Raw genomic sequence first — 72,089 nt, 5'->3', positions numbered from 1 at the left:
ACTTGTAGCCTTGTAGGGGACAATTGGGGATATTGACATATTGTGATTTGGAATGTTTGATATCATCTTCTTAAATCTTAACTCTTAAGTTGTTATTTGTTAACTTGTTATTGACTTGATGTCTTATATACTTAATATTATGATTTATGACTTAACTTATGAGTCATTATGTTTTCAACTTAGTTCCAAGTCAATTTACTTGTTTAATGTATAATGTGTATGTGTAAATGTGTAATTAACTAAGTTATACACTTATACATTAGGGTTCGATCGTACGTTGCCAATCAATGGTGCACATCCAAAACACCATTTTGGGTGACTATTTTTATAATTTGAACATTTAAATGTGTTTATATAGCCTAAAATAGGGTTTCCATGAAGTTTCAGGCCTTAACTTGGCCTAAAATCCATCGAAATGACCTATCGAAACATACCAGAAAAAATACAATATTTCGATCGAAATATCCGAAATTTTGAATATTTCGGTCAACTCGAAATACCGAAACGAAACGAGTTCTCGAACTATGATTGAACCCAGGAGGAGAGTGCATATATACTTCTTCTTCTAGGTCACCATGTAAGAATGCATTCTTTACATCAAGCTGGTACAATGGCCAATCAAAATTTATAGCCATTGAGAGAAGTACACGAATGGAGTTATGCTTGGCCACCGGAGCAAAGGTTTCCTGATAGTCAATGCCATGCACTTATATATAACCCTTGACAACAAGTCTTGCCTTATACCTCTCCACAGTACCATGAGACTTGAACTTGACTGTGAATACCCATCTGCATACAACAGGGATTCTCCCTTTAGGGAGTTCAACAAGGTCCCAAGTGTGATTCTTCTCAAGAGCCAACATTTTTATGTTCATTGCTTCTCTCCATTTTGGATCTGCCATAGCCTCTGCTACATTATTGGGAATAGAGATGGATGAGATAGCCACAGTGAAGGCTATACTTATAAGGGAGATAGAATCATAGGAAACAAACTTGGCAATGGGATTAGTACATGCCCGAGTTCCCTTGCGGTGAGCAATAGGAAGATCTAAGTCTGAGGATGTAGAAGTAGAGGAAGGTATACCCTGTCTCGATGAATGGAGGCTCAGGATGAGGAGACGAAGAAGGATTTTGGCAGGTCTTCTTTATAGGAAGCCATGAAGAAGGATTTCTCTTGTCCTTCGTATACACCGATAGCTCCCCCCTATTCTCTGTTCTCCTGTGCACTAGAAGGCTCCCCCTCAACAATAGTATCCACATAATTTTTCTTTCCTTTGTCAATCTGAAAAGGGGAAACAGGGACAAGAGAGGGGAAAGGAAATGAAATAAACTCGAGATCCTCTTCACCCTCAACACCACCACCAAGAGATGAACACTCCCCCTGAAGAGGTGACTGAAAATACGGTATGGTTTCAAAGAAATGGACATCTTTGGAGAGAAGCCACTGACGAGTAGGAGGATGATAGCATTTATACCCTTTGGAGGTGGAGGAATACCCAAGAAAGATGCACTTTAGGGCCTTAGGATCCAATTTAGTGTGGGCAGATTTGCTAATGTGTACATAGCAAATACAACCAAACACCCTTGGAGGAAGAGAAAAAGAACAAGACCTTGAGGGTAGAACATCAAGAGGAACCTTGAAGTTCAAGACACTAGAAGGCATGTGATTAATAAGAAAGACAGCAGTGAGTAGGGCATCAGACCAAAAGGTTTTTGGAACATGCATGGTAAACCAAAGGGATCTAGCCACTTCAAGGAGATGACGATTTTTCCTTTCAGCCACCCCATTTTGTTGTGGGGTATCAACACAGGCCACCTGATGAATAATGCCATGGTCAGGAAAAAAGGTTTCCAAACTATTATACATATACTCCCTACCTTTGTCAGAGCGGACAATTTGGATCCAAGTGTGAAATTGGGTATACACAAACTCATAAAAATTTTTAAATGCAACATAGACATCACTCTTATGTTTCAAAAGGTAAACCCAAGTATCCGAGAATAGTCATGAATGAAAGAAACAAAGTAGCGGAAGCCACGCAAAGAGGTAACAAGGGAAGGTCCCCAAACATCAGTATGAATAAGATGAAAATGTGAAGTAGATTTATTTCTAGTAGATGGATTAACTGTTTTACAACTTTTGGCAAATAGACAAGGTTCACAATGAAAAACATGAGTGACAAGAAAAGAAGTAAATAAATGTGGCAATAATTTCCTCAAAATAGAAAAGGAATGGTGCCCCAAACGACGATGCCAAAGCAAAATATCCTCCTGAGTACGTCCACCTTCTTGCCCACAAACATAGGACTGAGCTTGCACAACAGGGGAAGCACCAGTCTCCAAAACATACAAGCCATTAGCTTCACGACCACTGCCAATCACCCTCCTCGTCACCAAATCCTAAAAGAGACAACGGGTAGGAAAGAAGGTAACAAAGCAGTTCAAAGATTTAGTCAATTGGCTAACTAAAAGAAGGTTAGTGGCAAAGTTGGGAACATGAAAGACAGACTTCAAGGGTAAAAGTGGTGCAACTTAGATATCTCCCTTACCAGAAATAGAAGAAAATGAACCATCATCAATTTTTACCTTATCTTTCCCATAACAAACAGAATAGGAGTTATATAGCTGAGACCTACCAGTCATATGATCCGTGGCAGCTGAGTCAGTGACCCAAGGTGTAGTACCGGAGGAGGAAGAGGCCTGCAGTACAGTGGATGTAGGAGTAGCAGAGGGACCATCCAGATGGGCCACAATCCGGCGAAATGTAACAATGTCTTCTTTGGAAAGAGAGGATGGATCAGATTAAAGGACTCCAACATGAGCCTTAGGTCCCTTCTTCCGCTGCCCTTTCAGTCCCCCAGAGGAACCAGAAGGAGGCTTCCCATGGAGATCCCAACAAAAGTCCTTCGTATGCCCAGATTTGCCACAATGGTCACATAAGAAGCAGCCCTTCGTAGCTCGCTTAGCAGCCCCCTTATCAGCTCCCTTAGTGGAGTCCTGAGGGGTGGAAGAAACCAGAGTAGAGTGCTCAACAGTGGGAGTAGTCCCCATGGCACCCCTATGGGTCTCCTCACTCTGTACATATCCACACACCTCCTCCAGTGAGGGAAGACTTGGGCTGCTAAGGATTTGTACCCTAAGAGGTTCAAAATCATAATTAAGGCCTCAAAGGAGAAATAAGACCCTCTCTTTCTCAAACAATCGGTGCACTTTGCCTCATCATCAGGACACAACTGAAGATCCTTCCACAAGCCCACAACAAGACTATAGTAGTCAAAGATGCTTCTATCACCCTGGCGTAGGCTAACAATCTGTTGGAGAAGCTGGTACACCTTTGTAGAGTTCCCGACTCGATCATAAATACGGGCCACACTGTCCCAAATGTCTTTGGTAGTCTCCTTGCTCATAAATCTTCTTCCATTCTCAGGCTTCATTGAGAAAAGAAGCCAGACCATCACAAGAGAATTCTTAGTGTCCCATTTGGAGTATCCTTGGTCGGTAGGGAGGGGAGCCTTGATGCTGCCATTGATGTATCCCATATTCCCCCTACACCGAAGAATCAATTTCATGGATCAGGACCAATCCAAATAGTTGTGGTTCTCAAGCTTGTCAATAGGAAGTTGGATATTGGGGCTCTTAAAGGAAGAAGGGAGAGAAGGAGTTGTTTCCACAAGGGGCAAGGGTGTTTCAATATTTTTCTCACCCATATTTGATCTTAAATCAACCACTTAGAAGATGTAAACAGCAGCACTTCAAGTAAACAGATTTCTCTCAAAACAGTAGCACAAAATAGGGCAAACAATAGCAAAAAAAGGCTAGAAACACTTGTAGATCTTCAAAAAATACTCAAACAGCAGTGGAGTAAGGATGAGTAATGCTCCTTACCAAAAAACGATGCAAATGAACCATAAACAATGGCCAAACAAGGCTCTATTGAAGAGCAGGTGCCAATCTAGACTCTAGCTAGCGAAAATTCTGGGCAGAACAGCCAAACCGAGATCTCTTGTGGATGAATGGATGCTTGCAGAAGGCTTAAGAGGAGCCAAGGAGATCAAAGAGGACCCCCAAACGAAACTAAAGAACTAAGAAGCACTCCATTTGGTTTCCAAACAAGAGAGAAACAAGTTGGAGAAGATAACCTAACCAGACCTTCGAACAGTAGCAGCAACCAAGTGAAAGAAAACCTTCTTCACTCCCCAAACTTTCTTCAAACACTTGCAAACAACAGGATCAATGCTCTGATACCATGTTATTTTTTAGAGTGCAAGAAGGAGAAGAGAAGAAAACTGAAGAGAGCAGCCACGGTTTTGGTTTGGTGTGTTATGTCTCAAAATAATAGACTAACATGCTTATATTGAAAAGAATATATAATTACACTCAGGCCCATGGCCTTATACAAATGACACATAAAGTACATAAAATAGGGGTTATGTACATATATACCCTTGATACAACTATTCTTAACAGATTGACCAAATGACAAAAGGAGTAAGATAGATACAATACCCCCTTATATATATTGGCATCATATATGCTTAGAGATGAATTTTAATGGGTTTCAATCCATAGATAAGGAGACCCACATCATTAAATTAGGAAGAGAAGAAAGAGCTTATGAGGGGGCGTGTACATGGTCACAAGCCCACCTTTTACAACAACAACTCAGGCTTATCCTAATTAAATGGGGTCGGCTACGTGGATCCTAGTAGAAACAAATATTAGTAATAAGAAGTAGAAGAAGGATATTTGTTTGGGTCGGCTACATGTTTCACCCACCTTTTTTCCCTACAATAAATTCCAGATTCATTCTCACTTAGTCTCTCATAACTTTCAATCATATATAAATCAACATACCCTATTCAGAGGTTCTAGATTTTCAAAGCTCTACTTTTTAACACTTAACATATGAGTAAAGGATCTTTGTTTGGGTTGAAATTTATACACAGTTGGGATATTTAGTTATATTTGTCTACAAATTTTGGGCTCCTCACAAACTAGTTGCCATCGTCCATGAAACCCAACTAACAAAGATCAAGTGACATTGTTTCAAAAATTGGAATTGGATTGGTCGAATTGATCAATTGAAATATGTATTGATTGTGATTGATCTTGATTTTGGATGTACTGATCCGGTTGATTCTAGGGTTTGAGGATCAAATCATTGAATTTCCGGATCTAAGGGGTCAATTCTTGGGTTTCTAGTATTGGATTCCGAATTTAAAATCATTGGTCCATCTCGCAAAAAATACAATAAAATTATACGTATTACGCAAATGCTTTTTGTTCCTAGGGTGTTTAGGATCCATCAGCTGAAAAGCTGATGCCTACCAATTTTAGGGCTTTTTGGACCCTCTATTTTTTTTTGGTAAAATTAAAGACCCATTCAATATTTCAAAGACACCGATTTCCAATATAAAATCCACGTGGTTATTAGGCTGATTAGCAGATGATTTTGAATTTTGATAGTTATGGCGGGACTTAGGAACAGATTTGCAAGGAAAATATTTTATTATAATATTATTATTGCATTTAGTGGGATCCATCAGTACCTGTCAATTAATAACTGACTCGGATATCATTGACACGATTGCACGCATGTCTCCACAGCTGGCGCGTATCTTTGACGCCACCTCCATAAATATCGCTCGTCGACCGTTATTTCGTTTCCTCGCTTTTCCAAATACTTTCCATTTTGTTTCATAGCTCAAGAATTGATTAGCTTCGTCGTGTACAAGTCTCAATATTACCTTGCAAGAGACTTTCTATTTTCGAAGTAGGCAGCTGCAGCTATATGTATTCGAGACCATAGAGTCTTTCCTCCAAAATTTATGAATGAGATTGAATTTGGCTTTGTGCTAATGGTTGTGTGATACAGTGAGGTGAGAGACGTTATAGGTGAGATACCTCGGAGAGAATGAGAGGCTCGATCCACCCTAACCCCTTCTACCTTTTCTATCTTCTTTTTCTTTCCATTCGATACCATGTGTTGTGGTTACTGTTCTGAGATCTTTTGTTGAACTGAGATTCTATCGTGAGTGTTGTGTTACTGCTGGAATTCTATGTTGAATGTTACAGAAGTGCTTGCGATTATAGTTGCTGGTTGGAGAAGACTGAACATACCTTACGGCTCACTGTCTTTCGCTCACTCACAGCTTCACTCACAGGTAACCACTCTGCGCCAGTATAAATTTTAAACTGCTAAAATCCTGACCGGAAAATATCCTTGGAGTCATGAGACGAACTCTGTTAAGAATCGCTCTCCTCTATACTCGCCGTAATTTGCTCTCCCCTCCGAATTGCAGAAGACCAAACCCTTTTTCTGCTTCCATCATCAATATCACTTCAACTCCTTCGAAGCTGAGGTGGTTCTTCTCATCCATCAACGAAAGCCCTCCTCCTGTTCCCGCGACCAGGTTAACCCAACCACAGAAGAAGAAAGCAGTTTCGATCAATTTTGAAAACATCAGAACCAACCGTAGAAGAAATTGATTAAGGAAAACAGGCCTGTCCTATGCATCTTCTTCTACCCCCAATCCCTCCCTTACTATAGCAGCCATCACAGTGGATTCTTCTATATTTAATTGCTTGCAATTTTATAATCTCTGTTCTTTTCTATGGCGCAGAGTTCAAGTTTTTGTTTCAGTCCCGAGGGAAATTACCTTGTCGCTACATATTGGGACAACCGGGCTTTTTGATTGCCGCCTCAATTGAGTTTCTTCCTTCTTCCTCTTTTCTCTTCCTTATTTTTCAGCCATTCTAATTTGTGCTATTTTGAAGTAAAGATCGTAATCTACTCTTTTCTTATTTCCTTCTTCCTCTTTGGCTTTGGATTTTGGGTTTGAAATCTTAGTCCTGTTCTTAGTCTGAGTTTTTCATAATTATTTTTAGAAGAGAAGGAGAGAGAGAAGGAAAAGGATCGGGACAGGGACAGGGAGTGAGATAGGTACAGGAATTTGGACCTGCTGATAATCCCATGTTCTCTCCTTTTTCTTGTAATTTGTACATGCACCACATGAGCAGAATGTTATGGGATTTTGGTGATGGCCTGCGATTGCGGTTAGAGATATGTGTTTTAAAGGGAATTGCGTACTTATGCTAAACTTCTAAAAAGTTGCTTGGTATTGCAACTTATTTAAATAAAAAAAAAGCTGAGATTATAGTACGGTGATTTTTGTAGATCAAAAGTAAACTCAATCAGTTATCTAGTTCAGTTGCCCTATAAGAAAACCTCTTTGACCTGACGTAGTCTGTTGGACCTATGGAAAAGCCATGTGTACTGCCTTAAAGAAAAAATGATCTGGAATGTCCGGAAATTAACCACTCTGCCCTTTTTTTTCCCTCTTGACTGTTGCAAAATTACATCTTCTGATCCTTACAATGGTGTGGGTTGGTGAAGCTGCAATGATTTACTGAACAGAAAATGGAATATCTAGGACTGAGATGTCTATGGAATTTCTATTCCTTTGTTGTTTTATCTTTTTTAGGGTTATTCTGCTTTGCTTTTGTTGGGTCTTTATAAAATTTCCTGTTATTTATCCCTGGGTGGGTTGTCATTTTTTTGGTTTTTGCTATAAAATGCATAATAATGTGGTAGTGGAGTTATTTTACTCCCACTTGTATTATACTTCATTTATTAGATACAGTGGTTGCTCTCTCTCTCTCTCTCTCTCTCTCTCACCCCACCCCCAAATGACTTCTATTCTTCACTGATTTTGTCTTGAACAGTTATCCTCATGCTTAGTAATTTTTGCAGGGAAAAGGAGATGGTTTGCATCTTGAAAGAAGTGGTCTTCATGACAACTGGGACGATGCAGAGGATTATTATAGTAAGTCCTTCATCAAACCTTTCGTTGTTTTCTTTTATCATATGCAAGCAAAACAACTATTATGTCTCTTTGGTATCATCTGGATTTTGGGTTGACCGATCATTTGCAGGAATTGTACTTTGTTATCTTCTCTTCATGGTATTCACATATTCTCTGTGCAGGCTATTGATTTGGAGAAATACTTGACAGTAGGTATGAAGTTACTGCAACCCATGGGAAAGGCGTTTCTTCGACAGTAGTTCGTGCAAAGGACCTCAAGGCTGGGAAGGGTGATCTTGAAGAGGTGGCTATAAGCAATAATGACACTATGTGAGTTGATGTTACTCTTTTTGCCCTCAGATTGCTTTAGTTCTAGCTAAATATTGATTTTAACTGGATAGTGCAAGTTACTGTTGACTGTATTACAATGCACAGGTACAAGGCAGGTTTAGAAGAGCTGATAATATTGAAGAAATTAGCTGGTGCAGATCCTGAGAATAGACGCCATTGTGTTCGATTGTTCTCAAGTTTCAAGTACCGAAATCATCTTTGTTTGGTTTTTGAATCTCTTCATATGAATCTTCGTGAAGTACTAAAGAAGTTTGGTCGTAATATTGGCCTTAATCTGGGAACTGTAAGAGAATATGCCAAACAGCTTTTTATTGCATTAAAGGATCTGCGGAACTGTGGAGTCCTGCATTGTGACATAAAGCCAGATAATATGCTGGTGAGTTTAAATTATTCTTCCATTACTGGGGTGGTTTCTTTTATGACTTTCTAACATATGTATGTTGTCCCGTACAGGTAAATGAGACAAAAAATGTGTTGAAGCTTTGTGATTTTGGTAATGCCATGTCTGCCGGAAAAAATGAGATCACACCGGATCTTGTGAGCCGCTTTTACCGGGGGGGGGGGGTTATGTGTTTGTTGAGATATTGTTTTTTTTTTTATTGGTTTCTGTCAGTAAAATATGTAAATTTTCTTTTCCTGCTGCAGTTCTTGGCTTGCCATATGATCATCCCATGGATATATGGTCTGTTGGTTGCTGTTTATATGAGCTTTATTTGGGGAAAATCCTTTTCCAGACCCATCAAACAATGACATGTTGCCTCTCCACATGGAGTTGAAGGGATCTTTTCCAAAGAAGATGCTCCGCAAGGTTGAAATTTGATATTTGTTTTCTTCAGATTCCCTGCAACCCTCACGAGGGGTGTTTAAACCCTTTATTTTTTGCAGTTTTGTTTCCATGGTCGTCAATATCTTTAGCTTATTATTTTAGGTTATTGAATGGAAATACTATGTTATGATTCTGATTTTTATTGCTTGTGCTGATTTCAACATCTCTTGCTTTTTCTACAGGGTGGATTTACCAATCAGGATTTTGACCAGGATTTGAATTTTCATGCTACTGAAGAAGATCCTGTTACAAAGAAGGTGAGAAGTTACTTGTCAATGAAATCTGTAGTGATTATGTTTCAGTGACTGTTTCTATTGTTTTTCCTACTACTGCAACCACCCTCTTCCCCCCCCCCCCCCAAAAAAAAAAAAAGAGAGAAAAAAGGGGAAGCATCATTACCCCTCATTTTAATTTAGCCTTGTAAACTGTGTCTGCATACTGTGAAGAGGCTGCTTCTCAATATTAAGCAAAAAGACATAGGTTCCTTAATTACAAGCTCCCCTGGTGAGGATCTGAAGATGTCGGCGAATTTCTAAGATCTTCTAGAAAAAGTATTTGTCTTAGATCCAGAGAAGAGAATGACAGTATCTCAGGCATTGAGGCATTCATTCATCACAGGCAAGTGACCAAAGATGCTGATTTTATGACCCCAGAAATGCTGTAGAGCTAGATACATGTACATTATGATCTCAATTTGATTTTAGCTCTCTAATCATTGGGCATATCTCTGTCTTTATCTCTCTGTGATTGCCTAAGAGGATCGACACAGTGTTATTGGTGTGGATGAAATGCGAAGAAGATGATGTTTGGTCTGAAGACCTTCCTACATGGCGGTTCTTTCAGTGGGATGGGTTCTGTTTCTATTGTAAGACAACTCGCCAAAGGCGTTTACATCTCTTGTAATCATTCTTAATGATGGGCTTTGAGAAGATTTATCACATTTATCCCCCCTTGAAATTTTTGTTTGAAGTTTGAAAACAGCGTGCTGCAACTTTTTGCAGGCTTTAGTGCATTAGAAAATTCACACCAATGCTAGTTACTAAATTAAACTCAATGAGGTTGTGAAAAGTGTTCCTATGGCTTTTGGAAAAGATAGACTCGACAGAATCTTTTCCTTTCAGATAGCTTCCATCTTACATTGGATTTCATCTTTCCAATATTTAGTGGATACTTGGATATTGCAATTTTTTTTGTTGTCTACATTTTTTTCATTTATCCAAATCACTTGGATCCTGGAGTCTAATTCTATTTTTCATTCAGGGTTTCATCCAGGGCTATGATGCAACCAATCAGCGCTTTACATGCTTAGAAGGCAACCAAAAGAAGGTACCCTTGTTTGTTATTTAGGCAGCTTATTGTGAAACCCTTGAAACTACTTTGCATGCTTTTAACTATAAAATTGGGCTCCTGAACTGTCTTCAGAGTTGGAGGAATTAACCAGAAGAATTTTACAACCTGAAGTTGAATGGTCCATTTCTTCCTTGCCAATCAGAGCTCTCATGCCTGTTTGCATGTACATGTTCCTGCATTGTGTGCGTGCGTGTATGTGTAGAAATAGATGTTCAATTTCTGTAATATGGAATATTTTAATTTTTATTGGTACACCCTCCTACAAGTAACAAAAAAAAAGAAAAAAAATAGATTCTTAAGGTGAATAATCATAGTTTATATTCTGGTAGTGGCTAAATTATGATTAGAAACCTTTGTTCTGTTTGCCCTCATTATTTTTTGTGAAACTGCCTGCATTACATCTGATCTATGGTTTGGTGGTTCTGGAGGCTTTTGCACTGGCGATGAGAGGTCGCAGTGTTGCAGTTCATGTTCAAATTTGTTAGTAGATGCATCCAATTTTAATTTTCTTTTCTTTAACATGATTCATGAGTTTTAACTTTTTCATGTTTTTCCTGATAGGAAACATAGGTTTAGTGTTGTCTCTTCATTCTGTAGTGTATAACAATGCTTTTTGGTTTTTCTAGGACATAGGTGCTAAGTTCAAGGAATTCCAGTAAGTTCTTCATCTCTAATCCTATTACTCCATTTTGTCATGGTTCTGGTTGTTTCAGGTATTTCGTTTCATGCATATTTATAAGGAGATCATGTAAATGTTGTTACTTGTATGGTTGATCATACTCAGGAAACCTTGGAGATTTGCACATTTAGTTGGATGCATTCCTCATCTTGCCTCTAGCCTGCATTGCTCTTTTCAATGACAGCTAGAGTGGTCAATCAGATGGCTGATGAGTTGACCAAGCAAGGCGTTTTACTTTTGAGATTCTGTTATGGGAATACCATTCCATTATGAGGTGTGGGCTTTTATAGGGGGCGGGGGTGTAGTTCTTTGTTGTTGTATATTATCTGTGCTCTTGCCACCTTGGAGGCCTGTTATACCATAGTATCTTTCTTTTTATAAATTTTATGTTAGTTAAAAAAAAAATATTGTTAGTGTTACCAATTAAAGTGTTCCATATGTTTCAGATATTCTTTTTTCCCTTCAAATCATATCCCTCATAGATATCTTCTGAACTTTTGACTCATGAGGAGGTTTGATTTATCTGTTGCTTGATATACTTTCAGAGCTTGTGTGGGTATCCCTTATTCATGTACACCATACTTTTGCAACATCAGGTTCTGATGGTGCTTTCAATTTTTGGGACAAGGACAGCAAACAGAGACTTGAGGTTTGGTTGCCTTCTTTCTGTTTTATTTTTATCTAACCCCAATGGTTGTTGGTGGTTTCATTGAATGGCAGTTATTTTTATATGATATTTCACTACTAATTACCAGCCTGTTTGTGGAGGATAAGCAAATTCTTAATGAGAAAATGATGTAGAGAAGATTCACCAAAATCTGTGGAATATGAGTTGGAACCTAAGAAAAATGCTCACTTTGGATAATTCTCCTGGTGCATGGTCTGAAACCCAGCCCTAAATTGAGATTAGGGCAGAATTTGCAAAGGCTCTAAAAGGACAGAATAGGCTAATTAGGAGGAAACAAGAAACACTGACTACAGGAACTGGGTAGGCCACAGAAACAGCATATACGATTAGAAGATTAAAACCGAAGTGAAGGAAATCGAAAGCTCATTAACAGAATTGGGGATATTTTGTTACTCAAAACTACAGAGCTGTTGAGCCTGAAACTTGGGTTGAGTAACCCTTTAGATCAAACCTATCAGTGGTTAAAACAGGACAGATATCTCTGGCTAATAATAGCAGGGTGTGATCGGGGCTGATATGGGAACTAACAGAAACAGATCAGGGGTGTGGAAAGTGGTAACAGCAGGTGTTAAAGCAGGGTTAGAAGATCAGAATCAATAGAGAATGAGGGGGGCTTAATTATGATTAGAAACCTTTGTTCTGTTTGCCCTCATTATTTTTTGTGAAACGGCATTACATATGATCTATGGTTTGGTGGTTCTGGAGGCTTTTACACTGGCGATGAGAGGTTGCAGTGTTGCAGTTAATGTTTGAATTGGTTAGTAGTTTTAACTTTTTCATGTTTTTCCTGATAGGAAACACAGGTTTTGTGTTGTCTCTTCATTCTGTGGTGTATGACAATGCTTTTGGTTTTTCTAGGACATGGGTGCTCCATCAGGCAAAACCTCGATAAAAGTCCTAGTCCAATACAGCGAGGCCCACTATTATCTGTTGGCATTTTCATTGGTAATTTTTGTTCAATTTCAATGCCTCGCTTCACTTTGTTCTATTGGGTTCATTTTATTTTCCTTATTTTGTTTTTGTTTCAATTGCTATGCTTAGGTTATTCTCTGTATCCCTTCTTTCTTATATTTAAAAAAGAAACATAGTCATTGAAGAGAAAGGAATTCTTTCAATAATGATTAATAACTCTCATCTCTCTCTTTTTTCCCTCTAAACAGTTGTGTGTGTGTGTACAGGAGGGCATAATAACCCAGAAGTGACGTTTGGGCTTTTCTTAGCCCATAAAGTGTCACTAATCCGTGCTGTGATGTACATGGTGGCACAATGCTTGGGTGCAATGTGTGGTGTAGGGCTAGTAAAGGCCTTCCAAAAGTCTTACTATGTGCAGTATAGTGGTGGGGTGAACGAGATCGCCGATGGCTACAGCAAAGGTGTGGGTTTGGCAGCAGAATTTATTGATACTTTCATCCTTGTCTTCACTGTTTTCTCTGCTACTGATCCCAAGAGGAGTGCCAGAGACTCCCATGTCCCTGTAAGTTCACCTTGGTGGGTGGGACAACCAGGTTTTTTTTATCGCCGCCACAATTGAATTTCTTCCTTCTTCCTATTTTGAAGTGAAGCATTTAATCTATATGCATTTCTTTTTATGTGTGAAACTTGATAGGGTTTTAAGAACCGATTTGAGTTTAAAATCCTTAGTTGGCCTGGCAAGATGTATGTAAAATTGCACGTGGTGATTATTCAGCTTATGCACATGAGTCGTTTGAAAGTCGAAACTACAGCTGGCACATATCTCTGATGCCACCTCCTGTATATAAATATTTTCCATTGACCCTTTTTGGTTTGCATATGTGACCAATATAAGGCGGTCCGTATAACAATGATTAACTTCTATTTAGCTGATATAATGAAGAATCTTAATTCTATTCATGTGGTAAGCTAGGTTGATTCTATCAATATTTTAGGCTGGAGGTCATGGGTAAGGGATTCCTTGAGAAGATTTGACATTTTAGAGAAACCAGGGGGTAGACGGCTGCATCAACTGCATCATTCTTTGGTTTCCCAACTTCCACTAATGATTTGGTGGACTCCCTTGGCAAGGATTGGTTTTTTTATTAGGGTAAATTACATGGCGACTCCATGAGGTTTGCCCTAAATACAGTACGATCCCCTGTGTTTCTAAAATATACACTATGACCCCCTGAGATTAGGTTACTTGTTACACTCAACCCCAGTCCGTTAGATCATTCCCGTTAGTTGCTGACGTGTTGGTCATTGATGCCTTAAAATGACAAATATACCCTATAGGGCAGTCTGAATTTCACACGATCGTCTCTGCTTCTTTTTTTTGCTTCTCTTGTTCTTCTTCATCTTCTTCCTCCTCCTGCAAACTCACCTGCCCCCACCCTTGGCAACCCCATCTCCTTGCTTTGCTTCACTTCCTTTACCTTGATTGTTACCGGATGAAGAGCAGGCGCAGGAGGAGGAAGTAAAACTGGTGGACAAAAAGGAGTTGCAGCGACAAAGCAGGGCTTTGGCACTTTCAACGTCAAGAGGTTCGGTGCTAAAGGCGATGGACGAAACGACGATAGCAAAGTAATTATGCTTAATTCCCATTCTTTTTTCCTCTATAAATAATTTATTCTTCTTCTTCTTTTTTATCTTGATGAGTTTTAGAGATCTTTAACCCTAAATTTCGTTCTAACTTACGCAGGCCTTCACGGCGGCATGGAAAGCAGCATGTGGATCTTCAGGTTCTGTGAAGCTTTTAATACCAAAAGGGACTTTCTTACTCGGTCCCGTTAAATTCGTTGGTCCCTGCAAGACCATTGATTACATTACCGTTCAGATGCAGGTTATCATCTCGTTTCTTCATTTCTTTACTTTCCTTCTTCTCATACAGATTGAATTTGCCCGTTAATGTGTCTATTAATTCTCTCTGCAGGGTTTCTTGAAGGCAACCACAGATCTGAACAGGTATGGTTCTTCGGATGATTGGACCGAGTTTGGATGGGTGGAAGGATTGACATTGACCGGATGGGTGGAAAAACCCGGTTGCAAGCTCAAAGGGCCAATCACAGTTGTATAATTGTTCTCGTGGGAATGAAGAATCTCCATTCATCTATGAATCATTGGGGAAATTGGTTCAGGAACTATAAGGAAGAAAGCTTAAATCTTTCAGCTCTAAGTGAGAAATAAGGGAGAAATCAGAGAACACCCATTACCTTGTGGCTGGTTGAATCCAAGAACATCATATTGATACCGCCTCCAATCTCCTTTATTGCATTTGATATCGACAGAAGCATCTTTAAGGACTCCAAATCCTGGAATAGTGAGGTCTCTCTTCTCTTCTTCATTGATCAAAACTAACCTTTCTTTTCCTTTAAAGAACTTCAATTTGAAATCAGAGGTTATATCAAACCCCTTCCCTAAGCTGCTCAGTGCTCTCTCCACAATCTCAACACGACCATCGCTCATCTCTGAATCTCTGATTTGAATAACTAAATGAAGTATATAGTTTGTCGTGCTTGAGATAGCATGTTCAACTGAAGCCACTTTGGACCTGCTGATAACCCCATGTTCTCTCTTTTTTCTTGTAATTTGTAGATGCACAACATGAGCAGTATGTTATGGGTTTTTAGTGATGGCCTGTGATTGCGGTTAGAGAAATGTGTTTTGGCATTCATGGATGCTTTGCATAGCGATGTATTGTAATCCAGCGATTGACAGAATATTTCTTTTATATGTTATCATCTATTTTTCTTATAAATTTGTTATTTATTGTGAGTTTGTGAGTTTGTGAGATTGAAAAAGGTTTCACTGGTGAACCATATCTAGAGACTTCTAGGACTTTATGTATAGTTGGTTGAATGTGAGCACATCTTCATGAAGATATTGATAGAACACAAAATCCATCAATAAAGCAATAGTACTTTTTAGTAACTAGCTAAAGAACATAGGTAAAGACCTCTTAGGGAGTTGCCTAGTTTGGGAGTTTTATCGATCTAAAAAAATGAGTGCAACCCTAGATTGAGGAATCAAATACAACAGTTAACACGCAGACAACCCAACACTTTAATATGAATAACAATTAAAGTGGATGAAACTTAAATCTGATTCTAAATTAACATCTGAACCATTAAACAATCCGACACTATCACATCGAGCAAATTAAACTTGATGAAACTTAAATTTGATTGCAAATGAACATTCTATGCTAATTTTATTGGGAATTGCATACTTATGCTAAACTTCTAAAAAGTTGCTTGGTATAGCAACTTATTTACATAAAAAAAGCTGGGTATTATAGTACAGTGATTTTGTAGATCAAAAGTAAACTCAATGTTTCTAGATCAACTGCCCTTTAAGAAAACCTCTTTGACCTGACTTAGTCTGTTGGACCTATGGAAAAGCCATGTGTACTGACTTAAAGAAAAAATGATCAGGAATTTTACTTGTGTTCTTGCAAATGGTAACATTTACCGGGCTGATTATGAAGGCCTTTATTGTATCAACTGTGAGGAGTATAAGGTGGTACCCGTCTTTGATTTTAGGAAATCTTTGTTGCTTTATCAACTCTTTTACTAATATGTGCCATGTATGAAGTGTAAAAACTCCTTGGTAGACACATGCAGAGGCACTGCCAGCTGTGCCCAAGCACATGTAGAGATGAGATTCACCATTCAACCAACCAGCAATTCTTTCAAAGAACAAAAAATTTGACCCGATAGAATGTGTAATGTTGATCACACGATTATTTTTGTAGATATGACAGACACAAATGTCTGTCATAGAATTGATTTCTTTTGAGTACATATTGTGCCGTATAGGTTTATGGCTATCATTAAGAATATAATGGATGGGGAGGCTATAATCATATTTTTCGGTGGAGGATCGTTCCCTGGTGGAAGCCAATCAATTATTGGCCCTTTCCCCTGCATTTGTACCATATGTATTGATATGCTTTTATGTATAGGCTGTCCTCATTGTCTAACTGTTAACTATTATTTCTATTTGCATATACTGTTATTTATATTCTTTTATTTCATTCCTAGACCTCAGGGAGATTGAATATTGTGTCCACTGTATGTCTTTTCTATTGGCATTGATTGTGTGATTGAATTGAGTATAAAGAATAACCACTTTCGGCATTTGCTGGAATATGACATTACTACCTTTTAAAGACTTAATTCTTCTAAATAGTCCCTAGGATAATTTGATGAAGAGTCATGTTTACATTTTCTAAACACAAAATTTCCTATATTTTGCTCTGGTTAAAAATGTAGGATGAGAAGGAATTACTTGAAAACAACTGTTGCCCCATGCACCTAAAGTCTTGCATACGGAAGGAGGACAACTTCTTCTTTGCCTTACCGAAGTATCAAAAAATCCTTGGAAGAGATTCTAAGTCAAAATCCAAACTCCGTGCAGCCTTCTTTTCATTTGAATGAGGTGAGGATGATAAACTTCCCCCTTTGTTTTGACTGAATTGTTCACTTTTCCCTCTCTCTGTGTCTTCAATGAATGTTAACATAAAATATAGATAACGGTTTTCAGCTATTGATTGGGTCAACATTTTTCCCCATTCCTTTATTGACTAGATTATTCTTTCACGTAATGGAAATTTGGCACATGACCGCATTTCTGGTGCTGGGGGTTTAGGGGATGGGACTCCAAAGGTTTGTAGATTACCAATTAACAATTAGATATTTTTTAAATTTTTTGCATACGTGGGTAAGCATGATTTCCATGAATCAACCCCAAGCTTGTCTACCATGGTTCTTTTGATTCCTTATGTGACCTTGGATGGTTTATTTTTAAAATTTTTGAGCCTGGAAAATAACTGCTATTACTCTAAGATGTTAATTTTCACTGCTTTATAGTCACAATTTCACCAATTTGTGCAGAGTGAGAGATCAGCATGTATGTTCTGTAATGATATTTTAGGAGAGAGACCTGCTGGAGTTCGTGAAACTGTAGATGTCATTCTATTTCCTCTCCCCTCTAATTGCATTAAGCTCTTGCAGTCTCACATCAAAGTGTTGGTTTTATTCTTTGTTTGCTGAACATTTAATGTAGATAATAGAATGCTGAACTAGTTTTCTAAAAAATCGTGTATAATAGAAAACTGATTTGAATAACCAAATGAAGTATATGCTTTGTCCTGCCTGTGATAGCGTGTTCAACTGAGGCCACTTTGGACCTGCTGATAATCCCATGTTCTCTCCGTTTTCATATAATTTGTACATGTACCACATGAGCAATATGTTATGAGTTTTTAGTGATGGCTTGCGATTGCAGTTAGTGAAATGTGTTTTGGCATTCATGGATGCCTGCCATAGCGAGGTATTGTAATCCAGCGATTGACAGAATATATATATATATATATATATATATATATATATATAATGTTATCCTCTATTTTTCTTGTAAGTTCGTTATTTATTGTGACTTTGTGAGATTGAAAAAGGTTTCACTGGTGAACCATATCTAGAGACTTCTATGACTTTATCTATAGTTGGTTGAATGTGATCACATCTCCATGAAGATATTGATACAACATAAAATCCATCAATAAAGCAATAGTATTTTTTAATAGCTAGCGAAAGAAAATAGGAAAAGACCTCTTAGGGAGTTGCCTAGTTTGGGAATTTTATCATGTTAAAAAAATTGAGTGCAACTCTGGATTTAGGAGTCAAATACAACAGTTAACACTTAGACAACCCAACACTTTAATATGAATAACAAATTAAAGTGGATGAAACTTAAATCTGATTCCATATTAACATCTGAACCATTAAACAACCCGACAGTATCACATCGAGCAAATTAAACTTGATGAAACTTAAATTTGATTGCAAATGAACATACTATGCTTGTTTTAAAGGGAATTGCATAGTTATGCTGAACTTCTAATAAAGTTGCTTGGTATTGCATCTTATTTAAATAAAACAAGCTGGGTATTATAGTACGGTGATTTTGTAGATCAAAAGTAAACTCAATGTATCTATTTCAGCTGCCCTATAAGAAAACCTCTTTGACATGACATAGTCTGTAGGGCCTATGGAAAAGCCATGTGTACTGATTATGAAGGCAGGCCTTTATTGTATCAACTGTGAGGAGTATAAGGTGGTACCCGTCTTTGATTTTAGGAAATCTTTGTTGCTTTATCAACTCTTTTACCAATATGTGCCATGTATGAAGTGTAAAAACTCCTAGGTGGACACATGTAGAGGCTCTGCTAGCTGTGCCCAAGCACATGAAGTGATGAGATTCACCATTCAACCAACCAGCAATTCTTTCAAAGAACAAAAAATTTGACCTGATAGAATGTGTAATGTTGATCACACAATTATTTCTGTAGATATGACAGACACAAATGTCTGTCATAGAATTGATTTCTTTTGAGTACATATTGTGCCGTATAGGTTTATGGCCATCATTAAGAATATAATGGATGGGGAGGCTATAATCGTATTTTCGGTGGAGGATCGTTCCCTGGTGGAAGCCAATCAATTATTGGCCCTTTTCCCTGCATTTGTACCATATGTATTGATATGCTTTTATGTATAGGCTGTCCTCATTGTCTAACTGTTAACTATTATTTCTATTTGCATATACTGTTATTTATGTTCTTTTATTTCATTCCTAGACCTCAGGGAGGTTGAATATTGTGTCCACTGTATGTCTTTTCTATTGGCATTGATTGTGTGATTGAATTGAGTATAAAGAATAACCACTTTCGGCATTTGTTGGAATATGACTTTACAACCTTTTAAAGACTTAATTCTTCTAAATATTCCCTTAGATAATTTGATGAAGAGTCATGTTTACATTTTCTAAATACAAAATTTCCTGTATTTTGCTCATGTTAAAAATGCAGGATGAGAAGGATTTATTTGAAAACAACTGTTGCCCCATGCACCTAAAGCATAGCATACGAAAGGAGGACAACTTCTTCTTTGCCTGAAGAAATCAAAAATCCTTGGAAGAGATTCTAAGTCAAAATCCAAACTCCGTCCAGCCTTATTTTTGTTTGAATGAGGTGAGGATGATATACTTCCCCCTTTGTTTTGACTGAATTGTTCACTTTTCCTTCTCTCTATGTCTTCAATGAATGCTAACATGAAATATAGATAGCGGTTTTCAGTAGTTGATTAGGTTAACATTTCCCCCCATTCCTTTATTGATTAGATTATTCTTCTTTTTTTTGGTTGGGGGGGGGGGGGGAGGGGGTGTTGGGGGCACACCATTGTTTTTGAAGGAATGATAAATATCACAGGAATCTTAGAGAGAGAATTAAGAATATTATTTTACAAGCTGACCTCACAAGACATACTTTTTTGCTCCAGCGTACTATTTTAAAGCATACTAGGTGATTGTTTTGTTTTAAGAATGTTGTGTGGAGCAGGAAAAATAAGATTGAATCAATTTCTTTTGAGGCCAAAATAAATGTTTCTTCAGAGCATAAAACCTCCATGGGATAGAAGGTTACAGAAAAATATGGAAGGTGGATAAGTTTAGGTTTTCATTTGTTTATTTTTTATCATTATTGTATTTGGTGGCAGAAAATGTGATTTTAGTATGTCAGTCTCAATGTTCTTGTTTGGCTTTGGATTTTGGGTTTTAAATATTAGTCCAGTTCTTAGTCTCAGTTTTTCATAATAATTTATAGAAGAGAGGGAGAGAGAGAAGGAGAAGGATAAGGAGAAGGATCGGGACAGGGACAGGGAGAAGGTCTGGGACAGGGAGAGAGATAGGTACAGGAATAGGGGAGGGGAGAGGGAAAGGGAGAGGGAAAGAGTTCGGGATAAAGATAGAGGTAGAGAGACTGAGAGTGGTTGGGTGGGCAGACATCTATATGATGGTCATAATGATGCATATGGTGGTCGAGATAGGTCGAAAGATTCCAGGCATTTGAAAGATGAACCGGGTTACCACTATAGGAAAGGAAAAAAAGATCCAGTAAAGGTGCCCAGCATTCATTGATGATGATCTGGAAAGGCGTGAAAAGAAACCACTGAGGTATACAATTTCATTTAATCATTGGATGTATCCTAGCTTACTTCAAATTTATCTTATTTGCTGCTCTCTGGTTTTAGAGATGAAGAGGTAGAAGAAGATTATGAAGATCAACTAGCGGAACAAGAAGAGGAGGATGTTGACAGAATTAAGGAGGAGAGCAGGAAAAGAAGGTAAGCCATACTAGAAAAATATAAACTACAGCAACAACAGTCACAAAAGCAGGTTGTACCTCATGTTCAAGCCTCGACTAAAGGTGTCGTCCACTTCCAAGCTATTTGTGTTATCTATATTTTGATTTTTCGGAGTTTTGTTCATAGTTTATGACTGCTTTCTTTGTGGCCTTTATTCATTGTTCATACTAAACCTTAAATGCTTTGGATCAGAGAATGGTTCTCTCAATGTCGACAAAGCTGCAGAACAGATACTTCCTCCAAAAGCGGTTAATTCTACATCTGTTGCTTTTTAGGGTAGGAATGATAGTCCTGAGGCTGATGTCCCGGAGCCTACATTTTTTGTATAGAAATCCCCTACACATAATAGAACATTGGCACGTGAGAGCACTTCTGGTGCTGGGGGTTTAGGGGATGGGACTCCAATGGTTTGTAGATGACCAATTAACAGTTAGATATTTTTTAAATTTCTTGCATACGTGGGTAAGCATGATTTGCATGAATCAACCCCACGTTTGTCTACCATGGTTCTTTTGATTCCTCATGTGACCTTGGATGGTTTATTTTTAAAATTTTTGAGCCTGGATATAATAACTGCGATTACTCTAAGATGTTAATTTCCACTGCTTCATAGTCACAATTTCACCAATTTGTGCAGAGTGAGAGATCAGCATGTATGTTCTGTAATGATATTTTCAGAGAGAGACCTGCTGGAGTTCGTGAAACTGTAGATGTCGTTCTATTTCCTCTCCCCTCTAATTGCATTAAGCTCTTGCAGTCTCACATTGTAAATGTTGGTTTTTTTCTTTGTTTGTTGAACATTTAATGTAGATAATAGAAAGCTGAACTTGGTTTCTGGAAAATCGTGTATAATAGAAAACTGATTTGAATAACCAAATGAAGTATATGGTTTGTCCTGCCTGAGATAGCATGTTCAACTGAGGCCACTTTGGACCTGCTGATAATCCGATGTTCTCTCCCTTTTCTTGTAATTTGTACATGGACCACATGAGCTGTATGTTATGGGTTTTTAGTGATGGCCGGCTATTGCGGTTAGTGAAATGTGTTTTGGCATTCATGGATGCTTTCCATAGCGATGTATTGTAATCCAGCGATTGACAGAATATTTCTTTTATACGTTATCCTCTATTTTTCTTATAAATTTGTTATTTATTTTAACTTTGTGGGATTGAAAAAGGTTTCACTGGTGAACCATATCTAGAGACTTCTAGGACTTTGTCTATAGTTGGTTTAATGTGATCACATCTTCACGAAGATATTGATATAACACAGAATCCATCAATAAGCAATAGTATTTTTTAGTAACTAGCTAAAGAACATAGGTAAAGACCTCTTAGGGAGTTGCCTAGTTTGGGAGTTTTATCGTTCTAAAAAAATGAGTGCAACCCTAGATTGAGGAATCAAATACAACAGTTAACACGCAGACAACCCAACACTTTAATATGAATACCAAATTAATGTGGATGAAACTTAAATTTGATTCCAAATTAACATCTGAAGCATGAAACAACCCGACACTATCGCATCGAGCAAATTAAACTTGATGAAACTTAAATTTGATTGCAAATGAGCATACTATGCTAATTTTAAAGGGAATTGCGTACTTATGCTAAACTTCTAAAAAGTTGCTTGGTATTGCAACTTATTTAAATAAAAAAAAGCTGGGTATTATAGTACGGTGATTTTGTAGATCAAAAGTAAACTCAATGTATCTAGTTCTGTTGCCCTATAAGAAAACCTCTTTGACCTGACGTAGTCTGTTGGACCCATGGAAAAGCCATGTGTACTGCCTTAAAGAAAAAATGATCTGGAATGTCCGGAAATTGACCACTCTACCCTTTGTTTCCCTCGTGACTCTTGTAAAATTTCATCTTCTGATCCTTACAAGGGTGTGGGTTGGTGAAGCTGCAATGATTTACTGAACAGAAAATAGAATATCTAGGACTGAGATGTCTATGGAATTGCTATTCCTTTGTTGTTTTATCTTTTTTATTTTAATTTTTTAGGGTTATTCTGCTTTGCTCTTGTTGGGTCTGTATAAAATTTCTTGCTATTTATCCCTGGGTGGGTTGTCATTTTTTTGGTTTTTTCTATGAAATGCATAATAATGTGGTAGTGGAGTTATTTTACTCCCACTTGTATTATACTTCATATATCTGTTTTCTTCAGATTCCCTGCAACCCTCACGAGGGGTGTTTAACCCTTTATTTTTTGCAGCTTTGTTTCCAGGGTCATCAATATCTTTAGCTCATTATTTTAGGTTATTGAATGAAAATACTATATTATGATTCTTGTTTTTATTGCCTGTGCTGACTTCAACATCTCTTGCTTTTTCTACAGGGTGGATTTACCAGTCAGCATTTTTACTAGGATTTGAATTTTCATGCTACTGAAGAAGATCCTGTTACAAAGAAGGTGAGAAGTTACTTGTCAATGAAATCTCTAGTGATTATGTTTCAGTGACTGTTTCTATTGTTTTTCCTACTACTGCAACCACCCTCTTCCCCCCCCCCCCCCAAAAAAAAAAGAAAAAAAAGGGGAAGTATCATTGCCCTCATTTTAATTTAGCCTTGTAAACTATGTCTGCAGACTGTGAAGAGGCTGGTTCGCAATATTAAGCAAAAAGACATTGGTTCCTTAATTACAAGCTCCCCTGGTGAGGATCCGAAGATGTTGTCGAATTTGTAAGATCTTCTAGAAAAAGTATTTGTCTTAGATCCAGAGAAAAGAATGACAATATCTTGTAATCATTCTTAATGATGGGCTTTGAGAAGATTTATTACATTTATCCCCCCCTTGAAATTTTTGTTTGAAGTTTGAAAACAGTGTGCTGCAACCTTTTGCAGGCTTTAGTGCATTAGAAAATTCACACCAATACTAGTTACTAAATTAAACTCAATGAGGTTGTGAAAAGTGTTCCTATGGCTTTTGGAAAAGATAGACTCGACAGAATCTTTTCCTTTCAGATAGCTTCCATCTTACATTGGATATTGCATTTTTTTTGTTGTCTACATTTTTTTCATTTATCCAAATCACTTGGGTCCTGGAGTCTCATTCTATTTTTCATTCAGGGTTTCATCCAGGGCTATGACGCAACCAATCAGTGCTTTACATGCTTAGAAGGCAACCAAAAGAAGGTACCCTGGTTTGTTTTTTAGGCAGCTTATTGTGAAACCCTTGAAACTACTTTGCATGATCTTAACCATAAAATTGGGCTCCTGGACTGTCTTCAGATTTGGAGGAATTAACCAGAAGAATTTTACAACCTGAAGTTGAATGGTCCATTTCTTCCTTGCCTATCAGAGCTCTCATGCCTGTTTGCCTGTACATGTTCCTGCATTGTGTCCTTGTGCGTGTATGTGTAGAAATAGAGGTTCAATTTCTGTAATATTGAATATTTTAATTTTTATTGGTACACCCTCCTACAAGTAACAAAAAAAAAGAAGAAAAAAATAGATTCTTAAGGTGAATAATCATAGTTTATATTCAGGTAGTGGCTAAATTATGATTAGAAACCTTTGTTCTGTTTGCCCTCATTATTTTTTGTGAAACTGCATTACATCTGATCTATGGTTTGGTGGTTCTGGAGGCTTTTGCACTGGCGATGAGAGGTTGCAGTGTTGCAGTTAATGTTCAAATTGGTTAGTAGTTGCATCCGATTTTAATTTTCTTTTCTTTAACATGATCCATGAGTTTTAACTTTTTCATGTTTTTCCGGATAGGAAACATAGGTTTAGTGTTGTCTGTTCATTCTGTGGTGTTTAACAATGCTTTTTGGTTTTTCTAGGACATAGGTGCTAAGTTCATGGAATTCCAATAAGTTCCTCATCTCTAATCCTATTACTCCATTTTGTCATGGTTCTGGTTGTTTCAGGTATTTCGTTTCATGCATATTTATAAGGAGATCATGTTAATGTTGTTACTTGTATGGTTGATCATACATTCATACTCAGGAAACCTTGGAGATTTGCACATTTAGTTGGATGCATTCCTCATCTTGCCTCTAGCCTGCATTGCTCTTTTCAATGACAGCCTAGAGTGGTCACTGAGATGGCTGATGAGTTGACCATGCAAGGTGTTTTACTTTTGAGATTCTATTATGGGAATACCATTCCATTATGAGGTGTGGGCTTTTATTGGGGGTGGGGGTGTAATTCTTTGTTGTTGTATATTATCTGTGCTCTTGCCCCCTTGGAGGCCTGTTATACCATATTATCTTTCTTTTTATAAAATTTATGTTAATTAAAAAAAATATATTGTTAGTGTTTCCAATTAAAGTTTTCCATATGTTTCAGATATTCTCTTTTCCCTTCAAATCATATCCGTCATAGATATCTTCTGAACTTTTGACTCGTGAAGAGGTTTGATTTATCTGTTGCTTGATATACTTTCAGAGCTTGTGTGGGTATCCCTTATTCGTGTACACCATACTTTTGCAACATCAGGTTCTGATGGTGCTTTAAATTTTTGGGACAAGGACAGTAAACAGAGACTTAAGGTTTGGTTACCTTCTTTCTGTTTTATTCTTATCTAACCCCAATGGTTGTTGTTGGTTTCATTGAATGGCAATTATTTTTATATGATATTTCACTACTAATCACCAGCCTGTTTGTGGAGGATAAGCAAATTCCTAATGAGAAGATGATGTAGAGAAGATTCACCAAAATCTGTGGAATATGAGTTGGAACCTAAGAAAAATGCTCACTTTGGATAATTCTCCTGGTGCATGGTCGGAAACCCAACCCTAAATTGGGATTAGGGCAGAATTTGCAAAGGCTCTAATAGGACAGAATAGGCTAATTAGGAAACAAGAAACACTGACTACAGGAACTGGGTAGGCCACAGAAACAGCATATATGATTAGAAGATTAAAACAGAAATGAAGGAAATCGAAAGCTCATTAACAGAATGGGGGATATTTTGTTACTCAAAACTACAGAGCTGTTGAGCCTGAAACTTGGGTTGAGTAACCCTTGAGATCAAACTTATCAGTGGTTAAAACAGGACAGATATCTCTGGCTAATAATAGCAGGGTGTTATCAGGGCTGATATGGGAACTAACAGAAACAGAGCAGGGGTGTGGAAAGTGGCAACAGCAGGCGTTCAAGTAGTGTTAGAAGATCAGAATCAATAGAGAATGAGAGGGGCTTAATTATGATTAGAAACCTTTGTTCTGTTTGCCCTCATTATTTTTTGTGAAACGGCATTACATAAGATCTATGGTTTGGTGGTTCTGGAGGCTTTTGTACTGGCGATGAGAGGTTGCAGTGTTGCAGTTAATGTTCAAGTTGGTTAGTAGTTTTAACTTTTTCATGTTTTTCCTGATAGGAAAAATAGGTTTAGTGTTGTCTCTTCATTCTGTGGTGTATAACAATGCTTTTTGGTTTTCTAGGACATAGGTGCTCCATCAGGCAAAACCTCGATAAAAGTCCTAGTCCAATACAACGAGGCCCACTATTATCTGTTGGCATTTTCATTGGTAATTTTTGTTCAATTTCAATGCCTCGCTTCACTTTGTTCTATTGGGTTCATTTTATTTTCCTTATTTTATTTTTGTTTTAATAGCTATGCTTAGGTTATTCTCTGTATCCCTTCTTTCTTATATTTAAAATAGAAAGATAGTCATTGAAGAGAAAGGAATTTTTTCAATAATGATTAATAACTCTCGTCTCTCTCTTTTTCCGCTCTAAACAGTTGTGTGTGTGTACAGGAGGGCATAATAACCCAGAAGTGACGTTTGGGCTTTTCTTAGCCCTTAAAGTGTCACTAATCCGTGCTGTGATGTACCTGGTGGCACAATGCTTGGGTGCAATGTGTGGTGTAGGGCTAGTAAAGGCCTTCCAAAAGTCTTACTATGTGCAGTATAGTGGTGGGGTGAACAAGATCGCCGATGGCTACAGCAAAGGTGTGGGTTTGGCAGCAGAATTTATTGATACTTTCATCGTTGTCTACACTGTTTTCTCTGCCACTGATCCCAAGAGAAGTGCCAGAGACTCCCTTGTCCCTGTAAGTTCACCTTGGTGGGTGGGACAACCAGGTTTTTTTATCGCCGCCACAATTGAATTTCTTCCTTCTTCCTCTTTTCTCTTCTTTATTTTTTAGTCATTCCCTCGCAGTGCACATTCTAATTTGCACTATTTTGAAGTGAAGCATTTAATCTATATGCATTTCTTTTTATGTATGAAACTTGATAGGGTTTTAAGAACCGATTTGAGTTTAAAATCCTTAGTTGGCCTGGCAAGATGTATGTAAAATTGCATGTGGTGATTATTCAGCTTACGCACATGAGTCGTTTGACTGCTGGCACGTATCTCTGATGCCACCTCCTCTATATAAATATTTTCCATTGACCGTTTTTTGTTTGCACATGTGACCAATATAAGGCGGTCCGTATAACAATGATTAACATCTATTTAGCTGATATAAGGAAAAAGCTTAATTCTATTCATGTGGAAAGCTAGGTTGATTCTAATAATGTTTTAGGCTGGAGGTCATGGGTAAGAGATTCCTTGACAATATTTGACATTTTAGAGAAACCACGGGGTAGACGGCTGCATCAACTGCATCATTCTTGGGTTTCCCAACTTCCACTAATGATTCGGTGGACTCCCTAGGCAAGGATTGGTTTTTTTATTAGGGTAAATTACATGGCGACCCCCTGAGGTTTGCCCTAAATACAGTACGATCCCCTGTGTTTCTAAAATATACACTATGACCCCCTGAGATTAGGTGACTTGTTACACTCAACCCCAGTCCGTTAGATCATTCCCGTTAGTTGTTGACGTGTTGGTCATTGATGCCTTAAAATGACAAATATACCCCATAGGGCGGCCTGAAGTTCACACGATCATCTCTGCTTCTTTTTCTTCTTCTCTTGTTCTTCTTCCTTTTCTCCCTTCTCCCGCAAACTCACCTGCCCCCACCCTTTGCAACCCTATCTTCTTGCTTTGCTTCACTTCCTTTACCTGGATTGTTACCGGATGAAGAGTGGGCGCAGGTGGAGGAAGAAAAACTGGTGGACAAAAAGGAGTTGCAGCGACGAAGCAGGGCTTTGGCACTTTCAACGTCAAGAGCTTCCGCGCCAAAGGTGATGGACGAAACGACAATAGCAAAGTAATTATGCTTAATTCCCATTCTTTTTTCCTATATAAATAATTTATTCTTCTTTTTCTTTTTTGTCTTGATAAGTTTTAGAGATCTTTAACCCTAAATTTCGTTCTAACTTACGCAGGCCTTCACGGCGGCATGAAAAGCAGCATGTGGATCTTCAGGTTCTGTGAAGCTTTTCATACCAAAAGGGACTTTCTTACTCGGTCCCGTTAAATTCGTTGGTCCCTGCAAGACCATTGATTCCATTATCGTTCAGATGCAGGTTATCATCTCGTTTCTTCATTTCTTTGCTTTCCTTTCTTCTCATACAGATTGAATTTGTCCATTAATGTGTCTATTAGTTCTCTCTGCAGGGTTTCTTGAAGGCAACCACAGATCTGAACAGGTATGGTTCTTCGGATGATTGGATCGAGTTTGGATGGGTGGAAGGATTGATATTGACCGGATGGGTGGAAAAACCTGGTTGCAAGCTCAAAGGGCCAATCACATTTACATAATGGTTCTCATGCGAATGAAGAATCTCCATTCATCTATGAATCATTGGGGAAATTGATTCAGGAACTATAAGGAAGAAAGCTTAAATCTTTCAGCTCTAAGTGAGAAATAAGGGAGAAATCAGGGAAGACCCATTACCTGGTGGCTGGTTGAATCCAAGAACATCATATTGGCACCGGCTCCAGTGGCCTTTATCCCATTTGATATCGACAGGAACATCTTTAAGGACTCCAAATCCTGGAATAGTGAGGTCTCTCTTCTCTTCTTCATTGATCAAAACTAACCTTTCTTTTCCTTTACAGAACTTCAATTTGAAATCAGAGGTTATATCAAACCCCTTCCCTAAGCAGCTCAGTGCTCTCTCCACAATCCCAACAGGACCATCACTCATCTCTGAGTCTCTGAGTCTCCTCACTCTTATGAATCTGATGAGAATAACAAAGATGCAGAGAAAGAGATAAGGGAAGAGGAACAAATGTGAAGGGAAAAGGGAAGGTGGGTATCTGTAAATTGTAGGATGGAATGTTCCATTTCATTGTTTCTGTTCTTGATTAGCCACAATTGTAGGAAGGAAAGGCGCTGCGTCTTGGCCCTTCTCTTTTCTGGCCTATTGGATCCTCATTAGACGGTCGCCGGAGTTTGCGAAGCACTCACTGGTGCTGGTATAGGACGGCGTCAGACCTTGAGGCCTCCACTGTGGATCCCAAAACCTCCCTGTGGCTGTTAAGGTCTCCAAGAAGGGGATTGGGAGCAGTTTTAATTAAAGGGCAAAATTGGCATTTAAATTTTATTCTTAACACCGTCCACTTAAAGGTGCTGAGTGTATATTTTTAAAACACAAGGGGTCGTACTGTATTCAGGGCAAACCTCAGGGGATCGCCGCGTAATTTACCCTTTTTATTATGATCCGAGTTTTCATCGTTATTCCTATCAGAAAAATTTCTGTTATCAGCCTGTTTCTCTTCTTTAATAAACTCACTAGTACTTTAAAGCAACAGTCGATCACTGGTTTACTCAGTATTCTTTTTCTTATTAAAAGAATTGTATGCCATATGTTTGCCTATTCTATTAGGTCTCAATAGCATCTCCATGTGAAATGTTATTTTCCAATGCTCTCTATAAGCTCTGAAGCATGATGGAACTGTTCCATTCTTCCTTTCTGATATTAATTCTGTGTTATAGTTCTCTTTATGTATGTCTCATTTGACTGCAAGTTAAGTGCAAATTGTTCTATATTTTCCCAATTGACAGATTGAAACAGCTGCGTCTGAAAGGGAGCAGTTATTGCTTGTGAAAATCTCAGAGCTTGAAGCCAGGTAGATAATATTGTTAATCAAATAACTAGGTTGAACCTTCATATGTGCACATTATCTCTTTCTGTTGGACTTCGTGTTTGCTTGGCCAAATGGACCAAGAATCTGAATTACAAACAAGACATCCAAGTGATTCTGACATCCTGTCACAAAAGAAAAAGGAATCTCTCTTTCCTCTTATATATTTACTTTCCTTTTCCTTTGATGTAGGATGATTAATCTAACTGATGAGGTTGCTGAGGCAAGGTTGAAACATCTGCAGGTAAGTGCCTGAGGAAGGTTCCTTCTGACCTATTCTGAATTGAAAGATACCGCATGATTTTGTGATAGAAACACTGACTTTCCCAGATAAAGTGTATTTTAAGTTGAAAAAATTTGATTGAATACCCATTTTGCTATTCTGATTCAGTCATAAACTTATAACTTGAGAGGGAGGGAGGGGGAAACATTGACATCCCCACCTAAAGTATATTGCTGGACTTAATACCCATTGTGCTGTATTGGTTCATCAGTCATAAACAACATGAGAGAGAGAGATGGGTGATGGTGTTTTCAATTGGAATTTGAACTGGGCAGGTGCAGAGGAGGAACTTTGGGAGTATTATTTGATGGCTGTATTCCGTTCAAGCTGAAGGTGAACTTTTATGGATTTAAGACCTGCACTGCTTTTCGGAGCTCAATGTTAGGAGATGAATAAAAAAACATAGGGGAGGAAGCAGACGTGGATGAAGAAGAAGCAGTTGAGGAGGGGGAGGAGGAAGAAGCCTAGTCCTCAAATTCTGTACCGCTAAAACCCTGACCGGAAAAAATCCTTAGAGTCATGAGACGAACTCTGTTAAGATGCGCTCCCCTCTATACTCACCGCAGTCTGCTCTCCCCTCCGAATTGTAGAAGACCAAACCCTTTTTCTGCTTCCATCATCAAAGTCACTTCAACTCCTTCTTCGAAGCTGAGGAGCTGGTTCTTCTCATCCATCAACGATAGCTCTCCTCCTGTTCCCGAGACCAGGTTAACCCAACCACAGAAGAAGAAAGCAGTTCTGATCAATTTCTAAAACATCTGAACCGAACTTAGAAGAAATTGATTAATGAAAACAGGCCTGTCCTATGCTTCTTCTTCTACCCCCAATCCCTCCCTTACTATAGCAGCCATCACAGTGGATTCTTTTATATTTAAATGGTTTGAATTTTATAATCTCTGTTCTTTTCTATGGCGCAGAGTTCAAGTTCTTGTTTTAGTCCCAAGGGAAATTACCTCGTCGCTACTTCTTGGGACAACCGGGTTTTTTGATCGCCGCCTCAATTGAATTTCTTCCTTCTTCCACTTTTCTCTTCCTTATTTTTTAGTCATTCTAATTTGTGCTATTTTGAAGTGAAGATCGTAATCTTCTCTGTTCTTATTTCCTTCTTCCTCTTTAGCTTTGGGATTTGGGTATTAATTCTTAGTCCTATTCTAAGTCTGAGTTTTTCGTAATTTTTTTTGGAAGAGAGGGAGAGAGAGAAGGAGAAGGATCGGGACAGGGACAGGAAGAGAGATAGGTACAGGAATAGGGAGGGTGAGGGGGATAGGGAAAGGGAGAGGGAAAGAGTTCGGGATAAAGATAGGGGTAGGGAGATTGAGAGTGGTTGGGTGGGCAGAAATCTATATGATGGTCATAATGGCGCATATGGTGGTCGAGATAGGTCGAAAGATTGCTGCCATTTGAAAGATGAACCGTATTACCACTACAGGAAAAGAAAAAAAGATCCAGTAAAGGTACCCAGCATCATGGATGATGATCTGGAAAGGCGTGAAAAGAAACCACTGAGGTATACAATGTCATTTAATCATTGGATGTATCCTAGCTTACTTCAAATTTATCTTATATGCTGCTCTCTGCTTTTAGAGATGAAGAGGTAGAAGAAGATTGTGAAGATAGGGCTTCATTACAACTAGCGGAGCTTGAAGGGGAGGATGTTGACAGAATTAAGGAGGAGAGCAGGAAAAGAAGGCAAGACATACTAGAAAAATATAAACAACAGCAACAGCAGTCACAAAAGCAGGTTGTACCTCATGGTCAAGCCTCAACTAAAGGTGTCGTCCACTTCCAAGCTAATTGTGTTTTCTATATTTTGATGTTTCGGAGTTTTATTTATAGTTTATGACTGCTTTCTTTGTGGCATTTATTCATTGTTCATACTAAACCATAAATGCTTTGGATCAGAGAATGGTTCTCTCAATGTCGACAAGGCAGCAGAACAGAAACTTCCTCCATAAGTGGTTAATTCTACATCTGTCGTTTCTGAGGGTAGGAATGATAGTCCCGAGCCTTCATTTTCTGTATGGAAACCACCTTCACGTAATGGAACTTTGGCACATGAGAGCACTTTTGGTGCTGGGGTTTAGGGGATGGGACTCCAAAGGTTTGTAGATGACCAATTAACAATTAGATCTTTTTTAAATTTCTTGCATACGTGGGTAAGCATGATTTGCATGAATCAACCCCACGCTTGTCAACCATGGTTCTTTTGATGCCTTATGTGACCTTGGATGGTTTATTTTTAATTTTTTGAGCTTGGATATAATAACTGCGATTACTTTAAGATGTTAATTTCCACTGCTTCATAGTCACAATTTCACCAATTTGTGCAGAGTGAGAGATCAGCAGATATGTTCTGTGATGATATTTTCGGAGAGAGACCTGCTGGAGTTCGTAAAACTGTAGATGTCGTTCTATTTCCTCTCCCCTCTAATTGCATTAAGCTCTTGCATTCTCACGTTCAAAGTGTTGGCTTTCTTCTTTATTTGCTGAACATTTAATGTAGATAATAGAAAGCTGAACTAGGTTTCTGGAAAATCGTGTATAATAGAAAACTGATTTGAATAACTAAATGAAGTATGTGGTTTGTCCTGCCTGAGATAGCATGTTCAACTGAAGCCACTTTGGACCTGCTGATAATCCCATGTTCTCTCCCTTTTCTTGTAATTCTTACATGCACAAAATGAGCAGTATGTTATGGGTTTTTAGTGATGGCCTGCGATTGCGGTTAGAGAAATGTGTTTTGGCATTCATGGATGCTTTCCATAGTGATGTATTGTAATCCAGCGATTGACAGAATATTTCTTTTATATGTTATCATCTATTTTTCTTATAAATTTGTTATTTATTGTGAGTTTGTGAGATTGAAAAAGGTTTCACTGGTGAACCATAGCTAGAGACTTCTAGGACTTTATGTATAGTTGGTTGAATGTGAGCACATCTTCATGAAGATATTGATAGAACACAAAATCCATCAATAAAGCAATAGTATTTTTTAGTAACTAGCTAAAGTAAATAGGTAAAGACCTCTTAGGGAGTTGCCTAGTTTGGGAGTTTTATCGTGTTAAAAAATTGAGTGCAACTCTGGATTTAGGAGTCAAATACAATAGTTAACACTTAGACAACTCAGCACTTCAATATGAATAACAATTAAAGTGGATGAAACTTAAATCTGATTCTAAATTAACATCTGAACCATTAAACAATCCGACACTATCACATCAAGCCAATTAAACTTGATGAAACTTAAATTTGATTGCAAATGAGCATACTATGCTAATTTTATTGGGAATTGCATACTTATGCTAAACTTCTAAAAAGTTGCTTGGTATAGCAACTTATTTAAATAAAAAAAAGCTGGGTATTATAGTACAATGATTTTGTAGACTAAAGGTAAACTCAATGTATCTAGATCAGCTGCCCTTTAAGAAAACCTCTTTGACCTAATGTAGTCTGTTGGACCTATGGAAAAGCCATGTGTACTGACTTAAAGAAAAAATGTATAGGAATTTTACTTGAGTTCTTGCAATTGATAACATTTACCGGGCTGATTATGAAGGCCTTTATTGTATCAACTGTGAGGAGTATAAGGTGGTACCCGCCTTTGATTTTAGGAAATCTTTGTTGCTCTATCAACTCTTTTACCAATATGTGCCATGTATGAAGTGTAAAAACTCCTTGGTAGTCACATGCAGAGGCACTGCCAGCTCTGCCCAAGCACATGTAGAGATGAGATTCACCATTCAACCAACCAGCCATTCTTTCAAAGAACAAAAAATTTGACCCGATAGAATGTGTAATGTTGATCACACAATTATTTTTGTAGACATGACAGACACAAATGTCTGTCATAAAATTGATTTCTTTTGAGTACATGTTGTGCCGTATAGGTTAATGGCCATCATTAAGAATATAATGGATGGGGAGGCTATAATCATATTTTCGGTGGAGGATCGTTCCCTGGTGGAAGCCAATCAATTATTGGCCCTTGCCCCTGCATTTGTACCATATGTATTGATATGCTTTTATGTATAGGCTCGCCTCATTGTCTAACTGTTAACTATTATTTCTATTTGCAGATACTGTTATTTATGTTCTTTTATTTCATTCCTAGACCTCAGGGAGATTGAATATTGTGTCCACTGTATGTCTTTTCTATTGGCATTGATTGTGTGATTGAATTGAGTATAAAGAATAACCACTTTCGGCATTTGCTGGAATATGACATTACTACCTTTTAAAGACTTAATTCTTCTGAATATTCACTTGGATAATTTGATGAAGAGTCATGTTTACATTGTCTGAACACAAAATTTCCTGTATTTTGCTCTGGTTAAAAATGCAGGATGAGAAGGAATTACTTGAAAACAACTGTTACCCCATGCACCTAAAGCCTTGCATACGAAAGGAGGACAACTTCTTCTTTGCCTTACCGAAGTATCCAAAATCCTTGGAAGAGATTCTAAGTCAAAATCCAAACTCCGTGCAGCCTTCTTTTCATTTGAATGAGGTGAGGGTGATAAACTTCCCCTTTTGTTTTGACAGAATTGTTCACTTGTCCCTTTCTCTGTGTCTTCAATGAACGCTAACATGAAATATAGATAACGGTTTTCAGCAATTGATTGGGTTAACATTTTTCCCCATTCCTTTATTGACTAGTTTATTCTTTTTTGGTGGGGGGAGGGGTTGTTTGGGGGCACACCATTGTTTTGGAAGTAATAATAAATGTCACAGGAACCTTAGAGAGAATTAAGAATATTATTTTACAAGCTGACCTTACAAGGCATACTTTTTGGCTTTAGCATACTATTTTAAAGAATACTAGGTGATTGTTTTGTTTTAAGAAGGTTATGTGGAGCAGGAAAATTAAGAATAAATCAATTTCTTTTGAGGCCAAGATAAATGTTTCTTCAGAGCATGAAACCTGCATAGGATAGAAGGTTACAGAAAAGTATGGAAGGTGGATAAGTTTAGGTTTTCATTTATTTATTTTTAACCATTATTGTATTTTGTGGCAGAAAATGTAATTTTAGTATGTCGGGCTCAATCTTCTTGTTTGGCTTTGGAATTTTGGTTTTAAATCTTAGTCCAGTTCTTAGTCTGAGTTTTTCATAATTATTTTTAAAAGAGAGGGAGAGAGAGAAGGAGAAGGATCGGGACAGGACATGGAGAAGGTCTGGGACAGCGAGAGAGCGAGGTACAGGAATAGGGAGGGGGAGGGGGAGAGGGAAAGGGAGAGGGAAAGAGTTCGGGATAAAGATAGAGGTAGGGAGACTGAGAGTGGTTGGGTGGGCAGACATCTATATGATGGTCATAATGATGAATATGGTGGTCGAGATAGGTCGAAAGATTCCAGGCATTTGAAAGATGAACCGGATTACCACTACAAGAAAGGAAAAAAAGATCCAGTAAAGGTGCCCAGCATTATGGATGATGATCTGGACAGGCGTGAAAAGAAACCACTGAGGTATACAATGTCATTTAATCATTGGATGTATCCTAGCTTACTTCAAATTTATCTTATATACTGCTCTCTGCTTTAAGAAATGAAGAGGTAGAAGAAGATTATGTTGATAAGGTTTCATTACAACTAGCGGAACAAGAAGAGGAGGATGTGGACAGAATTAAGGATGAGAGCAGGAACCGAAGGCAAGCCATATAAGAAAAATATAAACAACAGCAACAGCAGTCACAAAAGCGGGTTGTACCTCATGGTCAAGCCTGAACTAAAGGTGTCGTCCACTTCCAAGCTAATTGTGTTTTCTATATTTTGATGTTTCGGAATTTTCTTTACAGTTTATGACTGCTTTCTTTGTAGCGTTTATTCATTGTTCATACTAACCATAAATGCTTTGGAGCAGAGAATGGTTCTCTCAATGTCGACAAGGCAGCAGAACAGAAACTTCCTCCAAAAGCGGTTAATTCTACATCTGTCGCTTCTGAGGGTAGGAATGATAGTCCCGAGGCTGATGTCCCTGAGCCTACATTTTTTGTATGGAAATCATCTTCACGTAATGGAACTTTGGCAAATGAGACCACTTCTGGTGCTGGGGGTTTAGGGGATGGGACTCCAATGGTTTGTAGATGTCCAATTACCAATTAGATATTTTTTAAATTTCTTGCATACGTGGGTAAGAATGATTTGCATGAATCAACCCCAAGCTTGTCTACCATGGTTCTTTTGATTCCTTATGTGAACTTGGATGGTGTATTTTAAAAATTTTGAGCCTGGATATTGTAACTGTGATTACTTTAAGATGTTAATTTCCATTGCTTCATAGTCACAATTTCCCCAATTTGTGCAGAATGAGAGATCAGCATGTATGTTCTGTGATGATATTTTCGGAGAGAGACCTGCTGGAGTTCGTGAAACTGTATATGTGGCTCTATTTCCTCTCCCCTCTAATTGCATTAAGCTCTTGCAGTCTCACATTCAAAATGTTGGTTATTCTTTGTTTGCTGAACATTTAATGGTGATAATAGATACTGAACTAGGTTTCTGGAAAATCGTGTATAATAGAAAACTGATTTGAATAACCAAATGAAGTATATGTTTTGTCCTGCCTGAGATAGCATGTTCAACTGAGGCCACTTTGGACCTGCTGATAATCCAATGTTCTCTCCTTTTTCTTGTAATTTGTACATGCACCACATGTGCAGTATGTTATGGGATTTTAGGGATGGTCTGTGATTGCGGTTAGAGAAATATGTTTTGGCATTCATGGATGCTTTCCATAGCGATGTATTGTAATCCAGCGATTGACAGAATATTTCTTTTATATGTTATCCTCTATTTTTCTTGTAAATTTGTTATTTATTGTGACTTTGTGAGATTGAAAAAGGTTTCATTGGTGAACCATATCTAGAGACTTCTAGGTATTTATCTATAGTTGATTGAATGTGATCACACATCTTCATGAAGATATTGATAGAACACGCAATCCATCAATAAAGCAATAGTATTTTTTAGGAACTTGTGAAAGAAAATAGGTAAAGACCTCTTAGGGAGTAGCCTAGTTGGGGAGTTTTATCGTGTTAAAAAAATTGAATGCAACTCTGGATTTAGGAGTCAAATACGACAGTTAACACTTAGACAACCCAGCACTTTAATATGAATAACAAATTAAAGTTGATGAAACTTAAATCTGATTCCAAATTAACATCTGAACCATTAAACAACCCGACACTATCACATCGAGCAAATTAAACTTGATGAAACTTAAATTTGATTGCAAATGAACATACTATGCTAATTTTAAAGGGAATTGCATACTCATGCTAAACTTCGAAAAAGTTACTTGGTATTGCAACTTATTTAAATAAAAAAAGCTGGGTATTATAGTAAGGTGATGTTGTAGATCAAAAGTAAACTCAATGTATCTAGTTCAGCTGCCCTATAAGAAAACTTCTTTGACCTGACGTAGTCTGTTGGACCTATGGAAAAGCCATGTGCACTGACTTAAAGAAAAAATGATCAGGAATTTTACTCGAGTTCTTGCAAATGGTAACATTTACCGGGCTGATTATGAAGGCCATTATTGTATCAACTGTGAGTAGTATAAGATGGTACCCGTGTTTGATTTAGGAATTCTTTTTTGCTTTATATGCTCTTTTACCAATATGTGCCATGTATGAAGTGTAAAAACTCCAAGGTAGACACATGCAGAGGCTCTGCCAGCTGTGCCCAAGCACATGTGGAGATGAGATTCACCATTCAAACAACCAGCAATTCTTTCAAAGAACAAACAATTTGACCCTATAGAATGTGTAATATTGGACACACATTTATTTTTGTAAATATAACAGACACAAATGTCTGTCATAGAATTAATATCTTTTGAGTACATATTGTGCCGTATAGGTTTATGGCCATCATTAAGAATATAATGGATGGGGAGGCTATAATCATATTTTTGGTGGAGGATCGTTCCCTGGTGAAAGCCAATCAATTATTGGCCCTTTCCCCTGCATTTGTACCATATGTATTGATATGCTTTTATGTATAGGCTGTCCTCATTGTCTAACTGTTAACTATTATTTCTATTTGCATATACTGTTATTTATGTTCTTTTATTTCATTCCTAGACCTCAGGGAGGTTGAATATTGTGTCTACAGTATGTTTTTTCTATTGGCATTGATTGTGTGATTGAATTGAGTATAAAGAATATTCACTTTTGGCATTTGCTGAAATATGACATTACTACCTGTAAAGACTTAATTCTTCTAAATATTCACTTGGATAATTTGTTGAAGAGTCATGTTTACATTTTCTAAACACAAAATTTACTGTATTTTGCTCTGGTTAAAAATGCAGGATGAGAAGGAATTACTTGAAAACAACTGTTACCCCATGCACCTAAAACCTTGCATACGAAAGGAGGACAACTTCTTCTTTGCCTTACCGAAGTATCAAAAATCCTTGGAAGAGATTCTAAGTCAAAATCCAAACTCCGTGCCACCTTCTTTTCGTTTGAATGAGGTGAGGATGATAAACTTCCCCCCTTGTTTTGACTGAATTGTTCACTTTTCCCTTTCTCTGTGTCTTCAATAAACGCTAACATGAAATATAGATAACGGTTTTCAGCAATTGATTGGGTTAACCATTTTCCGCATTCCTTTATTGACTAGATTATTCTTTTTTTTTTTTGGGTGGGGGAAGGGGGTGTTTGGGAGCACACCATTGTTTTGGAAGTAATCATAAATGTCACAGGAATCTTAAGAGAGAATTATGAATATTATTTTACAAGCCGACCTTACAAGGCATACTATTTTAAAGCATACTAGGTGATTGTTTTGTTTTAAGAAGGTTATGTGGAACAGGAAAATTAAGAATGAATCAATTTCTTTTGAGGCCAAAATAAATGTTTCTTCAGAGCATGAAACCTCCATAGGATAGAAGGTTACAGAAAAATATGGAAGGTGGATAAGTTTAGGTTTTCATTTATTTATTTTTAACCATTATTGTATTTGGTGGCAGAAAATGTAATTTTAGTATGTCGGGTTCAATCTTCTTGTTGGCTTTGAAGTTTGGGTTTTAAATCTTAGTCAGTTCTTAGTTTGAGTTTTTCATAATTATTTTTAGAAGAGAGGGAGAGAGAGAAAGAGAAGGAATAGGAGAAGGATCGGGACAGGGACAGGGAGATGGTCAGGGACAGTGAGAGAGAGAGGTACAGGAATAGGGAGGGGGAGGGGGAGAGGGAAAGAGTTCAGGATAAAGATAGAGGTAGGGAGACTGATAGTGGTTGGGTGGGCAGACATCTATATGATGGTCATAATGATGCATATGGTGGTCGAGATAGGTCAAAATATTCCAGGCATTTGAAAGATGAACCGGATTACCACTACAAGAAAGAAAAAAAGATCCAGTAAAGGTGCCCAGCATCATGTATGATGATCTGGACAGGCGTGAAAAGCAACCGCTGAGGTATACAATGCCATTTAATCATTGGATGTGTCCTAGCTTACTTCAAATTTATCTTATATGCTGCTCTCTGCTTTTAGAAATGAAGAGGTAGAAGAAGATTATGAAGATAAGGTTTCATTACAACTAGCGGAACAAGAAGAGGAGGATGTGGACAGAATTAAGGAGGAGAGCAGGAACAGAAGGCAAGCCATACTAGAAAAATATAAACAACAGCAACAGCAATCACAAAAGCAGGTTGTACCTCATGGTCAAGCCTAAACTAAAGGTGTCGTCCACTTCCAAGCTCATTGTGTTTTCTATATTTTGATGTTTCGGAGTTTTCTTTATAGTTTATGACTGCTTTCTTTGTGGCTTTTATTCATTGTTCCTACTAACCATAAATGCTTTGGATTAGAGAATGATTCTCTCAATGTCGACAAGGCAGCAGAACAGAAACTTCCTCCAAAAGCGGTTAATTCTACATCTGTCGCTTCTGAGGGTAGGAATGATAGTCCCGAGGCTGATGTCCCGGAGCCTACATTTTCTGTATGGAAATCATCTTCACGTAATGGAACTTTGGCAAATAAGACCACTTCTGGTGCTGGGGGTTTAGGGGATGGGACTCCAAAGGTTTGTACATGACCAATTACCAATTAGATATTTTTTAAATTTCTTGCATACTTGGGTAAGCATGATTTGCATGAATCAACCCCAAACTTGTCTACCATGGTTCTTTTGATTCCATATGTGAACTTGGATGGTTTATTTTTAAATTTTTTGAGCCTGGATATTATAACTCCGATTACTTTAAGATGTTAATTTCCACTGCTTCATAGTCCCAATTTCACCAATTTGTGCAGAGTGAGATTAGCATGTATGTTCTGTGGTGATATTTTTGGAGAGAGACCTGCTGGAATTCGTGAAACTGTAGATGTGGCTCTGTTTCCTCTCCCCTCTAATTGCATTAAGCTCTTGCAGTCTCACATTCAAAATTTTGGTTTTATTCTTTGTTTGCTGAACATTTAATGCAGATAATAGAAACTGAACTAGGTTTCTGGAAAATCGTGTATAATAGAAAACTGATTTGTATAACCAAATGAAGTATATGGTTTGTCCTGCCTGAGATAGCATGTTCAACTGAGGCCACTTTGGACCCGCTGATAATCCCATGTGTTCTCCTTTTTCTTGTAATTTGTGCATGCACCACATGAGCAGTATCATATGGGTTTTTAGGGATGGCCTGCGATTGCGGTTAGAGAAATGTGTTTTGGCATTCATGGATGCTTTCCATAGCGATGTATTGTAATCCAGCAATTGACAGAATATTTCTTTTATATGTTATCCTCTATTTTTCTTATTAATTTGTTATTTATTATGACTTTGTGAGATTGAAAATGGTTTCATTGGTGAACCATATCTAGAGACTTCTAGGACTTTATCTATAGTTGATTGAATGTGATCACACATCTTCATGAAGATATTGATAGAACACAGAATCCATCAATAAAGCAATAGTATTTTTAGGAACTAGCGAAAGGAAATAGGTAAAGACCTCTTAGGGAGTTGCCTAGTTTGGGAGTTTTATCGGGTTAAAAAAATTAAGTGCAACTCTGGATTTAGGATTCAAATACAACAGTTAACACTTAGACAACCCAGCACTTTTATAAGAATTACAAATTAAAGTGGATGAAACTTAAATCTGATTCCAAATTAACATCTGAACCATTAAACAAACCGACACTATCACATCGAGCAAATTAAACTTAATGAAACTTAAATTTGATTGCAAATGAACATACTATGCTAATTTTAAAGGGAATTGCATACTTATGGTAAACTTTGAAAAAGTTACTTGGTATTGCAACTTATTTAAATAAAAAAAGCTGGGTATTATAGTACGGTGATTTTGTAGATCAAAAGTAAACTCAATGTATCTAGTTCAGCTGCCCTATAAGAAAACCTCTTTGACCTGACGTAGTCTGTTGGACCTATGGAAAAGCCATGTGTACTGACTTAAAGAAAAAATGATCAGGAATTTTACTTGAGTTCTTGCAAATGTTAACATTTACTGGGCTGATTATGAAGGCCATTATTGTATCAACTGTGAGTGGTACCCGTCTTTGATTTAGGAAATCTTTGTTGCTTCATAAACTCTTTTACCAATATGTGCCATGTATGAAATGTAAAAACTCCTAGGTAGACACATGCAGAGGGTTTGCCAGCTGTGCCCAAGCACATGTAGAAATGAGATTCACCATTCAACCAACCAACAATTCTTTCAAAGAACAAAAAATTTGACCCTATAGAATGTGTAATGTTGAACACACAATTATTTTTGTAGATATGACAGACACAGATGTCTGTCATAGAATTGATATCTTTTGAGTACATATTGTGCCGTATAGGTTTATGACCATCATTAAGAATATAATGGATGGGGAGGCTATAATCATATTTTCGGTGGAGGATCGTTCCCTGGTGGAAGCCAATCAATTATTGGCCCTTTCCCCTGCATTTGTACCATATGTATTGATATGCTTTTATGTATAGGCTGTCCTCATTGTCTAACTGTTAACTATTATTTCTATTTGCATATACTGTTATTTATGTTCTTTTATTTCATTCCTAGACCTCAGGGAGGTTGAATATTGTGTCTACTGTATGATTTTTCTATTGGCAATGATTGTGTGATTGAATTGAGTATAAAGAATAATCACTTTCAGCATTTGCTGGAATATGGCATTACTACCTTTTAAAGACTTAATTCTTCTGAATATTCCCTTGGATAATTCGATGGAGAGTCATGTTTACATTTTCTAAACACAAAGTTTCCTGTATTTTGCTTTGGTTAAAAATGCAGGATGAGAAGGAATTACTTGAAAACAATTGTTGCCCCATGCACCTAAAGCCTTGCATCTGAAAGGAGGACAACTTCTTCTTTGCCTTATCGAAGTATCAAAATTCCTTGGAAGAGATTATAATTCAAAATCCAAACTCCGTGCCGACTTATTTTTGTTTGAATGAGGTGAGGATGATAAACTTCCCCCTTTTGTTTGACTGAATTGTTTACTTTGCCCTCTCTATGTGTCTACATTGAATGCTAACATGAAATATAGATAATGGTTTTCAGCAGTTGATTGGTTTTACATTTCCCCCCTTTCCTTTATTAACTAGATTATTCTTCTTTTTTTTTGGGGGGGGGGGGGGTGGGGATAGGGGGGTGTTGGGGGCACACCAATGGTTTTGGAAGTAATCATAAATATCACAGGAATCTTAGAGAGAGAATTATGAAAATTATTTTTTACAAGCTGACCTTACAAGACATACTTTTTTGCTCTAGCATACTATTTTAAAGCATACTAGGTGATTGTTTTGTTTTAAGAAGGTTGTGAGGAGCAGGAAAAATAAGAATGAATCAATTTCTTTTAAGGCCAAAATAAATGTTTCTTCAGAGCATGAAACCTCCACGGGATAGAAGGTTACAGAAAAATATGGAAGGTGGATCGGTTTAGGTTTTCATTTATTTATTTTTTATCATTATTGTATTTTGTGGCAGAAAATGTAATTTTAGTATGTTGGGCTCAATCTTCTTGTTTGGCTTTGGATTTTGGGTTTTAAATTTTAGTCCAGTTCTTAGTCTGAGTTTTCATAATTATTTTTAGAAGAGAGGGAGAGAGAGAAGGAGAAGGAGAAGGAGAAGGATGGGGAGGGACCGAGAGAGTGATAGGTACAGGTATAGGGAGGGAGGGGGAGGGGGGGAGGGAAAGGGAGAGGGAAAGAGTTCAGGATAAAGATAGAGGTAGGGTGACTGTGAGTGGTTGGGTGGGAGACTTCTATATGATGGTCATAATGACGCATATGGCGGTCGAGATAGGTTGAAAGATTCCAGGCATTTGAAAGATGAACCGGATTACCACTACAGGAAAGGAAAAAAAGATCCAGTAAAGTTGCCCCGCATCATGGATTATGATCTGGGAAGGCGTGAAAAGAAACCACTGAGGTATACAATGTCTTTTAATCATTGGATGTATCCTAGCTTACTTCAAATTTATCTTATATGCTGCTCTCTGCTTTTAGAGATGAAGAGGTAGAAGAAGATTATGAAGATCAACTAGCGGAACAAGAAGAGGAGGAATGTTGACTGAATTAAGGAGGAGAGCGGGAAAAGAAGGCAAGCCATACTAGAAAAATATAAACAACAGCAACAGCAGTCACAAAAGCAGGTTGTACCTCATGTTCAAGCCTCAACTAAAGGTGTCATCCACTTCCAAGCTATTTGTGTTTTCTATATTTAGATGTTTCGGAGTTTTGTTCATAGTTTATGATTGCTTTCTTTGTGTCCTTTATTCATTGTTCATACTAAACCATAAATGCTTTGGATCAGAGAATTGTTCTCTCAATGTTGACAAAGCAGCAGAACAGATACTTCCTCCAAAAGCGGTTAATTCTACATCATCGCTTTTGAGGGTAGGAATGATAGTCCCGAGGCTGATGTCCCCCAGCCCATTTTTTCTGTATGGAAATCACCTTCACGTAATAGAACTTTGGCACATGAGAGCACTTCTGGTGCTGGCCATAGTTGTCATGGCGTCGCCATGGCGTCCTGGCGCTGGGGGAAAGGGCATATCGAGATCCGCCATGGTATATGTATAAATATCGAGCGATATGGCTTCCATGGCGTCGCCATGGCGTCGCCATGGACGCCATACCACGATATATGGGTATGTCGACCGATATTTGAACATTTAATGTATAAAAGTCAGGTTTATATATATATATTTTTTTAAAAGCGATTTAATAACTTAGATGCTTTTTCGTTAATGTGTATTGGAGGTGTAACTTTTTCAAGTTACACCTACAATACACATTATCATAAAACTTAAAATAAAACATAATAACTTATACTCTTATAGTCTTATACGGTTATACCCTAATGGGGGAAATAGAAAATTAGAAATAGCAAAAGGAAAATCGAGAGGAGAGGGATCGTGACTCCGGCAAGCGGCAACGGTAACTTCCTCGCTTCCTAGTTCCTGCAACTCTCGAGTCTCGGCAGCCTTCGAACAAGTTCGAACTTCGAACTTCTCCAGTTCTCCGGCAATCTCCAGGACTCCAACTCTCCAAGTAAGTAAATTTGTAATTTTTTTTTAATTTGGATCTTCTTCCTCCTCCCAGGCAGACGCCGCAGACCTCGTCTTCTTCTTCTTAACTTCTTCTTCTTCAGTTCTTCTCCTCCCAGCCTCCGGTAGTGATTACAGCCAGTAGTATCGTTTTTTTTTTGTAATTTTTTCTCTTGCCTTGCTTCCTCCTCCCAGGCAGACCTCTTCTTCTTCTTCTTAACTTCTTCTTCTTCAGTTCTTCTCCTCCCAGCCTCCGATCACTACTACAGCCAGTAGTATCGTTTTTATTTTTATTTTTTCTCTTGCCTTGCACAGCCACATTTACACACACAGTGACAGGGAGAGAGTCGAGAGACAGGGGGGGATTTATTTCAGTTAGTAGTCCTCACTCTCGACTCCTCTCGGTTTTTATTTTCTTTTTTCTTTTTTCTTCTTTGCTTGTACAGTCACGGAGACAGGGACATAGCCGAGAGAGAGGGGGGAGGGATTTATTCCAGCCAGTGTTGTAACCATAGTCCTCTCGGTTTTTTTTTTTCTTTCCTTTTTTCTTCTTCTTGCCTTGCAACTAGCTTGCTTACAGTCGCAGACCTTGGGACTTCTTGCCTTGCATTTTTTTTTTCTTCTTCTTGCCCTGCACAGTGCACACATACACACAGTGTCACACACAGAGACAGGGAGAGAGTTGAGAGACAGAAGGGGGGAGGGATTTATTACAGCCGAACTATCTCTGTTTTTTGTTTTTTTTTTTCCTTTTTCTTGCCTTGCAGTTGCAGGGTTGCACAGTCACATAGAAGGTGTTTGTTTTTTATTTTTTCTTCTTCTTACCTTGCACACAGCCACAGGCCCACACATACACAGTTACACTTACACACACAGAGACAGGGAGAGAGTCGAGACTCGAGAGACAATGGGGGGAGGGATTTAATAGTTATTACAGCCAGTAGTCCATCCCTATTCACTGATTTCACTCACAGTCTCAGTCACAGACTCACAGTGTCACACACACAACAGCAGCAAGCACATATTCAAGTCCATAATTTCAGTTTTTTTTTCCCCCTCCATCCATTAATGTTAATCTGCTAAAAACCAGTACTTGGATTTTGTGTTTTGACTGTATTCCATCCTAGTTCAGCTTAATGTTAATATGCTAAAAATCAGTTTAATTGTTTTTTTTTTTGTTTTGTTACCTTTGTAGTCTACTAGTGTCTTTCACTCAACTAATGGATGGTTCTACACCAATTAGTAGTGGGGGTGAAAATATTGTAAATCTGGAGCTACTCCAGGATATGATCCAAGCAAAGACCCAACAAGAAAGGCCAAATCAAATGACCCTGGGTGGAAGTATGGGTATTGGCCAGATCTAACAAACAAGAATGTTGTTAAATGCACCCTTTGTGGCAAAGAAATGAGTTGTGGAATTAAAAGATTGAAGCAACATTTGGTGGGTGGATATGGAGACGTTATTAAGTGTACCAAGACGAATGATTCTATTTCTCAAGTGATGAGGGCAGCTCTAAATAAAAAAAGAAGAAACAAATTACGAAGTATTGGATGATGATGATGGTGATGATAATGCTTGTAGAAGTTGGAGGGCAAATACAATCGGAAGATACACTAGAAGGACAATCCCGGACTCTACATCGCTAGGGTGGCTCTAGCTCTGGGACAATTGCTAAGAAAAGAAAGGTTACTCAGCCTCAAGTAAGGGGTCCCATGGATGCTCATGTTAGACGGACTCTGAGCAAGTAGTCAATGAGAGGCATAATAGTAGTTCTACTCGGACTACTATAGAGAACCGTTTTAGGACACCGAAACAAAAAGCTAGAGTTGATTATCACATTGCTAAGTGGTTGTATCAAGAGTATCCCATTCAATGCTATTAAGGCAAGGACCTTTGAGGTGATGTGCGAGTCTATTGCACAATATGGTTCTGGATATATTCCACCTTCATATCATCAGTGAGAGTGCCATTGTTAAGAAATGTGAATGAAACTACAGAGATGAAGAAAAATATGAAGAGTATTGGAAGCGTTGGGTGCACTCTTATGTCGATGGATGGACGGATAAACGGGAAGGCACTTAATTAATTTTCTCGTTAAGCGTCCGAGGGGACTTATTTCATGGGATCTGTGATGCGTGCTGGTATGGTTCAAAGTGCACAAATGCTATTTGAATTGCTTGATAGCAAAATTGATGAGATTGGTGAGGATTATGTCATTCAAGTTGTGGTCGACAATGCTTCAAACTATAAGTTGGCTGGTAAAATGCTTATGGAAAAGAGAAGAAAGCTATCTTGGACTCCTTGTGCAGCCCATTGTTTAGACCTGATGTTGGAGGATATAGGTGGTCCAAAGACTTTAAGAATGTGATAGGTAAGGCAAAAAAAATAACCACCTTCATCTACTGACACACGTCTTCTTGATGCAATGAGGAAAAGAACTGGACAAAAAGATCTTGTGAGAGCTGCAGCTACTAGATTTGCAACTGCTTGTTTGACATGTCGAGCTTAGTTAGGCATAAGGATGCATTGAAGCATTTGTTTATTTCGATGAGTGGAAGGGTTCTAATTTGTCAAAGACAGAGGCTGGAAAGAAAGTGGAAGAAACGGTGTTTGCTTGTACCATTTTGGAACAACGTGGAGGATTTTATTAGAGCATCGAAGCCTTATTGTTGTTTTGAGGATTGTTGATGGTGATGAGAGGCCCGAATGCCTGAAGTTTATGTTGCTATGGAAGAGGCAAAAAAAGAAAATACGTGAACATTTAGCACATAAAGAACGGGTGGAAGAAAATTATAAGTATCATTGACGGGCGTTGGGAGTGTCGGATGGAGCGTCCATTGTATGGAGCCGCACTATTTCTTAATCCCGGAAAATTTTTCATGTTCAAGGAAAATGAAAATGGCGAACTGATTGCCAATCTACACATCTCATTGGTTGATGTCGCGACCAGATTGGTAGTTGACCTGCTATACAAGACAAGATAACTTTGCAAATTGATGATTATAGATATTCAAAGGGTTGTTTCGGGAGGGATATGGCGATTAGACAACGGACAACCATAAATCCTAGTAAGTAACTTAGTATTTTTAGTTTGTACCTACGTTGTATGCTACTATGTCTATGATGTATTACTATTAATTCAGTTTTTTTATTATATTTTTATAGTTACTTGGTGGAGTACAAATGGAGGTCGTGCTTTTGAGCTTTCAAAGCTTGCACGACGCATACTAGGCCTTTGTTGCTCTTCTTCTAGTTGCAAGCGCAATCGGAGCACATTTGAGTTTGTAAGTATTAAGTATTAACTTACATGATTACATTTACTTTTAATTTATTTTTAGACTCTTTTTTTCCACTTTTGTTATGTCTTTTTATTGAAAAATGACTTTTTTGTTCTCTCTTGTTTATGAATTCAGATTCATACCAAAAGAGGAATAGACTGGAACATTCTCGTTTGAATGATCTAGTCTATGTTCAATACAATAGCCGCCTCCATGAAAGGTTTCAACAGAGCGTGAGTGGAAGGCAAAAACAAAACATATGATCCACTAATTCTTGATGAGCCGGATTGGTCTAGTGAGTGGATGGTTACCCGATCGAGGAGGAAGATTTAGTCCATCCCAATGATGATCTCACGTGGGATGATGTTGGTAGAAGCAATGGGGCATCGATTGAAGCCCCCATCCGACCAAGGAGAACTCAAGCATCAACCTCTAGAGCCGATGTGACATATTCACGCCGTGGACATGCTAGAGGGAGAGGTAGCTCAAGGATGGCTGATGTTCGGGATGACTCGAGCTAGATGAAGATGAGGAAGAAGAGGAAGATGATGTGAATGGCGACGAGAATGTCGTAGATGACTATGTTGGTGTCGAAGAGCCACGACAAGAAAATCGCGAAATGCGGATCTTTTAGATGAATATGATAATTAATTAGTTTTGGTCCTTTTGGATATTATGATTATGGATTATTTAAACTTTGAAGGTTTGAACTTTAAACTTTGATCTTTGAAGATTAGTTAAGGACTTAAAGTTATCTATATTTGGTTGATTACTTGACTTTAATAATTTGATCTTTGATTACTATATTCGATTATCTATCTTAAATTATTTTTGGCTTTTAAATACATAATTTCCTCTCCTCTTTCATCAAATTCATATATATTAATATATACCTATTACTTTGTTCAGGTTGCTTTGCTCCAAATCACACACATCGAAGAAAGACTATTGCTATCAAGCTTGATGCAAACAGTTAGCCTATCATTTAATTTTTACTATTGCTTTCAATTATTTGATAGGTTATCTATATTTTCAATTTTTCATACTTTCATATACACTAATGGATATTAGTTACACTTTCATGAATTAAACCATAGTGGCATAGTATATTAGTAGTAGTGTAGTACACTTTCATGTTGATTTTTGATGTTATAGGACATATATTATGGCATACTCAATGACATTAAAAATAGAGAAAATAAAAAATTAAACATGGTCGACATGCTCGCCATGGCAACGCCATGGCGGGCGACATGTCGATATATCGACGTGACACCCTTCCACCGACTTGGATCGCCGTGACGCCGTGACAACTATGGTGCTGGCGGTTTAGGGGATGGGACTCCAACGGTTTGTAGATGACCAGTTAACAGTTAGATATTTTTTAAATTTCTTGCATACGTGGGTAGGCATGATTTGCATGAATCAACCCCACGCTTGTCTACCATGGTTCTTTTGATTCCTTATGTGACCTTGGATGGTTTATTTTAAAAATTTTTGAGCCTGGATATAATAACTGCGATTACTCTAAGATGTTAATTTCCACTGCTTTATAGTCACAATTTCACCAATTTGTGCAGAGTGAGAGATCAGCATGTATGTTCTGTAATGATATTTTCGGATATAGACCTGCTGGAGTTCGTGAAACAGTAGATGTCGTTCTATTTCCTCTCCCCTCTAATTGCATTAAGCTCTTGCAGTCTCACATTCTAAATGTTGTTTTTTTTTTCTTTGTTTGCTGAACATTTAATGTAGATAATAGAAAGCTGAACTAGGTTTCTGGAAAATCTTGTATAATAGAAAACTGATTTGAATAACCAAATGAAGTATATGGTTTGTCCTGCCTGAGATAGCATGTTCAACTGAGGCCACTTTGGACCCGTTGATAATCCCATGTTCTCTCCCTTTTCTTGTAATTCTTACATGCACAACATGAGCAGTATGTTATGGGTTTTTAGTGATGGCCTGCGATTGCGGTTAGAGAAATGTGTTTTGGCATTCATGGATGCTTTCCATAGCGATGTATTGTAATCCCGCGATTGACAGAATATTTCTTTTATATGTTATCCTCTATTTTTCTTATAAATTTGTTATTTATTTGAATTTTGTGAGATTGAAAAAGGTTTCACTGGTGAACCTTATTTAGAGACTTCTAGGACTTTATCTATAGTTGGTTTAATGTGATCACATCTTCACGAAAAACCTCGTAGGGAGTTGCCTAGTTTAGGAGTTTTATCGTGTTAAAAAAATGAGTGCAACTCTGGATTTAGGAATCAAATACAACAGTTAACATTTAGACAACCCAGCACTTTATTATGAATAACAAATTGATGTGGGCGAAACTTAAATCTGATTTCAAATTAACATCTGAACCATTGAACAACCCGACACTATCACATCGTGCAAATTAAACTTGATGAAACTTCAAATTTGATTGCAAATGAACATACTATGCTAATTTAAAAGGGAATTGCGTACTTATGCTAAACTTCTAAAAAGTTGCTTGGTATTGCAACTTATTTAAAAAGAAAATGCTCGGTATGTTAGTACAGTGATTTTGTAGATAAAAAGTTAACTCAATCAAGTATCTAGTTCAATTGCCCTATAAGAAAACCTCTTTGACCTGACGTAGTCTGTTGGACCTATGGAAAAGCCATGTGTACTGCCTTAAAGAAAAAATGATCTGGAATGTCCGGAAATTGACCACTCTGCCCTTTTTTTCCCTCTTGACTCTTGTAAAATTTCATCTTCTGATCCTCACAAGGGTGTGGGTTGGTGATGCTGCAATGATTTACTGAACAGAAAATGGAATATCTAGGACTGAGATGTCTATGGAATGTCTGTTCCTTTGTTGTTTTATCTTTTTTATTTTAATTTTTTGGGTTATTCCGCTTTGCTCTTGTGGGGTCTTTATAAAATTTCTTGTTATTTATCCCTGGGTGGGTTGTCATTTTTTTGGTTTTTTCTATAAAATGCATAATAATGTGGTAGTGGAGTTGGAGTTATTTTTCTCCCACTTGTTTTATACTTCATTTATCAGATACAGTGGAGTTATTTTACTCCCACTTGTATTATACTTCATTTATCTGTTTTCTTCAGATTCCCTGCAACCGTCACGAGGTGTGTTCAAACCCTTTATTTTTTGCAGCATTGTTTCCAGGGTCATCAATATCTTTAGCTTATTATTTTAGGTTAGTGAATGGAAATACTATGTTATGATTCTTATTTTTATTGCCTGTGCTGACTTCAACATCTCTTGCTTTTTCTACCGGGCGGATTTACTAATCAGCATTTTGACCAGGATTCGAATTTTCATGCTACTGAAGAAGATCCTTTTACAAAGAAGGTGAGAAGTTACTTGTCAATGAAATCTGTAGTGATTATGTTTCAGTAACTGTTTCTGTTGTTTTTCCTACTACCAGCATTATTTTGTTGTCTACATTTTTTTCATTTATCCAAATCACTTGGATCCTGGAGTCTCATTCTATTTTTCATTCAGGGTTTCATCCAGGGCTATGATGCAACCAATCAGCGCTTTACATGCTTAGAAGGCAACCAAAAGAAGGTACCCTAGTTTGTTTTTTAGTCAGCTTATTGTGAAACCCTTGAAACTACTTTGCATGCTCTTAACTATAAAATTGGGCTCCTGAACTGTCTGCAGACTTGGAGGAATTAACCAGAAGAATTTTACTACCTGAAGTTGAATGGTCCATTTCTTCCTTGCCTATCAGAGCTCTAATGCCTGTTTGCAAGTACATGTTCCTGCATTGTGTGCGTGCGTGTATGTGTAGAAATAGAGGTTCAATTTGTGTAATATGGAATATTTTAATTTTTATTGGTACACCCTCCTACAAGTAACAAAAAAAAAAAAGAAAAAAAAAGATTCTTAAGGTGAATAATCGTAGTTTATATTCTGGTAGTGGCTAAATTATGATTAGAAACCTTTGTTCTGTTTGCCCTCATTATTTTTTGTGAAACTGCATTACATCTGATCTATGGTTTGGTGGTTTTGGAGGCTTTTGCACTGGCGATGAGAGGTTGCAATGTTGCAGTCAATGTTCAAATTGGTTAGTAATTGCATCCGATTTTAATTTTCTTTTCTTTAACATGATCCATGAGTTTTAACTTTTTCATGTTTTTCCTGATAGGAAACATAGGTTCAGTGTTGTCTCTTCATTCTGTGGTGTATAACAATGCTTTTTGGTTTTTCTAGGACACAGGTGCTAAGTTCTTGGAATTCCAATAAGTTCTTCATCTCTAATCCTATTACTCCATTTTGTCATGGTTCAGGTTGTTTCAGGTATTTCGTTTCATGCATATTTATAAGGAGGTCATCTAAATGTTGTTACTTGTGTGGTTGATCATACTCAGGAAACCTTGGAGATTTGCACGTTTAGTTGGATGCATTCCTCATCTTGCCTCTAGCCTGCATTGCTCTTTTCAATGACAGCCAAGAGTGGTCAATGAGATGGCTGATGAGTTGACCATGCAAGGCGTTTTACTTTTGAGATTCTATTATGGGAATACCATTCCATTATGAGGTGTGGGCTTTTATTGTGGGGTGGGGGTGTAGTTCTTTGTTGTTGTATATTATCTGTGCCCTTGCCTCCTTGGAGGCCTGTTATACCATATTATTTTTCTTTTTATAAAATTTATGTTAATTAAAAAATATATATTGTTAGTGTTACCAATTAAAGTGTTCCATATGTTTCAGATATTCTTTTTTCCCTTCAAATCATATCCCACATAGATATCCTCTGAACTTTTTACTCATGAGGAGGTTTGATTTATCTGTTGCTTGATATACTTTCAGAGCTTGTGTCGGTATCCCTTATTCATGTACACCATACTTTTGCAACATCAGGTTCTGATGGTGCTTTCAATTTTTGGGACAAGGGTAGTAAACAGAGACTTAAGGTTTGGTTACCTTCTTTCTGTTTTATTCTTATCTAACCCCAATGGTTGTTGTTGGTTTCATTGAATGGAAATTATTTTTATATGATATTTCACTACTGATCACCAGCCTGTTTATGGAGGATAAGCAAATTCTTAATGAGAAGATGATGTAGAGAAGATTCACCAAAATCTGTGGAATATGAGTTGGAACCTAAGAAAAATGCTCATTTTGGATAATTCTCCTGGTGCATGGTCTGAAACCCAACCCTAAATTGAGATTAGGGCAGAATTTGCAAAGGCTCTAAAAGGACAGAATAGGCTAATTCGGAAACAAGAAACACTGACTACAGGAATTGGGTAGGCCACAGAAACAGCATATATGATCAGAAGATTAAAACAGAAATAAAGGAAATTGAAAGCTCATTAACAGAATGGGGGATATTTTGTTACTCAAAACTACAGAGCTGTTGAGCCTGAAACTTGGGTTGAGTAACCCTTTAGATCAAACCTATCAGTGGTTAAAACAGGACAGATATCTCTGGCTAATAATAGCAGGGTGTGATCGGGGTTGATATGGGAACTAACAGAAACAGAGCAGGGGTGTGGAAAGTGGTAACAGCAGCTGTTAAAGTAGTGTTAGAAGATCAGAATCAATAGAGAATGAGGGGGGCTTAATTATGATTAGAAACCTTTGTTCTGTTTGCCCTCATTATTTTTTGTGAAACTGCATTACATATGATCTATGGTTTGGTGGTTCCAGTGGCTTTTGCACTGGCGATAAGAGGTTGCAGTGTTGCAGTTAATGTTTGAGTTGGCTAGTAGTTTTAACTTTTTCATGTTTTTCCTGATAGGAAACATAGGTTTAGTGTTGTCTCTTCATTCTGTGGTGTATGACAAAGCTTTTTGGTTTTTCTAGGACATAGTTGTTCCATCAGGCAAAACCTCGATAAAAGTCCTAGTCCAATACAGCAAGGCCCACTATTATCTGTTGGCATTTTCATTGGTAATTTTTGTTCAATTTCAGTGCCTCGCTTCACTTTGTTTTATTGGGTTCATTTTATTTTTCTTATTTTGTTTTTGTTTCAATTGCTATGCTTAGGTTATTCTCTGTATCCCTTCTTTCTTATGTTTAAAAAAGAAAGATAGTCGTTGAAGAGAACGGAATTTTTTCAATAATGATTAATAACTCTCATCTCTCTCTTTTTTCCCTCTAAACAGTTGTGTGTGTGTACAGGAGGGCATAATAACCCAGAAGTGACGTTTGGGCTTTTCTTAGCCCGTAAAGTGTCACTAATCCGTGCTGTGATGTACATGGTGGCACAATTCTTGGATGCAATGTGTGGTGTAGGGCTAGTAAAGGCCTTCCAAAAGTCTTACTATGTGCAGTATGGTGGTGGGGTGAACGAGATCGCCGATGGCTACAGCAAAGGTGTGGGTTTGGCAGCCGAATTTATTGATACTTTCATCCTTGTCTACACTGTTTTCTCTGCTACTGATCCCAAGAGAAGTGCCAGAGACTCCCACGTCCCTGTAAGTTCACCTTGGTGGGTGGGTCAACCAGGTTTTTTTCTATCGCCGCCACAATTGAATTTCTTCCTTCTTCCTCTTTCCTCTTCTTGATTTTTTAGTCATTCCTTCGCAGTGCACATTCTAATATGCGCTATTTTGAAGTGAAGCTTGTAATCTAATCTTTATGCATTTCTTTGTATGTGTGAAACTTGATAGGGTTTTAAGAACCGATTTGAGTTTAAAATCCTTAGTTGGCCTGGCAAGATGTACGTAAAATTGCACGTGGTGATTATTCGGCTTATGCACATGAGTCGTACGAAACTACAGCTGGCACGTCTCTCTGATGCCACCTCCTCTATAGAAATATTTTCCATTGACCGTTTTTGGTTTGCACATGTTTCCAATATAAGGCTGGAGCTGTGTCCGTATAATAATGATTAACATCTATTTAGCTGATATAATGAAAAAGCTTAATTCTATTCATGTGGTAAGCTAGGTTGATTCTAACAATGTTTTAGGCTGGAGGTCATGTGTAAGAGATTCCTTGACAATATTTGACATTTTAGAGAAACCAGGGGGTAGATGGCTGCATAAACTGCATCATTCTTGGGTTTCCCAACTTCCACTATTGATTCGGTGGACTCCCTAGGCAAGGACGATTTTTTTATTATTATTATTTTGGTTATGATCCGAGTTTTCATCGTTATTCCAATCAGAAAAATTGCTGTTATCAGCCTGTTTCTCTTCTGTAATAAACTCACTAGTACTTTAAAGCAACAGCCGATCACTGGTTTTCTCAGTATTCTTTTTCTTTTTAAAAGTATTGTATGCCATCTGTTTGCCTATTCTACCTGGTCTCAATAGCATCTCTACGTGAAATGTTATTTTCCAATGCTCTCTATAAGCTCTGAAGCATGATGTAACTGTTCAGTTCTTTCTTTCTGATATTAATTCTGTGTTATAGTTCTCTTTATGTATGTCTCATTTGACGGCAAGTTAAGTGTAAATTGTTCTATATTTTGTCAATTGACAGGTCGACACAACTGCGTCTGAAAGGGAGCAGTTATTGGTTGTGAAAATCTCCGAGCTTGAAGTCAGGTAGATCATATTGCGAATCAAGTTACTGGGTTGAACTTTCATATGTGCACATTATCTCTGTGTGTTGGACTTCGTGTTTGCTTGGCCAAATGGAACAAGAATCTGAATTACAAACAAGACATAAGAGTGATTCTGACGTCCTTTCACAAAAGAAAAAGGAATCTCTCTTTCCTCTTATATATTTACTTCCCTTTTCCTTTGATGTAGGATGATTAATCTAACTGATGAAGTAGCTGAGGCAAGGTTGAAACATTTGGGGGTATGTGGCTGAGGAAGGTTCCGTTTGAGCACTTCTGAATTGAAAGGTACCGCATGATTTTGTGATAGAAACACTGACTTTCCTAGATAAAGTGTATTTTAAGTTGAAATAATTTGATTGAATACCAATTTTGCTATATTGATTCAGTCATAAACAAATAACGTAAGAAGGAAGGGGGGGGGGGGGGAGAAACACTGACTTCCCCAGATAAAGTATATTGCTGGACTCATACCCATTTTTCTATTATGGTTCATCAGTCATAAACAACATGAGTGAGAGAGGGAGAGAGAGAGATGGGTGATGGTGTTTTCAATTGGAATTTGAACTGGGCAGGAGCAAAGGAGGAACTTTGGGAATATTATTTGATGGCTGTATTCTGTTCAAGCTGAAGGTGAACTTTTATGGATTTAAGATCAGCACTGTTTTTTGGATCTCAATGTTAGGAGATGAAAAAAAAAAAACATAAGGGAGGTAGCGGACGTGGAAGAAGAAGAAGCCGTTGAGGATGAGGAGGAGGAAGAAGCCTTGTCTTCAAATTCTGAACTGCTAAAACCCTGACCAGAGAAAATCCTTAGAGTCATGAGATGAAATCAGTTAAGATTTGCTCCCCTCTATACTCGCCGCAATCTGCTATCCCCTCCGAATTGCAGAAGACCAAACCCTTTCTCTGCTTCCATCATCAATGTCACCTCAACTCCTTTTTCGAAGCTGAGGGGGTTGGTTCTTCTCATCCATCAACGAAATCCCTCCTTCATTAACCCAACCACAGAAGAAGAAAAAAGTTCCGCTCAATTTCGAAAACATCAGAACCGAAGGTAGAAGAAATTGATTCAGGAAAATAGGCCTGTCCTATGCATCTTCTTCTACCCCCAATCCCTCCCTTACTATAGCAGCATTCACAGTGGCTTCTTCTATGTGTAATTGCTTGCAATTATAATCTCTGTTCTTTTGTATGGTGCAGAGTTCAAAATTCTTGTTTCATTCCCAAGGGAGATTACCTTGTCGCTACTTCTTGGGACAACCGGGTTTTTTGATCGCCGCCTCAATTGAATTTCTTCCTTCTTCCTCTTTTTCTCTTCCAAATTTTTTAGTCATTTTAATTTGTGCTATTTTGAAGTGAAGATCATAATCTACTCTGTTCACATTTCCTTCTTCCTCTTTTCTCTCCTTTATCTTCATTGAGCTCCAGAAGCAAGCATATTAAGGACCGGTTCCGTATTCATCAGAATCTGTTTTCTATGCCATTGTTGAAATCATCTATGCTTTGCAGTTGCAGAAGCCAACTCCAGAGCCGCTAAGAACAATCCACCTCTGCGGAACCTTTTGTTCTCACAATGGCTCTTTATTACCTAAATACCCCTCCCCATTTGGAAGGCGCCTATACTACCATTGCTGCCGCCATGAACAATCCTCTGGTTTTGTTTCATGATCCTCATCCTCGTTTACTGCACCGCGGTGGGTATTCCATTTTTTTTTGCTTCTTTCTCCGTTTTCTGGTCTTTACAATTTGATTTTAAACAATTGTGTATGTGTGTGTGTGTGTACAGGAGGGCATATTGACTCAGCAGTGACGTTTGGGCTTGGCAGCTGAAATGGTGGTGGGGCGAACGAGATCTCCGATGGCTACAGCAAAGGTGTGGGTTTGACAGCTGAATTTATTGATACTTTCATCCTTGTCTACACTGTTTTCTTTGCTACTGATCCCAAGAGAAGTGCCAGAGACTCCCATGTCCGTGTAAGTTCATCTTGGTGGGTGGGTCAACCAGGTTTTTTTTTATCGCAGCCATAATTGAATTTCTTCCTTCTTCCTCTTTTCTCTTCTTGATTTTTTAGTCATTCCTTCGCAGTGCACATTCTAATTTGCACTATTTTGAAGTGAAGCATTTAATCTAATCTTTATGCATTTCTTTTTATGTGTGAAACTTGATAGGGTTTTTAGAACCGATTTGAGTTTAAAATTCTTAATTGGCCTTGCAAGATGTATGTAAAATTGTACGTGGTGATTATTCAGCTTATGCACATGAGTCATACAAAATTACAGCTGGCACGTATCTCTGATGCCACCTCCTCTATATAAATATTTTCCATTGACTTTTTTTGGTTTGCACATGTGACCAATATAAGGCTGGAGCTGTATCCGTATAACAATGATTAACATCTATTTAGCTGATATAATGAAGAAGCTTAATTCTATTCATGTGGTAAGCTAGGTTGATTCTAACAATGTTTTAGGTTGGAGGTCATGGGTAAGAGATTCCTTGACAATATTTGACATTTTAGAGAAACCAGGGGGGTAGACGGCTGCGTCAACTGCAGCATCATTCTTGGGTTTCCCAACTTCCACTAATGATTCGGTGGACTTCCTAGGCAAGAATGAGTTTTTATATTATTATTATTTTGGTTATGATCCGAGATTTCGTTGTTATTTCTGTCAGAAAAATTGTTGTTATCAGCCTGTTTCTCTTCTTTAATAAACTCACAAGTACTTTAAAGCAACAGCCGATCACTGGTTTAGTCAATATTCTTTTTCTTATTAAAAGAATTGAATGCCATATGTTTGCCTATTCTACTAGGTCTCAATAACATCTCTATGTGAAATGTTATTTTCCAATGCTCTCTATTAAGCTCTGAAGCATGATGTAACTGTTCAATTCTTTCTTTCTGATATTAATACTGTGTTATAGTTCTCTTTATGTATGTCTCATTTGACCGCAAGTTAAGTGTAAATTGTTCTATATTTTGTCAATTGACAGGTCGACACAACTGTGTCTGAAAGGGAGCAGTTATTGCTTGTGAAAATCTCCGAGCTTGAAGTCAGGTAGATCGTATTGTGAATCAAGTAACTGGGTTGAACCTTCATATGTGCACATTATCTTTTTCTGTTGGACTTCGTGTTTGCTTGGCCAAATGGAACAAGAATCTGAATTACAAACAAGACATAAAAGTGATTCTGACATCCTTTCACAAAAGAACAAGGAATCTCTCATTCCTCTTATATATTTACTTTCCTTTTGCTTTGATGTAGGATGATTAATCTAACTGATGAGGTAGCTGAGCCAAGGATGAAACATCTGCAGGAAAGTGGCTGAGGAAGGTTCCATCTAAGCTCTTCAGAATTGAAAGGTACCGGATGATTTTGTGAGAGAAACACTGACTTTCCCAGATAAGGTGTATTGCTGGACTTATTACCCATTTTTCTGTCATGGTTCATTAGTCATAAACAACATGAGTGAGAGAGGGAGAGAGAGAGATGGGTGATGGTGTTTTCAGTTGGAATTTGAACTAGGCAGGAGCAGAGGAGGAACTTTGGGAGTGATATTTGATGGCTGTATTCCGTTCAAGCTGAAGGTGAACTTTTATGGATTTAAGATCAGCATTGTTTTTCGGATCTCAATGTTAGGAATTGAAAAAAAAAACATAAGGGAGGTAGCGGACGTGGAAGAAGAAGCAGCCGTTGAGGATGAGGAGGAAGAAGCCTTACCTTCAAATTCTGAACTGCTAAAACCCTGACCGGAAAAAATCCTTAAGAGTCATGAGACGAACTCTGTTAAGATTCGCTCCCCTCTATACTCACCGCAATCTGCTCTCCCCTCCGAATTGCAGAAGACCAAACCCTTTTTCTGCTTCCATCATCAATGTCACCTCAACTTCTTCTTCGAAGCTGAGGAGGTAGTTCTTCTCAACCATCAACGACAGCCCTCCTCCTATTCCTGAGACCATGTTAACTCAACCACAGAAGAAGAAAGAAGTTCTGCTCAATTTCGAAAACATCAGAAGCAAAGCTAGAAGAAATTGATTCAGGAAAATAGGCCGGCCCTATGCATCTTCTTCTACCCTCAATCCCTCCCTTACTATAGCAGCCATCACAATGGATTTTTCAATGTTTATTTGCTTGCCATTTTATAATCTCTGTTCTTTTCTATGGCGCAGAGTTCAAAGTTCTTGTTTCAGTCCTGAGGGAAATTACCTTGTTGCCAGTTCTTGGGACAACCGGGTTTTTTGATCTCCGCCTCAATTGAATTTCTTCCTTCTTCCTCTTTTCTCTTCCTTATTTTTTAGTCGTTCTAATTTGTGCTATTTTGAAGTGCAGATCGTAATCTACTCTGTTCGCATTTCCTTCTTCCTCTTTTCTCTCCTTTATCTTCATTGAGCTCCAGAAGCAAGCATATTAAGGACCAGTTCCATATTTGTCAGAATTTGTTTTCTATGCCGTCGTTGAAATCATCTATGCTTTGTAGTTGCAGAAGCCAACTGCAGAGCCGCCAAGAACAATCCACCTCTGCGGAGCCTTTTGTTCTCACAACGCCATTTTATTGCTTAAATACCCCTTCCCAAATGGGAGGCGCCTGTACTACTATTGCCGCGGCCAAGAACAATCCATCTCTGGTTTTGTTTCATGATCTTCATCCTCGTTTACTGCACCGCCGGTATCTCTGGTGGGTAATCCATTTTTTTCCTTCTTTCTCTGTTTTCTGTTGTTTACAATATGATTATAAACAATTGTGTGTGTGTGTGTACAGGAGGGCATATTGACCCAGCAGTGACGTTTGAGCTTTTCTTAGCCCGTAAAGTGTCACTAATCCGTGCTGTGATGTACATGGTTGCACAATGCTTGGGTGCAATGTGTGGTGTAGGGCTAGTGAAGGCCTTCCAAAAGTCTTACTATATGCAGTATGGTGGTGGGGCGAACGAGATTGCCGATGGCAACAACAAAGGTGTGGGTTTGGCAGCTGAAATTATTGGTACCTTTGTCCTTGTCTACAATGTTTTCTCTGCTACAGATCCCAAGAAAAGTGCCAGAGACTCCCATGTCCCCGTAAGTTCACCTGTTTTACTTGGAAAATAGAGTTTTATTAGAAGCGATATAGAAAGCATTCTTCTCAATTCTCTTGTTAACCCCCATGGAAAAACATTCTAATTGAGAACTTTTGCTCCTCTTAATTAACTGTGGGTGAATGATAACCTTATTCTTTTAGGAAAGAGAAGAAACTTATGATACAACAACAACAGAGGGGCAAGATGCTCCATCGGGCAAAACCTCGATAAAACTCCTAGTCCAATACAGTGAGGCCCACTATTATCTGTTGGCATTTTCATGGGTTATTGTTGTTCAATTTCAATGCCTTGCTTCACTTTGTTCTACAAATTACCCTTTTGTTTTCCTTATATTGTTTTTGTTTCAATTGCTATGCTTAGGTTATTCTCTGGATCCATTCTTTCTTATATTAAAAAAAGAAAGATAGTCGTTGAAGAGAAAGGATTTTTTTTCAAGTAATGATTAATAACTCTCGTCTCTCTCTTTTTTCCCTCTAAACAGTTGTGTGTGTGTACAGGAGAGAATAATAACCCAGCAGTGACGTTTGGGCTTTTCTTAGCCCATAAAGTGTCACTAATCCGTGCTGTGATGTACATGGTGTCAAAATGCTTGGGTGCAATGTGTGGGGTAGGGCTAGTAAAGGCCTTCCAAAAGTCTTACTATGTGCAGTATGGTAGTGGGACGAACGAGATTGCCGATGGCTACAGAGAAGGTATGGGTTTGGCAGCTGAATTTATTTATACTTTCATACTTGTCTACATTGTTTTCTTGCTACTGATCCCAAGAGAAGTGCCGGAGACTCCCATGTCCCTGTAAGTTCATCTTGGTGGGTGGGACAACCAGGTTTTTTTATCGCCGCCACAATTGAATATCTTCCTTCTTCCTCTTTTCTCTTCTTTATTCTTTAGTCATTCTCTTGCAGTGCACATTCTAATTTGCGCTATTTTGACGTGAAGCATTTAATCTAATCTTTATGCATTTCTTTTTATGTGTGAAACTTGATTGGGTTTTTAGAACCGATTTGAGTTTAAAATCCTTAGTTGGCCTGGAAGATGTATGTAAAATTGTGCGTGGTGATTATTCAGCTTAAGCACATGAGTCGTACGAAACTACAGCTGGCACGTATCTCTGATGCCACCTCCTCTATATAAATATTTTTCATTGACCGTTTTTGGTTTGCACACGTGACCAATATAAGGCTGGAGCTGTGTCCGTATAACAATGATTAACATCTATTTAGCTAATATAATGAAGAAGCTTAATTCTATTAATGTGGTAAGCTAGGTTGATTCTAACAATGTTTTAGGCTGGAGGTCATGGGTAAGAGATTCCTTGGCAATATTTGACATTTTAGAGAAACCAGGGGGGTAGACGGCAGCGTCAACTGCATCATTCTTGGGTTTCCAACTTCCACTACTGATTCGGCGGACTCCCTAGGCAAGGATTGGTTTTTTTATTTGGGTAAATTACACGGCGACCCCCTGAGGTTTGCCCTAAATACAGTACGATCCCCTATGTTTCTAAAATATATACTGTGACCCCCTGAGATTAGGTTACTTGTTATACTCAACCCCAGTCCGTTAGATCATTCCCGTTAGTTGCTGACGTGTTGGTCATTGATGCCTTAAAATGACAAATATACCCCTAATGGGGTGTGAGCTTACTATTTTGCCCATAGGGCAGCCTGAACTTCACACGATTGACTATGCTTCTTTTTCTTCATCTTCTTCCTCCTCCTGGAAACTCACCTGTACCCACCCTCTGCAATCCCATCTTCTTGCTTTGCTTCACTTCCTTCACCTGGATTGTTACCGGATGAAGAGCGGGCACAGGAGGAGGAAGAAAAACTGGTGGACAAAAAGGAGTTGCAGCGATGAAGCAGGGCTTTGCCACTTTCAACGTCAAGAGCTAGTGCGCTAATGGCGATGGACGAAACGACGGTACCAAAGTAATTATGCTTAATTCCTATTCTTTTTTCCTCTATAAATAATTTATTCTTCTTCTTCTTTATCTTGATAAGTTTTAGAGATCTTTAACCCTAAATTTCGTTCTAACTTAAGCAGGCCTTCACGGCGGCATGGAAAGCAGCATGTGGATCTTCAGGTTCTGTGAAGCTTTTCATAGCAAAAGGGACTTTCTTACTCGGTCCCGTTAAATTTGTTGGTCCCTGCAAGATCATTGATTCCACTACCGTTCAGAGAGCATGGTTTTAAAAATCGGGAATCGGATCGTTGAATCGGTCATGACCGATCCGACACGGCCGATTCACACTCAAAACCCTAGAAATTTCCCTGTTTTTGGATCTTTGGACTGATTCCGATCCGGATATCATCACTGTCCTATTCCGTCTCTGATTCTGCATTCTAAAACCTAGAGAGAGAGAGAGAGAGAGACATTTGTCATTGTCGATTCAGATAACACAGCCATCATCAATTCTACTTGTCTGGTTATCTCTTGCTCAATCATTCACCTTTCCTTGTCAAGGAAGTCGAGAGGGTCAAATCTTGAACAAGGCCCATAAGTGAAATTTGAAATCTCTAGGGTCGGTGCATGATTTGGAATCTCACCAAATCCAGGGATCAAATGTGTGCTTGAATTGAATGATTTCAAATCTTACCATTAATTAGGCATCCAAACAAGGGATTTGGTTTTGGGTTATTTGGAATCCAGCATAATTGTCAAGGCGACTAGGCGATACAAGGTGATCGAGGGGCACCTAGGTGCCTAGATAATAAGGTGCCCGCAGTGTGCAGTTTATGTGGTACCGACGATAATTTTATATAATTACGCTTATATGCAACATAGAAGCCATATTAATGCAACATGATATAATTATGCTATTGATGACCTAATATGAAAAAATCAACATATAATAAACAAGCCATATGATATAAGTATATTCATCAAAAGCAATAAATATAAATCAACGTAAACTCATAAAGTGTCAAAAAAATTAAAATTGATAAGGTGGCAGCCTTTCTTGCACCAATTAAGGCTGCGTACATTATGACCCTCCCCAGACCCCACAGTGGTGGGAGCCTCGTGCACTGGGTACGCTCTTTAGTAGCCTTGGACCCAAGAAGGCAGTCGGTCGCCTAGATGCCTAGGCGACTCCTTGACAACTTTGGAATCCAGCCACCTAAATCAAATCACCCGATCCAAAGATACCGCTAATTCATTTGATTCTAAAATGTGCAAACTTAACTGGAAACTCTTAAATCATTGTTTCTAAAACAGACTGGAGATGAAGTTTGGCAGTCAAGCAAGGGAGCCCAATCAGTTCAGGCTTACAACTGCCCTAAGCTAACAAAATGATAATAGCTGATTAGCCAGGTTGATTGGCTTAACTTCAACCAGCCTGCCTTCCTTGAACCTGGCTAATCAGTTCAATTAGCCAGGCTGGTTGGCTTAACTTCAACCAGCCTGCCTTCCTTGAACCTAGCCACTGATACTTCAGAAAGGATGCACTTTCTAATGATGTGAATGACTCCACATGCCTAAGGAGTTGCTCTCCCCTTCCAACACAAATGTAATGGAGAACAAGAGTCGAATAAAGGCACTATTACTCTTTAGCATTGACTTTGACGCAACTGGTTCTGAACAGTATGGGCAGCTTCCAAATAGAACATTGAATGATCTACAGTACAAGGAAAAAAAAAATCAATGATTGAAGAGGAAAGCTAATGTACCCTTTGTAGAAATAATGCAAAAATCTTAAGAGATGCTTGAAACAAAAGCAAAACCAAATCTGAAAACGAATTCAACATACTGCCTGTTGTTGTGATGGAACACAACCAATCCCCAAGACATATGCTCTATGGAAAGCTCGGCTTCAATTGCATTATTACACGTATAAGGACCACTTCCGCTCTTAACTCCAAGGTCATCATCATCTTTGCTAGAAACACAATGATAAATTCTATGATCGAATTAGAATGAAAAATATGAAAGCAGGTATTTCCTACTGAATAACCAGAAGATACTGAGCAAAACAAATTCCACATTCAAATTCCTGATTGTCTTTCTGAATATCTGGAGGCCCAGGTAGTACAGTCTCCAATATGATTGCAAGATTTTCATAGAATGGTTTGTCCTTCATCCTACACAATGAACAGATTACATAAAGATCCAATCTTATGGTATGAGTGGTATTCAAACAGACCATGTCTGACAGAAAAATGTTCCAAAAAAAGGCATCCCAGAGATCAGTAGCCAGGAATAACATAAGAGCCGGATGCAGAATATGGAATGATAAGTTAAGGCTGGGGAGTAACTTGCTTTTGAACATCCAAGATATTTTATGACTAATGTGCAGATGCAGGGAACAGATTGAGGAATAGGAATCAAGAAAGAGTACTTGAAAGGAGTATGGCTTTTTAATTGTTCATGTAACACAAAATAGAAATACACTTTCGGACAGAAGATTTCTTCTGGTAGGTGAAACTTGGGTGAATTGTTCATGTAACAAAAAATAGATATAAACTTTTGGACAGAAGATTTCATCTGGTAGTGAAATTTGGGTGAGAATTCATGGAATGGAATGACTAAAACTGTAATAGCTTTGATTTGTCACCCTACCCCCCCCCCCCTTTTTCTCTCCTCTTTAAAATGCCTTAAAATGCAATATGAGGCATTTCTGATGATTTCTCAACAATAAAATAAAAAAAACAAGTTCAATATTCATATCCCACTCATAAGACTGCAAAACGTAATGGACAGAACTCCCACATTTGACACTGATCCAGTTCAGGGTGTTTTGGTAGCTTAAAAGGGAAAGGATACTCTTCATAACTGAGTAACCATAAGTAAATTTCAGAGACCCTAAAACCCAATGATGTGTCAAACAAGAGTGGCTTGCTGATAACTTATGATGCTCTTATATTTAGAACTAGCATGATCATCCTTTAGTTCTTATGAGATTCTATTTTCTATTATCCAGGATGCATGGTTGGAAACTCAACCAGGGGTTATCATCTCATTTCTTGATTTCTTAACTTTCCTTTCTTCTCATACGGATTGAATTTGTCCATTAATGTGTCTATTAATTTTCTCTGCAGGGTTTCTTGAAGGCAACCCCAGATCTGAACAGGTATGGTTCTTCGGATGATTGGATCGAGTTTTGATGGGTAGAAGGATTGACATTGACCGGATGGGTGGAAAAACCTGGTTGCAAGCTCAAAGGGCCAATCACAATTATATAATTGTTCTCATGGGAATGAAGAATCTCCATTCATCTATGAATCATTGGGGAAATTGATTCAGGAACTATAAGGAAGAAAGCTTAAATCTTTCAGCTCTAAGTGAGAAATAAGGGAGAAATCAGAAAAGGCCCATTACCTGGTGGCTGGTTGAATCCGAGAACATCATATTGGCACCGGCTCCAATCGCCTTTATCGCATTTGATATCGACAGAAACATCTTTAAGGACTCCAAATCCTGGAATAGTGAGGTCTCTTTTCTCTTCTTCATTGATCAAAACTAACCTTTCTTTTCCTTTACAGAACTTCAATCTGAAATCAGAGGTTATATCAAACCCCTTCCCTAAGCTGCTCAGTGCTCTCTCCACAATCCCAACACGACCATCACTCATCTCTGAATCTCTGAGTCTCCTCACTCTTATGAACCTGATGAGAAGAACAAAGATGCAGAGAAAGAGATAAGAGAAGAGGAACAAATCTTAGGGAGTTGCCTAGTTTAGGAGTTTTATCGTGTTAAAAAAATGAGTGCAACTCTGGATTTTGGAGTCAAATACAGCAGTTAACACTTAGACAACCCAGCACTTTAATATGAATAGCAAATTAAAGTGGATGAAACTTAAATCTGATTCCAAATTAACATCTGAACCATTAAACAGCCCGACACTATCGCATCGAGCAAATTAAACTTGACGAAACCTAAATTTGATTGCAAATGAACATACTATGCTAATTTTAAAGGGAATTGCGTACTTATGCTAAACTTCTAAAAAGTTGCTTGATATTACAACTTATTTAAATAAAAAAAAAGCTGGGTATTATAGTACAGTGATTTTGTAGATCAAAAGTAAACTCAATCAGGTATCTAGTTCAGTTGTCCTATAAGAAAACCTCTTTGACCTGACGTAGTCTGTCGGACCTATGGAAAAGCCATGTGTACTGCCTTAAAGAAAAAATGATCTGCAATGTCCGGAAATTGACCACTCTGCTCTTTTTTCCCCTGTTGACTCTTGCAAAATTACGTCTTCTAATCCTTACAAGGGTGTGGGTTGGTTAAGCTGCAATGATTTACTGAACAGAAAATGGAATATCTAGGACTGAGATGTCTTTGGAATTGCTATTCCTTTGTTTTTTTATCTTTTTTATATTAATTTTTTAGGTTTATTCTGCTTTGCTTTATAAAATTTCTTGTTATTTATCCCTGGGTGGGTTGTCATTTTTTTGGTTTTTGCTATAAAATGCATAATAATGTGGTAGTGGAGTTATTTTACTCCCACTTGTATTATACTTCATTTATCATATACAATGGTTGCTCTCTCTCTCTCTCTCTCTCTCTCTCTCTCTCCCCCACCCCTCCCAAATGACTTCAATTCTTTACTGATTTTGTCTTGAACAGTTATCCTCATGCTTAGTAATTTTTTGCTGGGAAAAGGAGATGGTTTGCATCTTGAAAGAAGTGGTCTTCATGACAACTGGGACGATGCATAGTACTAAAACTCGTTTCGTCTCGGTCGAGATTTCGAGAATTTCGAGTATCTGGGTCGAGTCTAAACGAAATGCAACATCGAATTGAAAAATGCAGTATTTCGAATATTTCGGAAATTTCGGAAATCTCGGTCATTTTGGCATTTTACACCCACAAAAAAAAAAAAACCATATTTCGACGAAATTTCGGTCTGACCGAAACACTGAAACGAAATGAGTTTTAGTACTATGGGACGATGCAGAGGGTTATTACCGTAAGTCCTTCATCAAACCTTTCTTTGTTTTCTTTTATCATATGCAAGCAAAAGAACTATTGTGTCTCTTTGGTATCAACTGGATTTTGGGTTGACCTATCTTTTGCAGGAATTGTACTTTTTTATCTTCTCTTCATGGTATTCACATATTCTCTGTGCAGGCTATCTATTTGGAGAAATACTTGACAGTAGGTATGAAGTTACTGCAGCCCATGGGAAAGGTGTTTTTTCAACAATAGTTCGAGCAAAGGACCTCAAGGCTGGGAAAGGTGATCCTGATGAGGTGGCTATAAAAATCATACGCAATAATGACATTATGTGAGTTGATGTTACTCTTTTTGCCCTCAGATTGCATTAGTTCTAGCTAAATATTGATTTTAACTGGATAGTGCAAGTTACTGTTGACTGTATTTCAATGCACAGGTACAAGGCAGGTTTAGAAGAGCTGATAATATTGAAGAAATTAGCTGGTGCAGATCCTGAGAATAGATGCCATTGTGTTCGATTTTTCTCAAGTTTCAAGTACCGAAATCATCGCTGTTTGGTTTTTGAATCTCTTCATATGAATCTTCATGAGGTACTAAAGAAGTTTGGTTGTAATATTGGCCTTAATCTGGGAACTGTAAGAGAATATGCCAAACAGCTTTTTATTGCATTAAAGCATCTGCGGAACTGTGGAGTCCGGCATTCTGACATAAAGCCAGATAATATGCTGGTGAGTTTAAATTATTCTTCCATTACTGGGGTGGTTTCTTTTATGACTTTCTAACATATGTATGTTGTCCCGTTCAGGTAAATGAGACAAAAAATGTGTTGAAGCTTTGTGATTTTGGTAATGCCATGTTTGCCGGAAAAAATGAGATCACACCATATCTCGTGCGCCGCTTTTACCGAGCTCCTGAAATAAGTAAGTTCTTTGTTTCATATCCCTTGATTTTTTATTTATTTATTTTTTTTTTTTTTGGGGGGGGGGTTATGTGTTTGTTGAGATATTGTTTTTTTTTTATTGGTTTCTGTCCGTAAAATATGTAAATTTTCTTTTCCTGCTGCAGTTCTTGGCTTGACATATGATCATCCCATGGATATATGGTCTGTTGGTTGCTGTTTATATGACCTTTATTTGGGGAAAGTCCTTTTTCCAGGCCCATCAAACAATGACATGTTGTGTCTCCACATGGAGTTGAAGGGATCTTTTCTAAAGAAGATTCTCCGCAAGGTTGAAATTTGATTTTTGTTTTCTTCAGATTCCCTGCATCCCTCACGAGGGGTGTTTAAACCCTTTATTTTTTGCAGCTTTGTTTCCATGGTCCTCAATATCTTTAGCTTATTATTTTAGGTTATTGAATGGAAATACTATGTTATGATTGTGATTTTTATTGCTAGTGCTGATTTCAACATCTCTTGCTTTTTCTACAGGGTGGATTTACCAATCAGCATTTTGACCAGGATTTGAATTTTCATGCTACTGAAGAAGATCCTGTTACAAAGAAGGTGAGAAGTTACTTGTCAATGAAATCTGTAGTAATTATGTTTCAGTGACTGTTCCTATTGTTTTTCCTACTACTGCAACAGTGCAACCACCCTCTTCACCCCCCCCCCCCCAAAAAAAAGAAAAAGAAAAAAAGGGGAAGGATCATTGCCCTCATTTTAATTTAGCGTTGTAAACTATGTCTGTGGACTGTGAAGAAGCTGCTTCTCAATATTAAGCAAAAAGACATTGGTTCCTTAATTACAAGCTCCCCTGGTGAGGATCCGAAGATGTTGGCGAATTTCTAAGATCTTCTAGAAAAAATATTTGTCTTAGATCCAGAGAAGAGAATGACAGTATCTCAAGCATTGAGGCATTCATTCATCACAGGCAAGTGACCAAAGATACTGATTTATGACCCCAGAAATGCTATTGAGCTAGATACATGTGCATTATGATCTCAATTTATTTTTAGCTCTCTAATCATTGGGCATTTCTCTGTCTTTTTATCTCTCTGTGATTGCCTAAGAGGATCGACACAGTGTTATTGGCATGGATGAAATGCGAAGAAGATGATGTTTGGTCTGAAGACCTTCCTACATGGTGGTTCTTTCAGTGGGATGGGTTCTGTTTCTATTGTAAGACAACTCGCCAAAGGCGTTTACATCTCTTGTAATGATTCTTAATGATGGGCTTTGAGAAGATTTATCACATTTATTCCCCCCTTGAAATTTTAGTCTGAAGTTTGAAAACAGTGTGCTGCAACCTTTTGCAGGCTTTAGTGCATTAGAAAATTCACACCAATGCTAGTTACTAAATTAAACTTAATAAGGTTGTGAAAAGTGTTCCTATGGCTTTTCGAAAAGATAGACTCGACAGAATCTTTTGCTTTCAGATCGCTTCCATCTTACATTGGATTTCATCTTTCTAATATTTAGTGGATACTTGGATATTGCATTTTTTTTGTTGTCTACATTTTTTTCATTTATCAAAATCACTTGGGTCCTGGAGTCTAATTCTATTTTTCATTCAGGGTTTCATCCAGGGCTATGACGCAACCAATCAGTGCTTTACATGCTTAGAAGGCAACCAAAAGAAGGTACCCTGGTTTGTTTTTTAGGCAGCTTATTGTGAAACCCTTGAAACTACTTCGCATGCTCTTAACTATAAAATTGGGCTCCTGAACTGTCTTCAGACTTGGAGGAATTAATCAGAAGAATTTTACAACCTGAAGTTGAATGGTCCATTTCTTCCTTGCCTATCAGAGCTCTCATGCATTTTTGCATGTACATGTTCCTGCATTGTGTGCGTGCATGTATGTGTAGAAATAGAGGTTCAGTTTCTGTAATATGGAATATTTTAATTTTTATTGGTACACCCTCCTACAAGTAACAAAAAAAAAAAAAAAAAAAGATTCTTAAGGTGAATAATCATAGTTTATATTCGGGAAATTATGATTAGAAACCTTTGTTCTGTTTGCCCTCATTATTTTTTGTGAAACTGCATTACATCTGATCTATGGTTTGGTGGTTCTGGTGGCTTTTGCACTGGCGAGGAGAGGTTGCAGTGCTGCAGTTAATGTTCAAATTGGTTAGTAGTTGCATACGATTTTAATTTTCTTTTCTTTAACATGATCCATGAGTTTTAACTTTTTTATGTTTTTCCTGATAGGAAACATAGGTTTAGTGTTGTTTCTTCATTCTGTAGTGTATAACAATGCTTATTGGTTTTTCTAGGACATAGGTGCTAAGTTCATGGAATTCTAGTAAGTTCATCTCTAATCCTATTACTTCATTTTGTCATGGTTCTGGTTGTTTCAGGTATTTCGTTTCATGCATTTTTGTAAGGAGATCATGTAAATGTTGTTACTTGTATGGTTGATCATACATTCATACTCAGGAAACCTTGGAGATTTGCACATTTAGTTGGATGCATTCCTCATCTTGCCTCTAGCCTGCATTGCCCTTTTCAATGACAGCCTAGAGTGGTCAATGAGTTGGCTGATGAGTTGACCACGCAAGGCGTTTTACTTTTGAGATTCTGTTATGGGAATACCATTCCATTATGAGGTGTGGGCTTTTATAGGCGGGGGTGTAGTTCTTTTTTGTTGTATATTATCTATGCTCTTGCCTCCTTGGAGGCCTGTTATACCATATTATCTTTAATTTAAAAAAATATATTGTTAGTGTTACCAATTAAAGTGTTCCATATGTTTCAGATATTCTTTTTTCCCTTCAAATCGTATCCCTCATAGATATTGTAGCAGAACTGAATCTAAAACCTAACCTGTAGCAAGACAACTAGAAGAAGAAAGCAAAGAAGAAGAAGAACTGAGAAAAGAAGAGAGAGTAAAACCGAGAGAGAAAAGAAGACTTCTCACGATTTAGTTGAATGACTAAATCGTGAGAGAGATGTTTATTTATAATAAAACATTAATGAGTTACAATAGAAAACCCCAAAATACCCTTGAGACATAAAACTAATTAGAACTAACTAAAAAGAACCACAAAAGACATAAATAACCCCAAGCACCTAAATATGATAATCTTAACACTCCCCCTCAAGCTGGAGTGTAGACATCACCAAGATCCAGCTTGGAACAGCCACTTGCAAACTGTGGCCGAAACAAAGCTTTGGTAAACATATCTCCAAGCTGAAACTGGGACCGAACAAAAGGAGTAGTAATCAACTTCTTTAGAACAGCATCGCCAACAAAATGACAGTCAACTTCAATGTGCTTGGTTCGTTCATGAAACACTGGGTTGTTGGCAATATAGATAGCAGCCTGGTTATCACAGTACATCTCCATGGGCTGATCACTGAAATAACCAAGCTCAGTAAAGGAACGAACCCACATCAATTCAGCAAATGTGTGAACCATAGCTCAACTCGCCTCTCACGAACGAGCAACGATGAGTCTGTTTCTTGCTCTTCCAAGTAACTAAGTTACCACCAAAGAAAGTACAATAACCAGTAGTAGATCTACGATCACCATCAGAACCAGCCCAATCGGCATAAGAAAATCCAACAATGCTAGTGTGTCCATGACGGCGATAGACAAGCCCCTTGCTAGGAGCGCCCTTAAGGTAACGTAAAATACGACACGCAGCCTCCCAATGAACTTGCTTAGGTGTCTGCATGAACTGACTGATAACACCCACAGCAAAAGAGATATCAGGACGAGTAACTGTAAGATAGATAAGTCTACCGACCAGGCGTCGATATTGGTGTGG

The 72,089-nt window shown here is 38.0% G+C and overlaps 1 protein-coding gene, 2 long non-coding RNA genes and 2 pseudogenes across 4 annotated transcripts; all 5 read left to right on the top strand.

Moving 5' to 3' along the window:
- Positions 1–7,747: 7,747 nt before the first annotated feature.
- Positions 7,748–9,608, top strand: LOC122647249 (annotated as a pseudogene).
- Positions 9,609–17,283: 7,675 nt separating this feature from the next.
- LOC122647240 lies at positions 17,284–32,476 on the top strand. Of its 2 annotated transcripts, none has more exons than XR_006330830.1 (2): positions 17,284–17,320; positions 32,407–32,476. It is a non-coding gene; the product is annotated as an uncharacterized LOC122647240 (long non-coding RNA). The 2 variants fall into 2 exon arrangements; XR_006330831.1 differs by lacking the exon at positions 17,284–17,320 and adding an exon at positions 32,152–32,177.
- Positions 23,318–24,695, top strand: LOC122647239. Its single transcript, XR_006330829.1, has 4 exons — positions 23,318–23,331; positions 23,929–23,994; positions 24,447–24,498; positions 24,645–24,695. It is a non-coding gene; the product is annotated as an uncharacterized LOC122647239 (long non-coding RNA).
- A 2,762-nt stretch (positions 32,477–35,238) lies between the features above and the next one.
- On the top strand, positions 35,239–69,254 carry LOC122647248 (annotated as a pseudogene).
- LOC122647242 (aquaporin PIP2-2-like) lies at positions 60,024–60,484 on the top strand. The gene is made up of 2 exons (XM_043840688.1): positions 60,024–60,074; positions 60,159–60,484. The coding sequence occupies exons 1-2, from the start codon at positions 60,035–60,037 to the stop codon at positions 60,482–60,484; spliced, it is 366 nt and encodes a 121-aa protein (XP_043696623.1). The 5' UTR covers positions 60,024–60,034.
- Positions 69,255–72,089: the final 2,835 nt, after the last annotated feature.

Source organism: Telopea speciosissima, unplaced genomic scaffold (genome assembly GCF_018873765.1).
Source record: "Telopea speciosissima isolate NSW1024214 ecotype Mountain lineage unplaced genomic scaffold, Tspe_v1 Tspe_v1.0015, whole genome shotgun sequence".
Lineage (NCBI taxonomy): Eukaryota > Viridiplantae > Streptophyta > Magnoliopsida > Proteales > Proteaceae > Telopea > Telopea speciosissima.
The sequence above is the reverse complement of the archived record's forward strand: the minus strand, read 5'-3'. Positions and strand labels throughout refer to the sequence as shown.

What these genes read in the sequence shown, in the direction of transcription:
- LOC122647242 (XM_043840688.1), top strand. Translation starts at nt 60,035, where the DNA reads ATGATCTTCATCCTCGTTTACTGCACCGCCGGTATCTCTG. An exon ending in CTGCACCGCCGGTATCTCTG is followed by an intron (nt 60,075 to 60,158) that starts GTGGGTAATCCA and finishes GTGTGTGTACAG; the next exon opens with GAGGGCATATTGACCCAGCA.